The following is a 72,089-nucleotide window of genomic DNA, read 5'->3' on the forward strand; positions in this document are numbered from 1 at the left end:
ATAAATTCTGACAATTAGACCTACAACCATTTAACTCGACAAATTGATTTCTGTCACATAAATAGGAAAAATCAATTTACAGGCAGATTTTGAGAAGTGAAAATCGTTCCTCAGCTTTAAAATCAATAACGAATGATCAATACTGTTGAAAGCTTTAGACAAATCCAAGGAAATTAGCACACTCAATCTACTCTTATTAATGTTTTCACGAATGGAGTCTGTAAGTTTTAAAAGCAAATGTGTAGTATTAAATCCTTTCCGAAAGGCATATTGCGACTCATCGATCATGCGCTCACAAGTCTGAAGCATTTGAGCTTTAATTATATATTCTAATATCTTAGATAAAGCCGGTAATATAGATATAGGCCTGAGATCATCACAATCACGAACTGAGCGACACTTCATACCTCTACCAAAAACTCAATACCAAATATCAGCCATTTTGGTGGAGAACGAGCTATATATAGAAAATCGGGAGGTACCGTTCTATTGGGGCTATATGAAGACATGGACCTATACTGAAAATGTCAGGTGAAAAGTTTTATATCCTCAACGATGACTAAGTTCCATCATGCAGCCATTTCCGTTTTATAATGAGGCTAAAACCTTCAATATACCGAAAATTGGGGTACATATAACGTTCCATGGGGACTTTATGACGGCGTGTGACCTATACCGAAAAATTTCATATGGAATGTTTTATACCCCAAGTGAAGACTAACCACCAAATATCAGCCATTTTAGGGGAATATTAAGGCCACAACCTTCAAAATGCCGAAAATCGGGAGGTACCGTTCTATGGGTGCTATATGAAGGCGTAGACCTATACCGACAAATTTCATATGGAATATTTTATACCCCAAATGAAGACTAACCACCAAATTTCAACCATCTTGGTGGAATACTCGTATTGAGGCCACAACGTTCAAAATACCGAAAATCGGGAGGTACCGTCCTATGCGGGCTATATGAAGGCGTGGACCTATACCTACAAATTTTCCGGGGGAAAGTTTTATATACCCAACGAAGACTAAATACCAAATTTCAGTCATTTCGCTGTGATAATGAGGCTAAAAGCTTCAAAATACCGAAAATCGGGAGATATCGTTCTATGGGGTCTATATCAAAACCTGGACCTATATAAACAAAATTTGGTAGAAATATTTTTTAGCCTCTGGAGATACAAAATACCAAATTGCTACCAATTTGCTGGTCAAATGGGACAAATATCCAAATATCGTGACGCGTGACGCATCACTTTGAATAAGGCTATACGAAAACGTGGACCTAAATAGCCCGCTTTCAATACCAAAATCCTACATACATATAAAAGATTTTACCAAAATTTCATCCACCTACTTCAATCCGTTCGGAAGCTAGAGTGATTTCCACAGACAGGGCTATATCGATGTAGAATTGCACGCTGATCAAGAATATATAAAGTGTGTGGGGTCTACAATGATTATTTCGAGTAGTTACAAACGGAATGACAAACTTAATATACCCCCATCCTATTGTGGAGGATATAAAAAGTATATATATGGACAATTTGTTTGCCAGTAAGTTTTCTCTCTTTTGTGGACAGAAAAATCCAATTAACGACCAATTCGGTAGAAAACCTATAATCTTAAAAAAAACTTAAATGGTGGCTAAAATTTCAGGGATATATATGGACAGTTACTCCGTTAAATAATGTGGCCAAAACTTTCAAAACACAGAAAATCGGATTGGGCTATATAAAGGCGATGCCTATACCGACAAATTTTAGGTGGAAAGTTTTAAACCCTCAACGAAGACAAAATACCAATCAGCAATTTTGATGGAATGTTGAGGCAATAAACTTCAAAATAAAATAGTCGGGAGGAACAGTTTTTTGGGGGCTATATGATTGCATGGAACTATACCGACAAATTCAATGTGGAAAGGTTAATACCCCCAACGAAGACTAAATACCAAATTTCAGTTATTCCGGCTAAAACTTTCAAAACACCGAAAATCGGAGGGTACCATTCTATGGGGCTATATGAAGACGAGGGCCTACACCGACCAATTTCGGGTGGAAAGTTGTATACCCCCAACAGAGACTTAAAACCAAATTAAAAAGGGGGTAATACCGGCTAAACATAAAAAAGTATATACATGGACAGTTTGTTTGCCAGTAAAGTTTCTATCTTCTGTGAACACAAAAATCCAATAAACGACCAATTCGATATAAAAACCTATAATCTTTAAAAAAAACTTAAATGTTGGCTAAATTTTCAGGGATATATATGAACAGTTATTCAGTTAAATAATGTGGCTAAAACTTTCAAAACACAGAAAATCGGATTGGGTTATATAAAGGCGTGACATATACGTATGGAGACTATATAAAGGCGAGGCCTATACCGACAAATTTTAGGCGGAAAGTTTTAAACCCTCAACGAAGACAAAATACCAATTTCAACAATTTTGATGGGATGTTGAGGCACAAACTTCAAAATAAAATAGTCGGGAGGAACAGTTCTTTGGGGGTTATATGAAGGCATGGAACTATACCGACGAAGATTAAATACCAAATTTCAGTTATTCCGGCTAAAACTTTCAAAATACCGAAAATCGGAGGGTACCATTCTATGTAGCTATATGAAGACGAGGGCCTACACCGACCAATTTCAGTCGGAAAGTTGTATACCCCCGACGGAGACTTAAAACCAAATTTCAAACAGTTCGGTGTGATTTTGAGGCCACAACCCTTAAAATACCGAAAACCGGGAGGCACAGTTTTATGGGGTCTATACGAATGAGTGGAGCTATACCGACAAATTTCAGGTGGAAAATCTTATACCCTCTGCGAAGACAAAATGCCAAATTTCAGCAGGTTCGATGGAATGTTGAGGACACAACCTTCAAAATAAAGAAAATCGGGAGGTACTGTTCTATGCGGGCTATATGAAGGCATGGAGCTATACAGGAAAACTCCATGTGCAAAGTTTTATGCCCCAACGAAGACTAAATACCGAATTTCAGTTATTACGGTGTGATAATGGGGATAAAACGTTCAAAATATCGAAAATCGGGAGGTACCGTTCTATGGGGGTTATATCAAAACGTGGACCGATATAGCCCATTTTGAATACCAAACATCCAAGGAATAATAGAATCAAATTATAAACCTATATTTTAAAAATTTTGAGGTGTATCTTGATTTCAACAGACGGACGGACCGACGAACATGTTTATATCGACTTAGAATTTTATGCTGATCAAGAATATATGTACGAATATTTCAATGTGTCACAAACAGAATGACAAATTTCCATATTATGGATATTATGGAATGAATATTTCCAGCAGGCTACCGACGGCTGCCTATCCCCATGATATGAAGGTAGCGATGTGTATTTATAATACAAGCAATAACAGTCGACCAACTGCAACTTTGTGGCCCAAGTGGCACGTCTTAAGTGTGTTCTACACAGTATGTTTTTTACATATTTGTGCATACCAACTGTCACTTTTTACATATCTGAATTTTGTACACATGGTGTGAACCACACAGAAATTTCAATGTATCAAAGTGTTATGTGCATACATATGTATATTTTTCGAATAGAACGCGTTCTATTCTCATCTGTACAACCAAAGGTAAACAGCTGTTTTGTTTGTACGCGATATAAATAAAGAAAACAACAGAAAACGAATGAAAAATAAAATTTTGCCGTGCAGAAAGAATTACATATGGGCGAAAAAAAGTGACAGTTGCTATGCATGAATATGCAAAAAACATACCGTGTAGAAACCCCATTAACATATTCCAACTGAGCTAAACCTTTGGCAATCTTAAACTACGTTTACATTTACGAAATCCACTCGATTTCAAGTGTCAATTGCTCAAACGTCAAATGAAATCCAATTGATTTCAGATGAGTTTTAATTTGACGTATACACAAAGGAATTGACAGATGAAATCGAGTGGATTTCGTAAATGTAAACATAGTATTAAAATCTAACGAAACTAAAAACATTAGTGGGCTGCCGCCTAAAAATCCGACACCGATTTTTAAAACTACGTTAATGTTTATATTATTGGGTATTATTCTATTATTGAACAGGGAATAATGCGAATATTGAAAGAATAATTTGGTGTACTTTCGGTGTGTTTTTCTTTGGTTATACACAACAACACAGTGGTAACCCGATGAAAATATTTAAGTAATTTATTTCCGATAAATAAATGATTTATTTACGTCTATAAAATGATCAAAATTTAACACTATTGTTAGATATTACTAGTAAATACACCACCATTCACTAATGAATAATACACTGTTATAACCCATATTTTTTTTTTTAAATGTTCTACAATAATTTTTGCAACAAATTTCGTTTTGAAAAGAATTACTCTCTGTAACAGAAAGTGATGATGAAATTTAAGCCATTGGGGTAATACTATAGACCTAAAAACAACCGAATGAGATTGAATCTTCAAGCAAAACGAAACCAACAAAACACTGCGGATGACAAGCGCGGGGGAATTTGAAATAAATTCCAACAACACTCACTCAAAGGCAACTGTTGTGATGTTTTTTCAACTTACAGAACTCGGTGGGTTCTTAGTGAAAATGTGCTGGTAGTTGTTTCCAAATATTTTTGTTCTGATGTTTTTTGGGAAAGCCGGATTCTCATGTATTTGAGAATTCTAGATACTTAAAGAGTTCGGTTTTTATTCATTAAAACAGGCATCATTTCTAAAAGCTGAACAACTAATGATAATTCCCTTCGCCGGGATGAAATCAGTAAAATTTTGCAAACACTGTCAATTCGTTTTGAAAAATATTACTCTCTGTAACAGAAAGTAATGATGAAATTTAAATCATTGGGGTAATACTCCAGAATTAAAAATAATCAAATGAAATTGAAAGTTCAACCATGCCAATAATTTGAAATAAATTCCAACAACACTCACTCACAGGCAACTGTGGTGATGTTTTTTTTTTTTTTTAACTTACAGAACTCGATGAGTTCTTAGTTGATACATGCTGATAGTTGTGTGCAAATATTTATGTTCTGATATTTTTTGGAAAGCCGAAAAGTGAGTGTGATTCCCGTTTATTTGAGAATACTAGACACTTAAAGAGTTCGGATTTTCGCTAAAAAAGGCATCATTTCAAAAAGCTGAAAAGCCAATTGATAGCTCCCTTCGACGGGATGAAATTACGATATTGCAAGCACTGTCAATTCGGCTTGAAAAACATAACAGAAAAACGTAACAGAAAGTAATAATGAAGTTTAAGCCATAGGGGTAATACTCCAGACTTAAAAACAACAAAAATTAATTTTATTTGTATTCACTGTTCAATAATAAGCACTGAATAATTAAGAAACAAAAAAACTAACGAGCGACGAGTTTTAAAGCAGCCGCAAGCGTTGTTGATGTAAGGAAAACGAAAAGAATTTTTGGACTACAGCCATTATTTTAGTTTGTTTATATTTGTATATCCTCCACCATAATAGGAAGGGTATAATTAAACTTGTTATTCCGTTTGTAACACCGCGAAATATTCATCGGAGACCCTATAAAGCATATATGTTCTTGATCAGCATAAAATTCTAGGTCGATATAAAATGTTCACCTGTCCGTCCGTTTCTTCGTCTGTTGAAATCAAGACGCAGCTCGCAATTTGTATACCCTCCACCATAATATGGAGCGTATAATTAAATTTGTCTTTCCGTTTGTAACACATCGAAATATTCATCGGAGACCCTATAAAGTATGTGTATTCTTGATAAGGGTAAAAATCTAAGTCGATATAACCAGTCCGCCTGTTCGTCCGTATGTTGAAATCAAGATAAATCTCTCAATTTTTAGGATAGAGCTTTGTAATTTGTATAGAAGTTTCTTTACTCCTAGGATATTTTGTATTGCAAATGGGCTATATCGGTCCATGTTTTGATATAACCCCCATTAAGATTTTCGGTATTTTGAATGTTTTAGCTTCATTATCATACGAACATGGCTGAGATTTGGTACTTAGACTTCTTTGGAGGTATAAAACATTCCCCCAGAATTTTGTCGAGTTCATATAGCCTCATAGAACGGTACCGCCGGATTTTTGGTATTTTAAAGTTTGTGACCACAATAATGTCAAAAATCTCTGAAATTTGATATTTAGTCTTCGTTAGGGGTGTTCAATTTTCCCCTCTGAATTTGTCGGTATAGGTACACGCCTTTATTTAGCCCCATAGAACGGTATATCCCAATTTTCGATATTTTGAAAGTTATGACATCCACCCAAATGGCTTAAATTTGGTATTTAGTCTTCGTTGGGGATACAAAACTTTCTACCTGAAATTTTTAGGTGCGTGTTTACGCCTTCATATTGCCCTTATAGAACGGTACATCGTCATTTTCACTATTTTTAAGGTTTGTGACCACACCCTTCAAAATAAACATAATCAACCACCTACATGGCTGAAATTTTTATTTATTCTACGTTGGAGGTAAAAACCTTTCCGAATGAAATTCGTCGGTAGGTCCACGTTTTAATATAGCCCCCATGGAACAGTACCTTCCGATTATCGCAAATCTGAATGTTGTGACGTCAATATTCCACGGAAATTATTGAAATGTTTATTTAGTCTTCTATGGCATTATAAAATATTCCAGAGGAAAATTATAAGTATTGGTCCACGTCTTCCTATATTCCCCATAGAAGCAAACCTCTTGAATTTCGGTATTTTGAAGGATTTAGCGACATTATCTGACAGAAACATCGGAAGTTTGGTATTTAGTTTCGCCTGAAATTTGTCGGTATAGTTCGAAGTTTTGATATAGCACCCATAGAACAGTACCTCCCGAATCTCGGTATTTTGAAATTGCTGAAATTTGGCATTTAGCCTTCTTCATAAACGAAAGGAATCTAATTGTTCTCTTTTACTTCAATATAACTCGTGGTGGAGGCTATGTTCTTACTTGCTGTTGCTAATTGTTCCACAACGCAAACTCACAAATAATGAAACACTGCACTCATCTGTTGGTTTGTTGATATTTTGATGATAGTACCGATGATGTTAATGACTATGGTTGGGATGAGAATGATGTTGCAGATGCTGCAGCGCAAATAAAACGAAAACCAATTAGAAAAAAACAGAACAAAATCATTGGCTCGTATCCGTCTCGAGTGGTCCAAAGTGTAAAGGCTTCGAAATTGCATTTGGACAAACAAATAGAACAGATAAAGTTCTTGAAAAAATAAAGTAAAGTAAGTAAAAATTCTACAAAAGTGTTCCTCCGAAAAATTGATGCAGGTTCCTCCCATCCAAGAAATTGATATTGTCAAGATTTCATTGTCCTTTATCAGTTCCTTTTTCAAAAACGCCTATGTTTATGTATTTCAGTACATTTCGTATAACCTATTTACCATGTACAAATGGTTACACTTCTGAATTAGGGCATGATAAATTCGTTGTTGGTGAATGTGAATTAAATACTTCTTGACAACAGATTCATCTCGCCATAATTCAGAAGTGCGACAAACGGCGAATCTTTCTTCCGGGATTCATTACATACTCGACGAAAGCTTTACATGCAGAAAATCAAATAACCGGATTTGTCCGCCAGAAACAGTTACAGTTTGTGAATCAGAGTTTTCTACACAATCGATAGCTAAAACGAGCACTGAAATACGTAAAAATAGAGTTTTCATGAGAAATGATTGGGTAAAGGTGATAAAAGACAATGAAAACATGGCAATTTCGATTTCCTGTCCATGTGACCGGCCCTACATAAAATGTTCCTAGCAACATTTTTGTAGAATATTTACTTACTTACTTAGCTGGCCCATTAAAGAACATTTGTTCCATAGGCCGAACTAAGAAAAGATCTCCATTTCTCACTATTTGTTGCTTCGCACTCTGGGATACCGCGCCTTTTTATCTCATCATCAACTTGTTTGCGCAATCTATTCCTTGAATTTTTGTATGTACGAAATCTCATCGAGTGTTAATTTTTCGGTTCGAGACAACATCCACCTGCCTACGTACTGGTACAATTTCACAAATGTTCAAAATGTGTGCGCTGAGTTTTAGTTTAAGGGGTGACCAGTAAAAAGTATGTAGCATATAATATGTGGTCTAATTTTCAAGTAGATCGGAACAATATTGCCTATTGCGTTAAATGGGAAAAATTAATTGCGTTTCTATGCGGAGTAGAAACTAAAAAAGTATTTTTTCTAGAAATGAAATTTTGAAATCAGTGAAGGACTAGCTTTTGATGTCCTTGATAAGCCCATAAATATATATGTTAATCGGCTTATTTGTTTTCGAGCTAAAGTTGGCACCGCAAAATGACAAAATAAAAACAGGCCACAAAATATAATATAAATTTGTTTCATTCAGATGAAGAAAAAAATTTCCATGGAAGTGGATGATTGCACGTTCCAGAAATTATGAAATATTCCGTGTACTTTTCCGGCAGCTATATTTATGTGACCTGACCATGAAAGTTTTTGTTTTTATATGTTAAGTTATCTTCTGATGTGTTCGTATTACAGATCCATACTATGTAGGTTTTGAGAGTCCTATACTATGCCAACATTCCCTAGAAAAATCTTGACGGTGTTGCCATATTTATGGAAAATATCCCAATTGTAATAAAAAATTTACAAAAAAGTGCCCAATTTTTGCGATCATCAGAATAGGTTTGAATCAAATAAAATTGAAAAATTGTACTACCCATGCAAATATTGCGCAATTTTTTAGTTTAGTTTAGTAAAATGAAACATTCTGATACATACTCGTAAATCCTACAACAAATGTGATCCGCTTTATTAGGAACGTGGTTTCAATCCTCAACATGGAAAAGTTACCAAGAACTTTCAGATAAAATCAAGAAATATTCCAATGTCATTGAAAATAGATAGTATTTTAGCACAGTTTTAATTTTTAACTATCCTTGCAGTACAAATTTAAGTATTATCATGTTCACAAATCCACCATAGTTGACCACATGTATCATAAATGTTCGAAAATTGGTCTGGAGGAATGCCTCTTCGACGACAATAAAGTAGAAAATTGTAAATCAAATTTAAGTCAAAGGGGCATGATATCGCCGACTTTTATAGAATAGGAGCGGACACAAAACTTGATTAACCCCATTGTGAACTGATAACTGCGAGTAGATTTTATTGCAGAAGGACACAGTTTGTGATATATTGCCCATGTATGATTTTATAAGGTTGCAAGCAGATGCAGAGAAGTTAAATAATTTTTCGAGTTTCCATAATAGAAGTGAATGATTTAAATGACGAAATCCTTGCTCTAGTCAAAAAGTACAAGAAATGTTTCGCTTCATTATCACACGCACATGGCTGACTTAGACTTCGTTGGAGGTATAAAACTTTCCCCCAGTTCATATAGCCTCATACAAAGGTACCTCCGGATTTCCGGTATTTTAAAAGTTGTGACCAAAATAATGCCAAAAATCTGTGTATTTAGTCTTCGTTGGGGGTATTTCAATTTTTTGTCGGTATAGGTCCACGCCTTCATTTAGTCCCATAGAACGGTATATCCCAATTTTCGATATTTTGAAAGTTATGGCATCCACCCAAATGGCTGAAATTTGGTATTTAGTCTTCGTTGGGGATACAAAACTTTCTACCTGACATTTTGTAGGTGCGTGTTTACGCCTTTATATTGCCCTTATAGTACGGTACATCCCGATGTTCACTATTTTTAAGGTTTGTGACCTTCAAAATAAACAAAATCAGCCACCGAAATGGCTGAAATTTGTATTTATTCTACGTTGGAGGTAAAAACCTTTTCGACTGAAATTCGTCGGTATAGGTCCATGTTTTAATATAGCCACCATAGAACAGCACCTTCCGATTTTTGCAAATCTGAAGGTTGTGACGTCAATATTCCACCGAAATGACTGAAATGGTTATTTAGGCTTCCATGGGGTTATAAAATATTCCAGGGGAAAATTATAAGTATGGGTCAACATCTTCCTATATTAACCATAGAAGCAAACCTCTTGAATTTCGGTATTTTGAAGGTTATAGCCACATTATCTTACAGAAATATTGGAAGTTTGGTATTTAGCTTTCTTTGAGTCTAAAAACATTTCGCCTGAAATTTGTCGGTATAGATCGAAGTCTTGATATAGCCCCCATAAAGCAGTATCTCCCAAATCTCGGTATTTCGAAATTGCAGAAATTTGGCATTTAGTCTTCTTCATAAACGAAAGGAATCTAAATGTTCTATTTTACTTCAATATAACTCGTGGTGGAGGCTATAACAAGTTCGGCCCGGACTAACTTAACGTTGTTCCTACTTGCTGTTGCTATTGTTCCACAACGCAAATTCACAAATAATGAAACACTGCACTCATCTTTGGTTTGTTGTTATTTTCATGATAGTAACGATGATGTTAATGACTATGGTTGGGATGAGTATGATGTTGCAGATGCTGCTGCGAAAATAAAACGAAAACCAATTAGAAAAAAAAAGAACAAAATCGTTGGCTCGTATCCGTCTCGAGTGGTCCAAAATTCAAACGCGTCGAATTTCGACAAATAAATAAAACAGATAATGTTCTTGAAAAGATAAAGTAAAGTAAGTAAAAATTCTACAAAAATGTTCATCCGAAAATTTTATGCAGGTTCCTCCCATCCAAGAAATTATTATTGTCAAGATTTCATAGTCCTTTATCAGTTCCTTTTAAAAAAAACCCCTACGTTTATGTAAATTTCGGTACATTTCGTAAAACCTATTAACCATGTACGGATGGTTACACTTCTGAAATAGGCATGATAAATTCGTTGTTGGTTAAGGTGAATAAATACTTCTTGACAACAGATTCATCTCGACATAATTCAGAAGTGTGACAAACGGCGAATCTTTCTTCCAGGATTCATTACATACTCAAGGAAAGCTTTACTTGCAGAAAATCAAATAACCGGATTTGTCCGCCAGAAACAGATACAGTTTGTTTATCAGAGTTTTCTACACAATCGATAGCTTAAACGAAGAGCACTGAAATACGTAAAAATAGAGTTTTCATGAGAAATGATTGGGTAAAAGTGATAAAAGACAATGAAAACATGGCAATATCGATTTCTTGTCCATGTGAACCGGCCATACATAAAATGTTCCTAGCAAAATTTTTTTAGAATATTTACATGTATGAAATCTCATCGTGTGGTAATTTTTCGGTTCGAGACAATATCCATCTACCTACGTATTGGTACAATTTCACTAATGTTCAAAATGTGTGCGCTGAGTTTTAGTATAAGGGGTGACCACCACTTGTAAATTTCAGAAAAAATAAAAGGTATATAGCATATAATATGTCTTCTAATTTTCAAGAAAATCGGAACAATATTGCGTGAGATATGAGCGCTAGAAGGACAACATTAATTTCGTTTCTATGCGGAATATAAACTAAAAAAGTATTTTTTTCTAGAAATGTAATTTTGAAATCAGTGAAGGACTAGCTTGTCCTTGATAAGCCCACAAAAATATATGTTAATCGGCTTATTTGTTTTCTAGCTAAAGTTTGCACCACAAAATGATAAAATGAAAACAGGCCATAAAATATAACATAAAAAATTTCTCATTCAGATGAAGAATAAAATTTCCATGGAAATGGATGATTGCACGTTCCAGAAATTACGAAATATATATATGTGAAAGTTTTTCAGTTTTTACCATGCCAAGGTTATAAGCAGAGTCAATATAGTCAATTATAGTGCCAATAATTTCTAAGGGTTCACTTTTAGCTGGGTGGTTGTTTCTTGCAATATGAATGCATTTTGATTCAAATGGATTTATTTTCAGTTTGTTGTTTTCAGTTCAAGTGAAGATGTGGTTCAAATCATGGTTAATTCCATGAAGCGCTATTTGTAAATCACTTATATTCGCACCCAGATATAATTGAACATCGTCTGCATATATATCGCGCTGACTGTGCTTTAAAATGTCCGCAAGAGCATTTGTATAAATGCTAAATAGGAGCGGACACAAGACTTGATTAACGCCATTGTGAACTGATAACTGCGAATAGATTTTGTTGCAGTAAGACACAGTTTGTGATATATTGCCCATGCATGATTTTATGTGGTGGCAAGCAGATGCAGAGAAGTTAAATAATTTTTCGAGTTTCCATAATAGAAGTGAATGATTTACGTGTCGAAAGCTTTGCTGTAGTCCAAAAGTACAAGGAATGAATCTTGCTTATGGTCCATATAACTTCTAAGATCATCATAGACATCCACGAGGGCAGTGCTACAACTTCTATTCTTTCTAAATCCGGATTGATGTTCAGTTAGCAAGTTGTTTTTAATAAGATAATCTTTTATTTGTTTAAACATCGACTTTTCTAAAACTTTAGATTTTAAAGGCAGCAATGCCATTGTTTAAAAGACGTTGTTGGATTTAGGAAGTGGTAAAATTTTCGCTTACTTCCATTTATCAGGAGAAACAGACTTCATAAGAACAGTGTTAAATATATATCGCACCTGTTCAACAAAATGGTGGTATCTCAAAATTTTGTATTTTTCCGTAGAGACAAGCAACTTTTTACGTTAATGTTAAAAGTATGTTATACAAAAAAACCTAATTCATCGAAAAGATGTTATATTTTGTTATATTTCTAAGCAATTTTTTATAACCTACCATTTTGTTGAAAAATCTTTCTTTTAATAGGGATATTATTTTGATTTACTACCCTTTAGCTGATAGTGTAGGATTATTCTTAAGTAGTTTTGAAAAAATATTTTCAGAGTTGAAGAACGAGTCATGCCCAACAAATTTTAGATTTAACCCGTCAATATTCATATCAATATTCGGAAGGGTTCTAGTTTTCTGTCCTATGCCAATTTCATGTATCTTCATCCATTTGAATTTGTTGTTTATTGGTGCAGAAATTTTTTTGTAGTAGATAGACTTTGCCTTTTGTAAAGTATTTGTTACTTCTCGCCTTGATGATTTGAACTGCTCGTGGGGTTGTGGAGTTTTGTATTTCTCCCATATTTTATAATATGCGTCACGTTTGTATATAAGCTGTTTGATGCAATTACTAAACCATGGTATCTCTTGGATTTTTGGTAAAATTTTTTCATTGTTACACAATCATTCAGGATGAGGTTACGTTATTCTTTAAGAAACATCACTCGATCGTTCACATTTGCCATGCAATAGAGTTCCTTTCACTTTAATCAGTAATCAGTTTTAATAAAACTACGATACTAAATTGTTTCCTTCACAATGGCAACATCGATGTCATAAACCATATAAAGAAGGTCGTGTTTTTAAAGCATTGGATCTGATAGTTGATCATCTAACAGAATTTTAGACAGTTGATTAGAGAAAAATATCTATCCGGCTGTTCGAAGTGGTATGAAAATGAGTGTGAGATTTGGTATTTATGGGGTATAAATCAGAATTTCCAAACTCGTCGGATAAGGATTTTTCCACTAGAATATTGTTATTAAAATCGCCACATTTAATTATATCATTGTATGATATTGATATGTTTGTAATTCAGAGAGTAGTACAGTGACATCGGATTGTTTATGCCTTCTGTAGACGCAGCCAGTGAGACATTTTTTGTGCATTTATGTGTACCAACTTTAGTCCTTTTTTGTTAGCCTGGTAAGAATCCTTATCATATTGTAAACTTGTAAGCGAAATGAAGTTATAAACGACGGCGTTATAAGCGATTTCGACTGTACTTTTTCCGTCCAATTACAATAAAATAATTCTTCCCAAGCCACGCAAACAAAAGAGAAACGAAACAAGTAAAAACGGCGGCGGTCGAACTTTTTATACCCTCGTCCACGAACTCTATTTAAGTAAATAGAAACAAATGTTTTCCTTTCGTTTTAGAAGGAAATGATCAGAATATCTTAACTGATAATAAATACATACTTACTTAGCTGACCCATTACATAACATTTGTTCCATAAGCCAAACTAAGAAAAGATCTCCATTTCTCTATGTTTATGCTTCGCTTTCTGAACGCATTCGTTGCATCTCGATATGTTTATATATATTGATGTCATTGTATAGCAGATACAGCACTTGGTTCATGCCGTCAACGCAGATTGGTCCTTTTTTTGGTACAAAACTCTTCGGAGAGGTTATTTCATAATTGTCAGTTAAAGTAATTTTACAAAGCCGAATGAACTTTGCGGGGATATCAAATTCAGACATGCCTTGGAATACCTTTGAACTGTCAATACCTTTGGGCTGTCAAAGGCTGCTTTATAATCGACAAAAAGGTGGTAGGTGTCGATCTGCATCTCTTGGGTCTTCTCCCGGTCAATGGCGGACTTGTCAGGTCTTAATCCGCATTGGTATGACCCAATTATCTCGTTGACCATAGGCTTAAGTCGTTCGCACAATATCCCTGACACGATCTTGTAGGCAATAGGGAGTAGACTTATTCCTTTATAGTTAGAGCATACAGTCTTATCTCCTTTCTTGTGGGCGTGGCACATACTCAGGTTCCAGTCGTCGGGTACTCGTTCTTCCTGCCAGATGGTGCTAACTAGCTGATGAATACACCTTATCAGCGTCTCGCCTACGGTTTTGAAAAGCTCGGCTGGTAAGCCATCGGCTCCTGCTGCCTTATTATTCTTCGGACGATTTATTGCAGTCTTTACCTCATCTTGGCTGGGAGGTATACATTCAATACCATCTTCTGGAATTGGATCTGTTGTAGTACCTTGCTGGTCTCTACAGGAGGATGTGCCTGTACCAAAGCCATCAGTTTGATGCTTGACTCTTTTGTAGGATTTCGGACTTCATTCTGGTTTCCGTACATCTCCATTTTTTCACACTCCCGCTTTTCCATCTCCCTCTTTTTCGCTGATATGTTATCGGGATGAGGAGTGCTTTGATTCAGCAATTGGGCTAGTTGAGTGGAATAAGCTGTGGGTATATGTTGTGAATGCAGCTTACCGATGTCTAACTTTCGTGTTGTGTCTGTTAGTACTTTGTTTGCTAAGTTTAACCGGGTGCGTACCGTTGCTTTAGTGCAAAGTAGTGGCCGGAGTCTATGTTTGCTCCTCTGAACGAACGCACATCCAACACGCTCGATTAACGTGATCAATTTGTTTTCATGTTTTTTTGCCGCTCCGGATTCTATCAGCCTTATACCATTGTCAGATGTTTCACTGTGGAGACTGAATTTTCCGACTTTTTGGGCAAAGATATTTTCCTTTCCAATTTTGGCATTAAAGTCGCCTCGAATAATTTTAATATCATGGGCAGGACAACGGTCATATGTTTCTTCTAAGCGCACATAAAATATATCTTTGGTCAGTTCGTCCTTTTCTTCAGTGGGAGCATGAGCCCAAATAAGGCTGATGTTGAAGAATTTTGTTTTATTCGAATTGTAGCAAGTCCTTCATTCACTGGTGTGAAGCTGGATACCAGGTGTTTTAACATCCTTTAAAAAAAACTCATGCTTTATATCATGGCAGCTATAATATATACGCAACCTTTAGATGTTGTTGTGACGCCTTTCCCATTCCGTCGTATTTCCTGTATGGAGGTAATGTCGGCCTTGTGCTTTCCAAGTACATCTGCCAATTCGTAAATTGCACCTTCTCTGTAAAGAGTACGAACATTCCAGGTGCAGATTCGCAGAACATGGTACTAAAAATTTTTGCGGCGGTCGTCAACATTAGAGGGATTTGTTTTTCTTTTATTTAGTTTTTTATAGTAGGCTGTTTTTTCTAGGGGAGGGTTACTAACCCGGCGCCCAAACCCAAGTTTTTAACGATCTTATGGGTGAACGCGCGGCACATTTTGCTCACTACCTTTAACGGGTGACACCCCTGGTGACACCACGGGGAGGCCAGTGTCCACTTGTGATGAAAGAGGGACCAAGATAAATCCTGGATTTTGCCATGTTAAAGCCCGTCAGGACTAGAGATGTGCGCGTGCCTAAAAAATTTGGCACGAACACGGACTAAAATTTTTATGTACATTCACGCACAAACACGGCGTTTTTCGAGAAGGCACGAACACGCACACTCACGCACGAAATTACAAAAAAGAGAAATCGACATAAACTTTGAGAGCCTCTCCTGCAAAACTCACTTTTTAGACTTAGCATACTATTATTTGGAGCTGTCGATATATAGTTTTCACTTTTTCGTCTTTTTGCCATTTTGATTCAAAAACTCCGAAAATTAGTGTAAATGTGGCAATGTAATTTCCTGCTCATCATTAGTAAACTCTATGTTCTCACTTTGTATATCAAGTAACATTGTTTTTACATTAGCGCATAAAAATTCATCTCCTTAGACGGCGGAAATAAAAATGTCCCTATAAGATGTGTCATTGATTGTTGGTACAAATCGTTTAAGAAATGATTGCTTAGTTTTAGCATTAAAATTTTTGATGAATTGAGTCAATGGTATCAATTGAGCAGACTTTCAAAAGTTTTTTTAGACCAAATTGCAAAAATGTGCAACTTTAAGTCAGATATACGATCCAAATCATTCTTTTGTAGCAAAATACTCTTAATCACTTTCTGGACTTGGTTTATTCTCTCAAACAACGTGTTCTTATATCTTGTTATAACATTTTCGACAATTTGTTGTTTAGCTCCGAGTGTTTAAAATATCTTACAACGTTTTTTGGGCAGTCAATAAATTTTCCCAATTCGGGAAGTGGATGTTTTTCAATAACATCATCCATAACAGATAATACAGTCAGATAAACATCTGATTAGAAAAGAGAGTAGATTGCGTTAACGCTCTGAGTAGTTTTTGTGTTTGCTTCTCTCATGACAAAACAAATTGCCTCTCTGGTCTCTCCATAACAAAACGGAAATACGTACCAGAATACAAAAACGAAGCAAAATAATTGAGGCATTTTTTGGTCGGCTTTATATTCTTGTTCGATTTTCGTGTTTAGTATGGTCTCTTGCACGACTTATACAGGGAGACCAAAAATTTAGCACGATCGTGTCACATAGTGCAGATCGTGTTTAGTCGTGTCGTGCAAAATCGTGTCAAAGAAAAAAAGACACGCGCCCGCCTCTAGTCAGGACCGTACCTTGGTATCTTTCATCCCCTACGTCACCCACCCAACTGATAATAAATACTCCCTTTAAAAAAGTAATCATGTGACGACATTGTTGTTCTCCCAAAACATGGACCAATACTTGCAATATTCCGAATTGAGCTTTTGTATCTTCTGGCCACACAGCAATCTCAGTTGAAAGATTTGACAAAAAAACCTACAATTGGGTAATACCGACTAAGCATAAAAAAGTATATATATTGTTACGGAATTAGGGTTTGAACTTAATCCCGTGTAGACGTTGTTTTATTCCCCGATACGATTTGTACCAAATAAAACAGGGTTCGTTTAAGATTACGATTCTACAATGCTTTATTGACTTTATTCACTTCAGCTATTTACACAAGACTTCACTTTAGTTGGTTTCCACTTTACTTACACTTACGGGTTAAATATCGCGTTCAGATCATAACTAACTAGGCCGGCAACTGCACCCGCGTATTTATATCCGCTCGCCGATACATAGAAGTTTCTAGCATCCCTCATGTAGAATGTTCCACTATGTTCCAACGAGATCCGGATGCACATACACACATACCCGTATACAAACAGACAAATTTAATGTAACAGTAGGGCAGCGGCAATAAACACGCGAGAGCAGGAGGGCATATAGGTGACGTCAGAATGTAATGACGTAAAACAAATAAACAGAGAAGGAGAGTGAGATTACAAAAACAATTTAGGCAAGTAAAGGTGTAAATGAGGACACAGTGATAATTTCATAATTGGAATAATAGCTGTTGTTGCAGAAATAAATAAGAGAGGGAGAACTTAAAACGAAACGATAGTGATTGGAATTCTATAGGGTAATAGTTGTTGTTAACTTCACTTAAATGAACTAAATGCTTACTAAAAATTTACGTTACAATTCAAATTCTTAACTTAACAGATATTCATCTAAATTTCTTAAAGCTGTCAGTTATTTTCGTAACAATATGGACAGTTTGTTTGCCAGTAAGTTTTCTATCTTTTGTGAACACAAAAACCAATTAACGACCAATTCGGTATAAAAACCTTTAATCTTAAAAAAAAAAAAACTTAAATGGTGGCTAACATTTCAGGGATATACATATATGGACAATTATTAATTTAAATAATTTGGCTAAAACTTTCAAAACACAGAAAATCGGATTGGGCTATATAAAGGCGTGGCATATACCTATGGAGCCTATATAAAGGCGTGGCCTATACCGACAAATTTTAGGTGGAAAGTTTTAAACCCTCAACTAAGGCAAAATACCGATTTCACCAATTTTGATGGGATGTTGAGGTCACAAACTTCAAAATAAAAAAGTCGAGAGGAACAATTCTATGGGGGCTATATGAAGGCATGGAGCTATACCGACAAATTCCATGTGGAAAGGTTAATACCCCCAACGAAGACTAGATGCCAAATTTCAGTTATTCCGACTGAATATGTGGCTGGAACTTTCAAAACACCGAAAATCGGAGGGTACCGTTCTATGGGGCTATATGAAGACGAGGTCCTACACTGACCAATTTCGGGTGGAATGTTGTATACCCCCAACGGAGACTTAAAACCATATTTCAAATAGTTCGGTGTGATTTTCAGGCCACAACCCTTAAAATACCGAAAACCGCGAGGCACAGTTTTAGGGGAGCTATACCGACAAAGAAGGCAAAATAACAAATTTCAGCAGGTTCGTTTGGATGTTGAGGACACAACCTTCAAAATAAAGAAAATCGGGAAGTACTGTTCTATGCGGGCTATATGAAGGCATGGAGCTATACTGAAAAATTCCCTGTGCAAAGTTTTATGCCCCAACGAAGACTAAATTCCGAATTTCAGTTATTACGGTGTGATAATGGGGATAAAACGTTCAAAATATCGAAAATCGGGAGGTACCGTTCTATGGGGGCTATATCAAAACGTGGACCGATATAGCCCATTTTGAATACCAAACATCCAAGGAATAATAGAATCAAATTATAAACCTATATTTTAAAAATTTTGAGGTGTATCTTGATTTCAACAGACGGACGGACCGACGAACATGTTTATATCGACTTAGAATTTTATGCTGATCAAGAATATATGTACAAATATTTCAATGTGTCACAAACAGAATGACAAATTTCCATATTATGGATATTATGGAATGAATATTTCCAGCAGGCTACCGACGGCTGCCTAACCCCATGATTTGAAGGTAGCGATGTGTATTTATAATACAAGGAATAACCGTCGACCGACTGCAACTTTGTGTTAACACACGTGTTAACATATTCCAACTGAGCTCAACCTTTGGCAATCTTAAAATCTAACAAAACTAAACACTTTAGGGAGTTGCCGCCTAAAAATCCGACACCGATTTTGTAAAACCACTTTGGGTATTATTCTATTATTGAACAGGGAATAGTGTGAATATTGAAAGAATAATTTGGTGTATTTTCGGTGTGTTTTTTCTTTGGTTATACACAACAACAGAGTAGTAACCCGATGAAAAGATTTAAGTAATTTATTTCCGATGAATAAATGATTTATTAACGTTAATAAAATGATAAAAATTTAACACTATTGTTAGATATTACTAATAAATACACCACCATTCACTAATGAAAAATAGATTGTTTTAACCAATATTTTTTTTAAATTTTCCACAATAATTTTTGCAAAAAATTCGGTTTGAAAAGAATTACTCTCTGTAACAGAAAGTAATGATGAAATTTAAGCCATTGGGGTAACACTATAGACCTAAAAACAACCGAATGAGATTGAATCTTCAAGCAAAATAAAACCAACAAAACACTGCGGATGACAAGCGCGGGGGAATTTGAAATAAATTCCAACAACACTCACTCACAGGCAACTGTTGTGATGTTTTTTCAACATACAGAACTCGGTGTGTTCTTAGTGAATACGTGCTGGTAGTTGTTTGCAAATATTTTTGTTCTGATGTTTTTTGAGAAATCCGGAAAGAGAGTGTGATTCTCAGTTATTTAAGAATTCTAGATACTTAAAGAGTTCGGGTTTTTTCGCTAAAACAGGCATCATTTCTAAAAGCTGAACAACTAATGATGATTCCCTTCGCCGGGGGAAATCATGAAATTTTGCAAACACTGTCAGTTCGTTGTAAAAAATATTACTCTCCGTAACAGAAAGTAATGATGAAGTTTAAATCATTGGGGTACTCCAGAATTAAAAATAATCAAATGAGATTGGAAGTTCAACCAAATCAAAACAAAAAAATGCGGATGGCACGCGCAGGGGAATTTGAAATAAATTCCAACAACACTCACTCAAAGGCAACTGCGGTGATGTTTTTTTTTTAACTTACAGAACTCGATGAGTTCTTAGTTGATACGTGCTGATAGTTGTTTGCAAATATTTTTGTTCTGATGTTTTTTGGAAAGCCGAAAAACGAGTGTGATTCCCATTTATTTGAGAAGACTAGACAATTAAAGAGTTCGGATTTTCGCTAAAAAAGGCATCATTTCAAAAAGCTGAAAAGCCGATTGATAATTCCCTTCGCTGGGATGAAATTACGATATTAGTAGCGCTCAATAAAATTTTGCAAACACTGTCAGTTCGTCTTGACAAACATAACAGAAAAACGTAACAGAAAGTAATGTTGAAGTTTTAATCCATAGGGGTAATACTCCAGACTTAAAAACAACAAAAATTATTTTTTTTGTTTTCACTGTTCTATAATAAGCACCAAACAATTGAGAAACAAAAAAACTAACGGCATTGTTGTTGTAAAGAAGTCCAAAAGAATTTTTGGACGATAAATATTATTTTAGTTTGTTTATATTTGAATATCCTCCACCATAATATGGAAGGTATAATTAAACTTGTTATTTCGTTTTTAACAATCGAAATATTCATCGGAAACCCTATAAAGTATATATGTTCTTGATCAGCATAAAATTCTAGGTCGATATACAGTTGTCCACCTGTCCGTCCGTCTCTTCGTCTGTTGAAATCAATTCGTATACTCTCCACCATAATATGGAGGGTATCATTAAATTTGTCTTTCCGTTTGTAACACATCGAAATATTCATCGGAGACCCTATATAGTATATGTATTCTTGATAAGGGTAAAAATTTAAGTCGATATAACCATTTCCGCCAGAGATAGATAGAGCTTTGTAATTTGTATAGAAGTTTCTTTTCTCGTAGGATATTTTGTATAGCAAATCGGCTATATCGGTCCAGGTTTTGAAATAACCCCCATGGCGATTTTCGGTATTTTGAATGTTTTAGCTTCATTATCATACGAACATGGCTGAAATTTGGTACTTAGACTTCGTTGGAGGTATAAAACATTCCCCCAGAATTTTGTCGGTCGAGTTCATATAGCCTCATAGAACGGTACCTCCGGATTTTCGGTATTTTAAAGGTTGTGACCACAATAATGCCAAAAATCTCTGAAAATTGGTATATAGTGTTCGTTTGGGGGTATTCAATTTTCCCCTCTAAATTCGTCGGTATAGGTCCACGCCTTTATTTAGCCCCATAGAACTTTATATATCCCAATTTTCAATATTTTGAAAGTTATGGGATCCACCCAAATGACTAAAATTTGGTATTTAGTCTTCGTTGGGGATACAAAACTTTCTACCTGATATTTTGTAGGTGCGTGTTTACGCCTTCATATTGGCTTATAGAACAGTACATCCCGATTTGCACTATTTTTAAGGTTTGTGACCACACCGTTCAAAACAAACAAAATCAGCCACCGAACGTTGAAGGTAAAAACCTTTCCGACTGAAATATGTCGACGTTTTAATATAGCCCCCATATAGCAGTACCTTCCGATTTTCGCAAATCTGAAGGTTGTGACGTCAATATTCCACCGAAATTACTGAAATTGTTATTTAGTCTTCCATGGGGTTATAAAATATTCCAGAGGAAAATTATAAGTACCGGCCCACGTCTTCCTATATGTCCCATAGAGGCGAACCTCTTGAATTTCGGTATTTTGAAAGTTTTAGCCACATTATCTTACAGAAATATCGGAAGTTTGGTATTTAGTTTTCTTTGGGTCTAAGAACTTTCCGGCTGAAATTTGTCGGTATAGATCGAAGTTTTGATATAGCCCCTCCCGATTCTCGGTATTTCGAAATTGCTGAAATTTGGCATTTAGTCTTCTTCATAAACGAAAGGAATCTATTTGTTCTATTTTACTTCAATAAAACTCGTGGTGGAGGCTATAACACGTTCGGCCCGGCCTAACTTAACGCTGTTCTTACTTGCTGTTGCTATTTGTTCCACAACGCGAACTCACAAATAATGAAACACTGCACTCATCTGTTGGTTTGTTGTTATTTTGATGATAGTAACGATGATGTTAATGACTATAGTTGGGATAAGTATGATAATGCAGATGCTGCTGCGAAAATAAAACGAAAAGCAATTAAAAAAAGAGAACAGAATCATTGGCTCGTATCCATCCCGAGTGGTCCAAAATGTAAAGGAGTCGAAATTATATTTCGACAAATAAATAGAACAGATAAAATTCTTGAAAAGATAAAGTAAAATAAGTAAAAATTCTACAAAAATGTTCCTCCGACAATTTTATGTAGATTCCTCACATCCAAGAAATTGATATTGTCAAGATTTCATAGTCCTTTATCAGTTCCTTTTTCAAAAAACCCCTATGTTTATGTATTTCAGTACATTTCGTATAACCTGTTAACCATGTACGGATGGTTACACTTCTGAATTAGGGCATGATAAATTCGTTGTTGGTGAATGTGAATTAAATACTTCTTGACAACAGATTCACCCCGATATAATTCAGAAGTGTGACAAACGGCGAATCTTTCTTCCGGGATTCATTACATAATCAAGGAAAGCTTTTTTTACGATCTTTCCCAACGCCACACTTTCCCGCCCCTGCCGACCGAGAGTGCCACCTCCCCTTAACGTAGGGAGCGCGTACACCTCATATTCCGGAATATGGGGGTTAGTAGACTAGGGAAAACCAGCTACAGCAAAACAACAGCCGGTTATAAAATTACATTTTAAGGACAAACACACAAAAAATAAACAGGTCTAATCTAACATATTGCCTGGCAACTGTTACAACAATACTTAGAACGTTAGATAAAGTTTTTTATGACATGCAGAAGTTCGGATAAAGATATCCTGTTATATAACTTGTTATATTCATCACATAAAGATCGGAGTGGATTACTCATTTCATAATTAGATTTCGCTAACGTTAATTTAAGTGCTATGTAGTTTCGAGTACTACGTAAAGGTACATTAAAATTTATTTCGCCGATTAAAAACTGTGATTCAATTTGTCCACGCAAGAGTTTAATAATGAATATAGATCTGAGCATTAAACGACTTTGGTCCAATGTTGGAAGGTCAATTAACTTTAGACGGTTTTCATATGGTGGAAGAGATTCATTTGAGCTCCACCCTAAGCCTCTAAGACCAAACAAACGAAATTGAACATGTACTGATTCTATCTTATCAGAATAACATTTGTAAAAAGGACTCCAAAGTACACAACCGTATTCTAATGTTGGTCGAACAAGGCTAATGAATAAGCGTTTGGTCTCGTATGGATCGTCAAATTCCTTGGACCAGCGTTTTATAAAGCCCAATAATGACTTGGCTTTATTAACACAAGACTCTATATGTAAGTTGAAACGCAATTTACTGTCTTAAATAACTTCAAGATCTACAAACGGATCTACATTATCCAATTTGTGCGAACCAATGAAGTAATCGCAAGAATCAGGACGAGATATATAAAATGATAATTTTTTACATTTTTTTAAGTTTAATGACATACCGTTGACACTACACCAGTTGGAAAGGGAATATAAGTCTTGTTGCAGATTAATTGATTGATTGATTATAAGAATCATGATTGCTAAACAGTTTAACATCATCAGCAAACATTAATACTTTAGAGCAACGAATAACAGATGGAAGATCATTTAAGTAAAGTACAAAAAGTAATGGACGTAAATGGCTACCTTGAGGAACACCAGAATGCACAGTTATATTTATATATTTTTTGATGGAATATCATTAAAAGAAACCCTTTGGCTACGGTCCTGTAAATAAGAACGTATCCATGACAAGAGTATTGATGGGACACCCATAGTTAGTCCGGTCAAAATAGAAATGCGTATAAGGGGGAAATAGCAAAAATTCCCACAAAGCTGAATTTTGGTGGAGAGCTAGGTTTGGCCAGTAGAAGCGTCGTCCTAAAATTCCCCATCGATCCCATGTGTGCAAAAAAAGTTATTCGGGTTCAAAGGTCAAATTTTGGGACTTTTTTTGTTTTTTTGGTCATAACTCAGAAACTACAGGTTCTTTCACTTCAATGCGATGAAGAGATTTGTAGACAATAAAATTTTCTATAAAAATTATCTTTAAACCATTGACTTAGGACCTACGGTTCTTGAGATATGAGTCACGCAATATAGGAACTTTAATTAATTTTACGGCACCTGTGCGTTAGTTGACCTTTCGCGATTATTTTAAACTTATTTCGAAAACCGTAGAATATACCAAAAAGTGTTTAAAGAAAAAGTTTTAAATTATAATATTTCCTATAAATTTGCTTCTTACGATGTCCGCAAATGAGTCACCGTTCCTTAGATACAAGCCAATCAATACACAATATGCACACATTAGCACGCCACCTAAGAGGAAATTGACATTACGCAGTTGTTTTTCATTTAGTTCAAAAACGCTTGGTTCGATTAAAGAGCGACTAAAGAAAAAGCTGTAGAATGGAAAATTCTCTACAATTATGGTCTTTACAGATTCTACATAAAGTCTATTATTTTTGAGATACGAGTCAATCAAATCATGATATGCACACATTTCCACACCACCTGTGAGGTAGTGTACTCGGCGCGATTTTTTAACGTGGTTTCCCCTGTAGGCCTACTCCACTATTTTTTGTGATAATTTTAAAGCTTAGTATATATATTCTAGACCTAATCATATCTTTTTACGAAAAACGCTTCTTCTATTTCTTCTTCCTCTTGGAGGTTTATAACACTGTGCAACAAAATGGAGGTGAAAGTCTGGGGAAGAAATAATTCCTTTTGGAGATGAAAGCCCTTGGTGAGTATATTCAGAACCCCGAAGGACAGATCCGCCGTGAGTCAAACTTCCACGTTATGACGTGATGAAGTTTTTGCTAAAGACCCTGTAAGCATTAGGAATTAGCGTTATATCATTGTTCACTGTTGCTTTAGCTTATTTTTGAGGTGACATGTCTTCAGTCAAATCCAATGAGGATTATTTTCGTAGAGAACTTCGACCTTCTAATTCGCTTCCTTCAATGCCCTTTTCGTCCTTTTATTTTACTTTACATCGTTGCAAAGGCGATATCTTCTACTTTTATTAGGTTTTGCTTTTGGCATACCCCCTATAGAAGCTGAGATATTCGGTTTGGAAAAAAATATTGTCTTTTTCTCCAAAAAAGTTTTTTGCTCATTCCCACCCCTAAATAAACGCGCCGAGTACACTACCTCACAGGTGGTGTGGAAATTTTCCATTCTACAGCTTTTTCTTTAGTCACTTTTTAATCGAACCAAGCGTTTTTGAACTAACTGAAAAACAACTGCGTCATGTCAATTTCCTCTTAGGTGTATCTTAGGAACGGTGACTCATTTGTGGACATCGTAAGGAGCAAAGTTATGGGAAATATTATAATATAAAACTTTTTTTAAACACTTTTTGGTATGTTCTACGGTTTTCGAAATAAGTTTAAAATAATCACGAAAGGTCAACTAACGCACAGGTGCCGTAAAATTAAAGTTCCTATATTGCGTGACTCATATCTCAAGAATCGTAGGTCCTAGGTCAATGGTTTAAAGATAATTTTTATAGAAAATTTTATTGTCTACAAATCCTTTCTTCGCATTGAAATGAAAGAACCTATAGTTTCTGAGTTATGACCAAAAAACAAAAAAAAAGTCTCAAAATTTGATCTTTGACCCCGAATAACGTTTTTTGCACACATGGGATCGATGGGGACTTTTAGGACGATGCTTCTAATGGCCAACCCTAGCTCTCCACCAAAATTCAGCTTTGTGGGAATTTTTGCTATTTCAATGTATATTTTGACCGGACTATAGTATCAAGCTTATATATATTAACAATTCGTGTACAACGGTGTCAAAGGCCTTACTGAAATCTGTGTATATAACGTAGACAAGGTAGACCTACCCTTAACGAAACCATGTTGATAAGGTGATATTATAGATCTAGCGAAATGAGTTATTCGGCGAAAATGAGTTAGTTTTGCAATACCTCTATAGTTTTCAATCACACATCTACTATCAGATTTATGCAAAGGAATAATAAAGCTAGATCTCCAGACAAGGGGGAAATATCCCAATGTTAACGAGTCGTTGAAAATATTTGTTAGGGGACGATAAAGTTCATATGCACATGATTTTAAAATAGAAGTCGGTACACCATCTGGACCTGGTGAGTTTGAATATTTTAATGACAATAAACCATTTAATACTTCATCCTCAGTGAGAATAATGCGAGGAAACTGATTTAGTTTATGAATAGTATAAGGGTAATTAAGTGAGTTAGTTGAAAATTTGGAGTAGGTACTTTGAAAAAAGTCAGCAAGCATATTCGCAATGTCGTTAGGGTCACATGATTCTCTACAACCAAGTCTCATGCTATTAGGAAATTCACGTACTTTTCTTTTAGAGTTTACGAATTTATAAAAGTTTTTAGGATTCCTATGAAAATTATTTCGCATCTTAATTAAGTAATTTGAATAACACCTTGAATTTTCTCTATTGAACGCATTTCTAGCTTTTGCATAGTTGGTAAAATTTAAAGTGGAATTGCATCTTTTGAATTTTTTATACATTCTACTTTTCATATTGCGCAAACTCTTGAGATGTGGAGTAAACCATGCAGGACCCATTTCTGAGCACATCTTTAAGAGAGGGACTGATACTGTCAATGCATCATTAAGTACTTTATAAAAATTGGATATACGGGAATCAATGTTTCCCTGAGGTAACCAACTATTATTTGATAAGATAGAAGGCAGTAGGACCACATTAGTTTTACCAAAATTTAGTTTACTTGACTTAGTTTGCGGTAAAGTTTTAGTAGTTGAAATATTATTGAGTTCAAAAGTTACCATAAGGGTGGGATGATAAATATCTTCATGTTCTGAGAATGGAGGACTTGCACATACAGAAGAGTTAATGGTTGAAGAAAACACTAAGTCTAAAATTTTGCCTTTAGAATTATAGATATTATTTATTTGATAGAGACATTGATCAAAAATATTTTCCCAGAAGGATAACATGTCTGTAGACAGTTCTGTTGCTGAAGCAGGTACATAATCCACAATGTTGTCGCCTGAGACCCATGTTAAGTTTGGTAAATTAAAATCACCAAGACAAATCAATTCAGAATTTGCTGAATGCCATAAAGAAACTTCTTTTATTAATTCGTTATGTTTAAGATAAATGTCTATGTTTGAGTTTGGAGCAATGTAGGAGCACGTTATAATAAAGGATTGGTTTAAATATTTTATTTTAACACACACAAATTCAATATGAGGGTATTCAGTAAGTATAATTCGCTCTGAGGCAATGGAATTATGAACTGCAATGAATACTCCTCCACCAATTTTTTATAATCTATCTTTTCTGTATACTTGGTACTGATCTGACAAAATCTCAGTGTCACGAATACCTGGTTTCAGCCAAGTTTCTGTAAAAACTAGGATTTTGAGATCACAACCAAAAGATTTTAAATAAATATTATTAAGTTTAGTATTTAGACCTCTAACATTTTGGTAAAGTATGGATAGCGAACTTATTGGTTTTTTGAAACAGACACGACTGAAGGAATAACTACAGGATTAATAGTATTAGATTTCTCTCTGTATACATATTCTTTAACTAAAGTACTTTCTGGCCAAAATGATTAATTAATATAACCTTAAAGAACTCATGAGGCATAGTTAATTTGAAAGATGATATGACACGTGGCCTTGACGAATTATATTTCATAATTTTACAGTCAGTGTCACGTAAGTTATTCAATCTAGCTTTTATGTAATTATAAATGTTATCTACAGTCGTATTAGGATGTAATCTAGAAAAAAATATTTTTTTCTGGGAGGAATTACGATTAGTTAATTACTACCCCCGGACCATGAAGGATTGGAATTTAAAGATGACTCAGTTTCCTGAACTTGAGGTGTAATTGGAACAGAAGCATTAACATTTGAACAGGGTGCATTAACAGTACCTAGAGGAACAGCATTAGTAAGAGAGCCTATGGGTAACATTTCTGAAGAAGGCATTTCAGTTGTCGAGTCTCCTTTTGAACTTGAAACGATTACATGCAGAAAATCAAATAACCGGATTTGTCCGCCAGAAACAGGTACAGTTTGTGTATCCGAGTTTTCTAAACAATCGATAGCTTAAACGAAGTGCACTGAGAACTGAAATACGTAAAAATAGAGTTTTCATGAGAAATGATTGGGTAGAAGTGATAAAAGAAAATGAAAACATGGCAATATCGATGGTCAATGTGAACCGGCCCTCCATAAAATGTTCCTAGCAACATTTTTGTAGATTCTTTGCATGTATGAAATCTCATCGTGTGTTAATTTTTCGGTTCGAAACATTTGTGAAATTGTACCAATACGTAGGTAGATGTATTGGTACAAATTAACCAATATTCAAAATGTATGCGCTGAGTTTTAGTTTAAGGTGTGACCACCACTTGAAAAAATAAAAAAGGTAAAAGTATATAGCATATAATATGTGGTCCAATTTTCAAGTAGATCGGAACAATATTGCCTGAGATATGAGCGTTAGAAGGGAAAAATTAATTGCGTATGCGGAGTAGAAACTAAAAAAGTTTTTTTTTTATAGAAATTAAATTTGGAAATCAGTGAAGGACCAGCTTTTGTTGTCCTTGATAAGCCCATAAAAATATATGTATGTTAATCGGCTTATTTGTTTTCTAGCTAAAGTTGGCACCGCAAAATGATAAAATAAAAAAGGCCACAAAATATAACATAAAAATTTTCTCATTCAGATGAAGAAAAAAATTTCCATGGAAGTGGATTCCACGTTCCAGAAATAACGTAATATTCCGTGAACTTTTCCGGCAGCTATATTTATGTGATTTGACCATGAAAGTTTTGCTTTAAAACGTCCGCAAGAGCATTTGTATAAATGCATAATAGGAGCGGACACAAAACTTGATAAACGCCAGTGTGAACGCGTAGATTTTATTGCAGTAAGATACAGTTTGTGATATATTGGCCATGCATGACTTTATAAAGTGGCTAGCAGATGCAGAGAAGTTAAATAATTTTTCGAGTTTCTATAATAGAAGTGAATGATTTACGTGTCCAAAGCCTTGCTGTAGTCCAAAAGTACAAGGAATGAATCCTGCTTTGTTAATATTTCCTTTCGAATTGAAAAACAACCGTTTTCATAGAGATCATTTATTGAACTAATAACTCATTTCAAATGGAATTCACACATAAATCAAAATCAACAAGAATGAGTGAAAAAGGAAGATGCATTTGGGTTGCCATAATTCAAAGAATAAAACAAGGTTACCATAACCACTCTAACATACCCCTTTTACATGTCTTTGCTTACTCAAAACTTTAGTAAATACATCAGCTGGATTTTCTTCTGATGGTATATAGTGTACATCAATACATCCTTCATTGTATTTGTCCCTGATGTAATGGTATTTGATGTCAATATGTTTGCTATCCTTATGTACGGCAGGATTCTTCACCATAAAATTAGCCCCTTGGTTATCGCAATACATATGGGTTGGATTTTCAATGTACTGCAAAAACCCCATCTTTCTCAACAAACTTCTCGTAAACGACACCTCTTTTGTGTCTTGACAAAGCGCCACATACTCGGCTTCCATGGAGCTCAGTGCAACTGTGGACTGTTTCCGAGATTCCCATGCAACTGGACCTCCATTCAAAAATATCACAAAACCAGAATAAGATTTTCTTTCACAAGAATCACATCCCCAGTCGGGATCTGTAAAACAAGAAAAAACTTCTCAACCTTTGTTGTAGGTTATCTTACCACCGGGATGCTTATTCAAATATCGCAAAACGTATTTTGCTGCCTTTAAGTGTTCTTCATGAGGGTGGGAATTAAACGGTGACAATCTTGATACCACATGCATGATGTCCGGCCTAGATATTACAGCCAAGTACATTAAACTGCCAATTAAACGCTGGTATTCTTTAATCTTCAGCTCACAGTTCTCGCCTTCACATTTGTTCAAAATAGTACCACTTGCCCATGGTGTCGATGCTGGCTTCGAATTATCCATGACCCAATTGTTCAGCAATTCTCTTGTGTATTTCTCATGATGTATGCTTATTGCTCCTGTAGCACCATCCCGTACGATTTCCATGCCCAAATAAAACGAGATTGGACCACGATCGTCCGCATCCACATGTTCATTAAGTTGTCTTACTATACTTTTCATTTCGCCTTCCGTGGAACATGCGATGATCATATAATCCACATTTAGTGCAATGATGCTAACACTGTCCTTATTTCTCCGAAAATACACACAATTACCGGTTTGGCATCTCTGGAACTCCATCTCTAAGAGAATTTCCGTCACTTTCTTGTTCCATTCCCTTCCAGCCTGTTTTAATTCATATAGCGCCTTGTTTAATTTGCATACTTTGTCCTGTTTATTCATATCTTTAAACATGACTGGCTGTTCCATGTAAACATCATCTTCTAATTCGCCGTTTAGATATGCTGCTACAATATTGACGTGCTACTCTTGTTCTACTGCTAATGACAATATTGTTCTAATCGTTGAATGACGTACAACTGGCGCAAACGTTTCCTGGTAGTCAAGATTTTATTTATGGGAACAACCCCTAGCTACTAATCGTGCCTTGTATTTCTCCACAGAACCACCAGGCTTTCTTTTTATTACAAACACCCATCTGCATCCAATGACATTTGCTTTTTTTGGCTTATCGACGAGCAACCAAGCCTAATTTTTTATTATGGAATTATATTCCACTTCCATCGCATTTTTCCAATTATCCTCCTCTTTTGAGTTCAACGCTTCTTTTATCGTTTGGGGACACTCAATAATTGAATTCAAAACGTCTACCGACGGAGAAACACCTCGGCTTGATCTCAAATTGTATTTTTCTGTGATTTGCCAATTTGGTTTGCCTCGTCTATTTCCGCCAGATTTAGCACCGCCTTCTGACATCTCCTCTTCATCCGACGAATTCTCACCGCTTGCAGTTTTAAACGAATCGTCGTTCTCTCTTTCTCTCTCGATTTTCGAGTCAGCAATAATTTCTTCTTGGGCTTTACACGGAACACTGACAAAAAGTTCTTCATTAAAATTATCTTTATTTTCCATTTCTTCAAATGACTTTTCGAAAAAGATAACATCTGTATCCTTTAAAATTTCTCTCTTTTTAACATTATAAAGCCGGTACCCCTTAGTCAAACTTTCATATCCAACAAATTTCATCTTTGCTCCTTTTGGTTTCAATTTACCACCAGTACCTTGTTTTTGTAGAACAACAGCATCGCAACCAAAGGTTCTAAAATGTGCCACAGATGGTTTCCTCAAATGCCATCTTTCGTATGGTGTAACTTCACCTAGCACGCCAGTTAGACACCTGTTCCTAATATACGCAGCAGTATTAATAGCTTCTGCCCACAAACTTTGTGGACGACCCGATTCATGCTACATACAACGCGCCATTTCTACTAGGGTTCTAGTTAATCTTTCCGCGATGCCATTCTGTTGTGGAGTGTGATTAACCGTTGTCTGATGCAGTATACCCTTCTTGCGAAAATATTCTACAAATTTTGAATTGACATAATCTTTTCCATTGTCGCTTCTTACTTGCTTAATTTTTGGCCTCTTTGTTTTTCCACCATAGTTACAAAATTTACAAACGTATCATACGCATCATCGGGTTTCGTCATTATGTACAACGTTTCACCTTGCGATTTAACTCGGCTTTCCTTTTTCAAAAAGCATCTTGGTCAGTAAGCTCGTCTCTAACGAGAAATTAATTAGAGATAATCTTTTATTTGTTTAAACATCAAATTTTCTAAAACTTTAGATTTTAAGGGCAGCAATGCTATTGTTTGAAAGACATTGTTGGATTTAGGAAGTTGTAAAATTTTCGCTTAATTCCATTTATCGGGAAAAACAGACTTCATAAGAACAGTGTTTAAAATATATTCAAGAAAATTGTGGTATCTCAAATTTTTTTTTATTTTTCCGTAGGGACAAAAAACTTTTTACGTTAATGTTAAAAGTATGTTATACAAAAAACCTAATTCATCGTAAAGATATTATATTTTGTTATATTTCTTAGCTTTTTTTTATTAACTACCATTTTGTTGAAAAATCTTTCTTTGAATAGGGATATTATATTGATTTACTACCCTTTAGCTGATAATGTAGGATTATTCTTAGCAGCTTAGGATTTGTATGTATGTATATTTATTGTGTGTATAAATTCATAGTGTACAATAATTTAAAATTTCTATGTAAGAGTTTAGTTTTTACAAACTTTTCTACTTAATCATATAAACGAATAATAATAAAAAAATACATTAGTATAACAATTACAGTTAAAGGGAAAAATTTACAAAACAAAAGCCGTAAATTACCTAACACTAGAGTTGTCTTTTTTTTTAAAAACGTAAGTCCTAAGGATATAGATTACGAATATGTTCAAAAGATGAATTGGAACATTTATCAATAAATTTCTCGGTTATAAAATTAACTTTATCTTAAACTGAAGGTAACATAAAGAGCAAGTGTAAACCTGATGTTGAAAAGCGATACGGCAAATTACCCATCATTTTCAAAACTTTATTTTGTTTAGTTTGCAGACGTTTGATATGTGAATTTGCAACTTCGTGCCAGACCGGAGCGGCATAAAACATAATTGCTTGAAAAATTACTTTAAAGAGGATTAATTTATTATCCATGTTTAGTTCCGATTTCCTATTGATAAAAGGATATAAAATTTTGGTGGTAATATTGACTTTGTTTATGATATAACTTATGTGCATATTAAAAAGCATTTTTTTGTCGAGTATAACGCCCAAATATTTTACGTTTTCCTCCCAAGGAATACTCACGCCGTCAAATATTAAATTTGATGATGGTAAGAAACATTGTTTGCGCTTCCTGGAAAAGTAGATGGCTTGTGTTTTGTTAGAGTTTATTAAAATTTTCCACTTCACGAAATAATTAAGTACAACATCCAAAGAGTGTTAAAGATTGGAAATAAAATTTTGTGAAAGTGTATGAGTACTTAATATAGCTGTGTCATCCACGAAAATTGAAGAATCACAACCCTCTAAAATTGGAAAATCATAAGTGTAAATGTTATACAATATAGGTGACAGGCATGAGCCTTGGGGACAGCCTGCTGGTATGTTGAAAATATTAGAGACATCTTGACCAACATGAACACGGTATGTTCTGCTTGACAAAAAACTGTTTATTAATTTAACTGTTGCAGTATCTTATGTCAAACGGAATCGAACGCGGATTTGACATCTAACAACACCATAGCAGTAGATTTGCCCTCGTTAAAGCACTTTTTAACCAAATTCTTTATGCGAATGAGAGGCTGTACAGTATTATGTTCGGCACGAAAACCGAATTGCTGGATCGGTAATACGTTTTTATCATTAATGTAGGTAACGACTTTGTCCTTTATACTTTACTCATGCTACAAAATGAGCTAATTGGCCTATAAGAACATGGATCTGAAGGATCCTTTCCCGGTTTTGATATGGGAATAATTTTAGAACTTTTCCAAGACAATGGAAAATAACAGAATTTAATGCATGCATTGTAAATATTAGTTAATAACTGTAAACCAACTTGGGGGAGGGCTTTTAAGCATTTATTAGAACTCTTTTTATTCTTTAGAACTCTTTTTATTCTTTAGTGACATTATTATTGATTTAACATTTTCGAAAGTTGTCAATGGCGAAGTAAAAATTTGTTCATTGCTGAAAGAATCGTACACAACAGATACTAAATCCATTGTGTGCTGATCACTTAAATTGTTGGATAAGTGGTGGTTTGCATAAAATTTCTGACTCAGTTACTCAGCTTTTTCAAAATTTGAAATAAAAAGCTTGTCGTTTTCTTTAAAACATGGGATATGATTCTTCTTTTTCTTCAAAATTTTAGAAATATTCCAAAAAGTTGAAGAAGATTTTCTTAAAGACTTTAAAGTATTAGACCAAGTTTTGTTTCTATGTTGTACTATAGCATCATTAACTAATCTATTAAGAAAATTGACTTCATGCTTAAAATGAGGCAAACGATACCTTATCCAATTTCTCCTGCAACTATTTCGTAATGTGATTAAATTCATAATGCGTCTAGGGAGACGTTTTACATAGTCAGTGTTAGTGGCTTTTTTTGGGATCGATTCTTCCATAGCATCCAAAATTAAAGTAGTGGTATTCTCTACAAGTCTATCAATATCGGTAATGTTGTTTATTGGGGCATTTAAGAGGGATGCGCTATTCTGAGTAATGAAACGTCGAAATGCATTCCAATTGGCGTTTTTGAAGTCAAACATCAGATTTTCAGATAGTATAGGGTTTTTGTTAAAAGTGGTTAACACCGGAAGGTGATCCGAGCCTAAATTATTTTGAGTTAAAGCCGCAGATAGATTCTGAGGTACATTTGTAATAAAAAAATCGAGAGTAGATGGATTGCAGTTACTATTAGTTGGCACCAAGGTTGGTTCTGGAGGATAGATAATTTGAAACGTATTCGACGACAGCAAATCTAAAATAATATTTCCCCAGCAATTAGAGCGGAGGCAACCCCATTCACGACTTCTTGAGTTAAAGTCGCCGCCTAAAATGAAGTTACCTTGTATCCTAGAGAGTTTTCTCAGATCATTTTTAAAAAGTTGTTTGCGAATATTTGAAGGCCCTGCGGAACCACCAGGAAAGTAGCAACTGAAAAAGTTTATATCAAAACCATCACTTAAAAATACTTTGACGCCAATATTTTCAATTAAAGAGCTATCAACCTTAGGAATTACAGCGTGAGAAATGTTATTTTTTAACACAATGGCCACTCCTCCTCCTCTGCTGGAGGTTCTATCGCAACGATAACAACAAAATTTTGGGTGGTTCATTCTAATATCGCTTTTCAGCCACGTTTCATTTATCATTGCAATATCTATATCCTTACGAATTATGAAATCAAAAAATTCAACCAATTTGTTGCGATATCTATATCCTTACGAATTATGAAATCAAAAAATTCAACCAATTTGTTGCGAATTCCTCTAGAATTCCATATCATAATTTTCAAGTTGCAGATATTCATGATAAGAATTTTAATGCTAATGCAGTAATTACATTAAATTGTTCGGTCTTGTTTTTGCAAGACTTAAGGTTATTGATCAATTCTACAGAAATCGACATTAACTCTTCAGCAGAAAAAAGATCATGGCTAGTAATATTTTGAGAGTTTATATTATTATTAGTATTATTATTGTTGAATAGTGGGTTTGCCCAACTATTTTGTGTTTCTGTTGATGGTCGAGCATGCGACACATGATGGACAGCTCTGGGCAGCGCTTTCGGATTCATATATCGGCTCTTAATTTGTAGATATGCCATTCTACTTAGGCAATTTAAATCGGTAGAGGTGTGAGTTCCATTTAGCTCGTACTGAGTTAACATAGCGGTATTTTTCTCTTAAATCTTGAAGAGTTATTGTGGCTTTCTTTAGGTATACGATGTAGAGTATAATTTCTCAATTAAATTGGCCTTTTTTAAATACAGGCTTAATATTTAAGACTTGAAGACCAGCCATCTGAAATTCAGATTTAAGAGCGTAGACGTCAACTTTGTCGAGACCAGAGAGGACGACTTTATAAGGTCTGTTATTTTTTGATGAAAAAGAGAAGAACTCAAAATTGCTCTTTTTCAAATAATCAATCATAGAATTGTAATCATACTCAATCTCACAAAAGAGTTTATGACCAATCGAAATTTTAGTTATTCTGTATTTTGTAACTAAAGCTTCTTTACATGCTTTATGAATCGCATCCGTAGTAGATTTAAATATTGTTATTGGTGGAATATGCTTCTTAACAGGTGTTGTTGGATTTTCACTATCCATATCATCATTCTGCTCTCCGTCGTTGATCAGAGATTGCAGTGGTTGGAAATAATTTGTGGATGATTGCTTCACCGGTCCAACATTATCTTTTACTTCTTCCACTATTTTTCGTTTTTTCACTTTCGCATTCATGTTTGGAGGAGAGCAAAAGTCTCACTCCCCGATTTATTAGTGCAATGCACAGACGAAAAACAAATATGTTTTAATATATTGTTGTTGCAGATTTTAACGGCGCATACGTTGTTTATGAACAAAAACTCCGCTGTTATGTGTTGACACTCTGAATGCACGACAGAGTCTGACTTAGGATTTATACCATCCACTCTCAGTATTTGGTGTTATGGACTTGAAAGTTGAAAAGACTTCATCTTTTTCTACTCAACGAAAGGAAAATTCATATTCGTTATGTACTATATTTAGTTTGGAAAAAATATTTTCAGAGTTAAAGAACGAGTTGTCACCAACAAATTTTAGATTTAACTCGTCAATATTCATATCAACATTCGGAAGGGTTCTAGTTTTCTGTCCTATGCCAATTTCATGTATCTTCTCCCATTTCAATTTGCTGTTTATTGGTGCAGAAAATTGTTTTTGTAGTAGATAGACTTTGCCTTTTGTAAAGTACTTGTTACTTCTCGCCTTGATGATTTGAACGGCTCGTGGGGTTGTGGAGTTTTGTATTTCTCCCATATTTTATAACATGCGTCACGGTTGTATATAAGCTGTTTGATGCGATTGTTAAACCATGGTTTTTGGTAAACTTTTTTCATTGTTACACAATTATTCAGGATGAGGTTACATTATTCTGAAAGAAACATCACTTGATCTTTCACATTTGCCATGAAATAGAGTTCCTTCCAGTTTATGCTGAACAAATAGTGGTTTAAAGGCTCTAAATAGTTTTAATAAAATTACGATTCGAAATTATTTCCTTCACAATGGCATCATCGATGTCATAAACCATATAAAGAAGGTCGTGTTTTTAAAACATTGGACCTGATAGTTGATCATATAACAGAATTTTATACATTTGATTTTAGAAAATAATATCTATAAGGCTGTTCGAAGTGGTATGAAAATGAGTGTGAGATGTGGTATTTATGGGGTATAAATCAAAATTTCCAAAGTCATCGGATAAGGATTTTTCCACTAGAATATTGTTACTAAAATCGCCACATATAATTAAATCATTGTAGGATATTGAGATGTTTGTAATTCAGAGAGTAGTACAGTGACATCAAATTGTTTATGCCGTCTGTAGACGCAGCCAGTGAGAAATTTTTGTCCCTTTTTAACTCTATGAAATGCATTCATTATTCATTCAAATAACGTCAACGCCTGAAGAAACGAAGACTTTTTGAAATTCGCGAGTTTGTTGTTAAGGCTTTGTGCATTTATGTGTACCAACCTTAGTCCTCTTTTTAGCCTGGTAAGAATCCATAGATAGTATCACGTATCATAAATCACAGTAATATAAACAACAAATATGTACCTGCAGAATTGCAATTTGAATTATATTAAAAATATACGGTTTATATGAAAATACAGATTTTCTGTTATTAATTTAAACTCAATAATTTTTTATAATTTTAATACATTTCTAAACTATCTTTTACAAAATTATATTTAAAGCATAAATTTAAATTTTTATGAAATGAAACAAAATCAAAATAAAACAGATTAATTAGCCAAACTGATATATAAATTTAAACTAGGTAACGCAGAAACATCACTGTTGGCAATACTGCATTAACCCAGATATGCCCATTGCTTGATCGTGATGATTTTAAAAGTATTTTTATATTATTTTAGAAGCAAATGTAAAATAATAACAGTATGTTTATACGTTTTTTAAAAAATTTTTGAAAAAAGTGGGTTTTGAGGCCACTTTTGAACACAGGGTTTTGTCATATAACTGGAGTTATGGGACACAAAACATTTGACATATAGTCCAAAAACACCTTTTCGGCATCTAGTTAAAGTTTTTTCGTAGTAGGCTCAACATCGTGTATGTTTTCGTTATAAAACTACCCAATAATTAGTCGGTCATAACGCAGATCATTGTAGAAACTAAGCGATAGGTGGCAACTTCTATGAACTAGACCTCAAAACTCAAAAATAGTAGCTCAAAATAATGGAATCACATAATATCCCAAGAGCTACAGATGTGTACTGAGTATATCACCAAAATAAACGGTACTTTGATAAACATAACATATCAAATTAGCAAGAATTTTGTGTGTCCTATATATAGGACGTTGGGCATATCTGGGTTAAAACGATAAGACATCACTGTTGGCAATACTGTGGTGAAACGATACTGTAGTAGAACGAAAGAGTTAATGATAATGTTATTGCAGCTTTCATATTTAATAATCTGTGTTGACGAGGGATGGGACATCGGTGTCAAAGCCAACAACAAGTAAGGGTTATTGTTTTTTGTTTTCCCTTTTATAAATACTTCTCTCATGAGTAGAAAATAACTTCACCAGTATAACACCGTCATTTGTTGTTGTACGATGTTTATTATTTTGTTTTAAACGCTGAATTAATTTTAATACATTTTTAAACTATCTTTTACAAAATTATATTTAAAGCATAAATTTAAATTTTTATGAAATGAAACAAAATCAAAATAAAACAGATTAATTAGCCAAAATGATATATAAATTTAAACTAGGTAACGCAGAAACATCACTGTTGGCAATACTGCATTAAAACGATAAGACATCACTGTTGGCAATACTGTGGTGAAACGATAAAACATCACTGTTGGCAATACTGTAGTAGAACGAAAGAGATAATGATAATGTTATTGCAGCTTTCATATTTAATAATCTGTGTTGACGAGGGATGGGACATCGGTATCAAAGCCAACAACAAGTAAGGGCAATTGTTTTTTTGTTTTCCCTTTTATAAATACTTCTCTCATGAGTAGAAAATAACTTCACCAGTATAACACCGTCATTTGTTGTTGTACAATGTTTATTATTTTGTTTTAAACGCTGAATTGATTTAGTATTAGGAATCATTACGTTGAACTACGTGCATAAGTTTTGTAAAATGTAGAATAAATTTTTATTTTGATAAAATGGTACTCCACAGAAAGTTTGAATCTCATATTTGCTTTTCATTTATTGTTATCTGTTTTCAATATTGTTTATTTTTTTACTGAGTTCTTCGACATAAAGAGAGAGTGTTGAAATTTTATCTTAAATTCCTCTTTCTCTCCTCTACACTTGTTTTAACACTCTCTTGGATAGCAGCAATCATTACTTGGTTTTGTTTAAAAACTTTCCCTTCTATGAATTTGGAGTATTTTTGGCGATAGGGATTAAGATGAAATGGGAGCATCGTCCATGCGTGTTGTTTTTAGTGTTGAGAATATTTCCGAGTGTTACTGATTTTGTTCGGTTGCATTTTTGCTTTTGGTGTTAAATTAGAAATGTTTTATTATTTGGTTTATTTGCTGTTGAATATATTTTTAAAAAATTTGATTTGGTATCGAATGCAGATAACTACGGCGACGTTTAAATCAAAATAACATTTCAATATATGATTAAAAAAAATGCGGAGAGAATTGAAAACCCGACCGATCTCTTGGTCTTGCTGTGGGGCTATTTTGCAGCGTAAGATTCAGCAGAAGCAATATAGATATGAATTTTTTTATATCTATGTTTTGTATAAGTTAACAACATAATTGTTCCTACATCATAATAAATGCTTACAACACTATAAATCCTACTCACAGTCAGTTAATGCAATAACAACGGATCAGGTTACAACACGCGCAGCTAAAATATGGAACATGAGCTAGCATAAATAATTGTAACGTACTCCCAAGCCTTGGTAGCAGTAAACGTTCCCAGCTCATCGTATGATTAGTGGCGTTGAGAAATGCAAATGTAATCAAAACATGTAACAGCTAACATTTAGAGTTAAGTTGATTTAAGTTTTAAGTCGCAAATTGGTATCAATAAAGACAGACGGCATAAAAACCGCCCGGTTATCTTTTTAAAAAACAAATTCATTAAAAGACTTTTTAATTGGCGAACAACAACGTGGGTCATCCTTTAACTACGAAAAGGATTACTCGTGTGTTAAGAAACCGGGTTTGTGTGCTCAACAAAATTATAAAGTCCAAGGAAAAGAAGCGCCTTAGTAGCTTAATTGCAAACGGGAGGCTGCAAAATACCAGTGGCCTTGGTACAACTGAAAACAATTAAATAAAAATAATGTGAAAATGAAAAGTGAAATAAATAAATAATTAAACATTAAAAACGAAACAAGTTAACATAAAAAACAATGAAAAGCATAAATATTGACAAAAGAAAAATTATATGAAGAAATCTTAAATAAAAAAGGACAAAAGGACACAAATTAAAAGAGAAAGAAAATCAAGTGAAATATTGAATCAACAAAAAATTAATGAGAAATCGTTATATTAAATATTAATTTAAAAAATAAATTAATGAAATAAAAAGAAAGGAAACAAAATATAGTGAAATTCTAAGAAAATTAGAAGAAAGACAAATGAATTAAATGAAAATAGAAAAACAAGGAAGAATAAGAAAATGACAATAATAATATATATAATTAAAACAAAAACTAAATGAAGATTAAACAAAAAAATTGAAAAGTTAAGATAACATTAAATAAAATATCAAATGTTGTAAGGAACAAAAAAAAATAGAAAAAACAAATAAAAATCAAATATTGCTATAAAAACAATATTAAGTGAGGAATAAAGTAATTTTAAAAAAATGTAAACTGAAGATAATTGTAGGATTTTACTAAAACACATTGAAACAATTTTGATGAATTGCTTAAATTAGGTTTTATTTAGTATTAATCCTTAAAATTATGTTTGTTCGGAATTGATGTTCCGTGATCTTAAAACTAGTAAAATTGATGTTTTACACAGATGGCGGTTGCTTAAAGACTAAAAGCTTTCTTCTAACTATTTCACAATTCTTTTAGTTTTTAAGTTGGTCTCACTCTTCAATCATATAGATGTCCTGATTTTAGTACGCACATTGTTCTAATTTATACAGTGTTGTATTTCTCATTGAATTTAATGCAGTGTTTTGTTTCTAGAAGGTGTAGTATACTAAGTAGTATGTAAGGTAACTAGTACGTAAGATGAACTTACTTTAAATTACGTTACGTTAATATTAACTAGCTGTAAGTCTTTAACATTAATTGATTGGTGATGGTACCAATCACTCTCATCCATCATTCTTGTCAACTAACAATTCAGTCTGTGTAAGAAATTAAAAGTGAATGGACGTACGATCCGAAAATTAATAAAACGAAAAAAAAATAAAACAAAAATAGGTCTAACGGTGTTCAATTTTTCACGGCCAGCTACACCATAAAGGTAAGGCCATTACGGGTTCTTCGCCTGTTATGCCCAGTTCCCACATTCGGCCATCCTGCGGTATCATTCGACCCGAATGACGAGCTCCACCTCTTCATATATTCAGCCACAGTAGTGCACTTCCCTGGGCCCTCACTATCGCCGATCTTTCTACCACGTATCTGTCGGGATTCAATTTCTTTGTAACTCTGTAAGGTCCTAGAAACTTAGCTTTGATTTTTAAACCTGGTCCAAATTGTGTGCGCTTAATGGCTACAAGCTCAACTTGTTGGTATTCTATCGCTCTAGTTCTATTTTTATCAAAATGTCTTTTATTTTCAGCTTGTATTCTTCCAATACAATCACGTGAATCTTTTTTGATTTGTTCCCTTTCTTCATGCAGTTCTAAAACGGTTTCTTGTTCAATAATTTGTCGAACATTATCGAGAGCCGTTAATTTCTAATTTGGTTAATATTTTAAAAGGAGAAAAATTTGTACTTCTAGAAGGTGAATTGTTTATGCACTGTTGAACCCTTTCAACATGACCATACCAATTTTGCGGATTTTCTGTACACAACTTCGATAAAACTGTTATAACCATCTTATTGATTCTTTCAACCTGGCCATTTCCTCGCGATACCCCAGTTGCGATCAAAAGATGTTGTATGTGTTCTTCCTCGCAATAGGCCTCGAATGCATTGGAAGTAAACGCTGTTCCTCTATCAGTTATTATCCGCTCTGGGTTTCCAAAAACTGATGCTTGTCGTTTTAGTTTATATAGAACCTCTTCCGTTCCGGAACTCCTAGTCGGATATAACCAAAAAAATTTGGAAAAAGCATCCACCACAACTAATATGTGGTTATATTTTTTCTTCGTAAGTTCCATAGGTCCCACGTGATCATTATGGTATGTTTTTAAAGGAAGATCCGCTTTATCGATAGGGTTCAAATAGCCTTCTGATTTTCCTAATTTTCTTTTAATTAACAAGATACTCTACACAATTTCGAACTACATTGTTAACTTTTTGAGAAATGTCAGGAATGTAAAATTCACGCTCGATTAACGCACGAGTCTTTTTTTGCTGCGAAATGTCCTTCTCGATGTGCTATTTGAATTATTTCGTTTTCCATAGCTAGTTGGAATAACAATGAGATCTCTGTTCGGATCTTTATATAGGAGATCATGTTTTATAAAATAGTCTTCATATGTGTCTTTCTCAAGGACTTTCTTAATTGCGTTTACCCTATCATCGTTCATTTGTGCGCTCTTCAGTCGATATTTAACTGTATCCTCTACTATTAAACATGACACTGTTGAACCCTTTCAACATGACCATACCAATTTTGCGGATTTTCTGTACACAACTTCGATAAAACTGTTATAACCATCTTATTGATTCTTTCAACCTGGCCATTTCCTCGCGATACCCCAGTTGCGATCAAAAGATGTTGTATGTGTTCTTCCTCGCAATAGGCCTCGAATGCATTGGATGTAAACGCTGTTCCTCTATCAGTTATTATCCGCTCTTGGTTTCCAAAAACTGATGCTTGTCGTTTTAGTTTATATAGAACCTCTTCCGTTCCGGTACTCCTAGTCGGATATAACCAAAAAAATTTGGAAAAAGCATCCACCACAACTAATATGTGGTTATATTTTTTCTTCGTAAGTTCCATAGGTCCCACGTGATCATTATGGTATGTTTTTAAAGGAAGATCCGCTTTATCGATAGGGTTCAAATAGCCTTCTGATTTTCCTAATTTTCTTTCATTAACAAGATACTCTACACAATTTCGAACTACATTGTTAACTTTTTGAGAAATGTCAGTAATGTAAAATTCACGCTCGATTAACGCACGAGTCTTTTTTTGCTGCGAAATGTCCTTCTCGATGTGCTATTTGAATTATTTCGTTTTCCATAGCTAGTTGGAATAACAATGAGATCTCTGTTCGGATCTTTATATAGGAGATCATGTTTTATGAAATAGTCTTCATATGTGTCTTTCTCAAGGACTTTCTTAATTGCGTTTACCCTATCATCGTTCATTTGTGCGCTCTTCAGTCGATATTTAACTGTATCCTCTACTATTAAACATGACACTCTGCTAAGGGCATCGACGTGTTTCATCTTATTACCTGGTCGGTGTTCGATTACGAAGTCAAATTCCTGCAAAAACATTGCCCATCATAGCAAATGCATTACTTAAATTTCATTCCTAATAGAAATACCTTCCATTTCTTTAAAGCCTCCACAATAGCTAGCACCTCTAGCTCGTACGAATGATATTTTTTTGGCTTCGGAAGTTTTACGACTCATGTACTCTATAGGATGTAGTTGTTGCTCATCAGAATTTTTTTGTAAGAGCATACCCCCATAACCGTACATACTCGCATCTGTGTGTACCTCAGTAAAAGCTTTTGGGTTAAACAAATTTAAAACAGGAAATTCACTAACTTGGATTTCAACCGTTCAAATGCAAGCAACTCTGTCTCATTTAACTTAAAAGGTACATCCTTTTTCAATAGATCCGTTAACGGCTTAGCTACTAGCGCATAATTGCAGACAAATTTCCTAAAGTACGAATTTAAGCCTAAAAATCTCTCTAGTGATTTTCTGTCTCTTGGTAATGGAAAATTAGCTACTGCCGATGTTTTCTCAACTGATGGTTTTATTGTGGAATCCTCAATTATATAGCCTAAAAAGTTTACACGTTTACTCAAAATCTGACATTTTTCCGTTTTATCTTTAAGTTATGGCTCTGTGCAACTTTCAGTACAATGCTCAATTTCTCTAAACCTTCTTCTTCTGTTAATGATGACATGATGACATCATCCATATACACAATTGCGATTCCTGCTTGAATAAGTTCCCTAAAGATGGAAAATATGAGTCGTGAAAATATTGCCGGTGCATTGGAGATTCCAAATGGTAGATATAAAAATTCATATTGACCATTGTGGGTAACAAACGATGTATATTTTCTCGAATTTTCCTCTACTGGTACATGAAAAAATCAGTTTTTCAAATCTAGAGTTGTATATATTTTAGCTGACTGTAGCTTATGCAAGATATAATCAAGGAGAGGCATAGGAAAGTTATCTCGAATTATTTTTTCATTCAACCTACGGAAGTCGCAACATAGCCTTTTGCTACCATCCTTCGTGGGCACTAGAACAATAGGTGATGCATATTCAGAAAAACTTTGTTGAATTATTCCCTCATGCAACCACTGCTCTATTTGATCTTCTACAACACGTTGATCCGACGTATGAAATTTTACGAGGTCTTTGAAAAACTGGCATTTCATCGGATAAAATTATCTTCATTTCAATGGTCGACGGCTGAGATCTCTTTGGCTCATAAGAATTAATTATTTCGCTCACTTTATTCTTCATTTTCCCACTCAGATGTGTCAAATTAATATCTACATCTTGAGACTTCAAAACCCCATTATTCCCTTTCTCATACAATTTCTTCAATGTTGCACCATCTGACGTCATTACTAGATCAACATATTGTAAAATGTCATTACCCAGTGCTACAGTATAAACAATAGTAATAAACTTACGCTCTTCCTTTGTAAATTCTTCAATACCTAACTTCCCGAAAATATCTGAGCGAATGATTGAAATGTCGCTACCTGTATCGATAATCGCCGAAAAACTTATTTCGTTTATTTTTATTTCTTTAAAATTGCGGTTATGACTCGGGATTTAATTTTCTCAACGTATTGAACACCTTGGATCATACACGAGTTTTCATTTTTGAATTTTGTTTCAAGTGGCTTCTTCCTCCTTAGACTTTAGGGTAAGCTTAAAGGTTGATGCCTGATTTGCCGATCCCCTGATTTGTTCGTAAATTCGCATTTCCTCTTTTAGATCACTTACACTTTTAGCTTTGTACAGTTTGCTTTTACCGGAGTACGGAATTCTCTCTATAAAATATTGTATTCTGCTTTTATCAGCGATTGAATTTGGTTTTCCTATTTCCAAAAGGGCATAAAAATATTCGCGAAGACCCTCGCTACTTTTCTCTCTGCGGTTTTTCAAAAGCCTATGTACTTCAATGCTAGATAAAGTTAATAAACTCTTCAGTCAATGCTTTTTTAAGTTGGATCCAATTCTTAATGCCGGTCTGATCGCGGCGCCTTTCAGAAGCTGTTTCCCATAAATAAATTTCTGGAGATCATTCCAAGCAATCGTTTCCGCATTTTCTTCAAATTCATCTAGCCAATGACTTATATTAATACCATCTGTGCCGGTAAAAGATGAAAAGGAATCCTCAACATCTCTCAATGTAAACATACTCCTCTGAGGAACCTGAATAGGTAAATTGGCAGAGGCAGCACCGTCATAATCGGAGTCAGAATTACCAGCAGAAAGGTTCTAGTGTTCTATTACTCTTTTTTGCAAATCGGACTTTTGTCCCGTAGTGTCCAACCCTAATGTCTCTAATTTACATTTCAAATCATTCATATTCATATCTAACACTTGTTTTAAATGCATTTTGTTTGTTTGTTAATATTTGTCAAAAATGTTTAAAATAAAAATTGTATATGTAAGTATAAATATTACCTTATCTTAAAAATCAAAAAATTCAATGCCTTTAAAACTATATATACATACGAACTAAAATCAAATTGTGTTTCTCAAAATTTTAGTATACAAAATCTGGCTTTGAATTTACTTTTTACAGTGAAAATCACTACAATAAACTTCAGATTTTAAAACTTTAGAGAATTTTTAAAACTAACAGGTTTGATCGTTATCTATTTTTTATATTTTAAAACTTTAAAAGGCTTGCAAAACTTGCTGTGCGCCCTCTATGATGAAACATTATAATTAAAAACATTAATTGTAGAGTTTAAAACTTTAGCGAAATTTAAAACTTAGAAGTTTTATCGTTAACTTCAAATTTTTTTTTATTTTAGAACTTAAAAAACTTGCTGAGAGCTCTCTATAATGAAACTTTATAATTTAAAACTTTAATTTAAAATTTTAAAAGCTACACAAGTGCTAAAACTTTTTTTAAAAGCTATTCAGTACAAAATACTTTTTAATACAAGATAATTAACATCTAAAAATGTAAAAGCTATATACGGATGTTTGTAAAAATAGATAAAAATATAGACTTATCTTTTAATTCTCCAACTCGTTTCTCGCTCGTTTCACCAAATGCTCATTCCTCTCATGGCAAATAAGGGTTGTTCTCATACACTTTGTTGTTCTTTTGCGCTTGACAACAAGTATATTTTTTTGCTGTTTTCATGTACGTGTTTATATGATCGTTAATTATCAACACTTGTTCTCGACTTAGTGGTCATTAGAACATTATGTATAGCGTCTTGTATTTCACCACACATTAGTTTATTAAAGCTTTTTTAGTTTAATTAGTGTTAATCACCACTGTGCTCGCGAGCCTTGTCTGTGTGAACACACACAATCTCAATTGTGGTGAGTTTGAACGTTGCTCTCACCACCGATCATCTTATTTGCTTTAGCAATGAATTAACGCACACGATGTTTATCTAGAGATGGATAGATAATCTCGGGTGTGTGCCCAACACAAACGCAGCGATTGAATATGTTGTTGCTGGTGAACACTGTATTAAAGCTTTTACTCGAAGCGTCTTTAGAAAAAGTCTTCGAGCAACACTTTCAAAGCTTACGTTTAAATTTAAGCGACTCAAAGTTTAAAAGCTTTTTTACACACATACATGCACAATTAAATTTCACAATTCAGGTTATGTTAGATCTCTCGAATATTCGTTTTTCTTTTTAATATGGTTTTTTTTTTGTCACATGTAAGACTCTGTTTTTTCTATGCAGTTTTTACATTTAGACACGTACAATCATTTTTTCTTTAAACATTTTCATACAGCTTAGTTCTTTCTGCTGTTTTCTTCAACCACTCAGGTTTTTAACTACGCTGTTTCTCGCTAACACACGGATATTTTATGCATATTATTCTGGAATTTTCTCCATTCACAGCTTAGTTGCATTTTTGTACACTTCACTTTCACAATTCGTTTAGCTCCGGTTCGAACCCCCAAAATGTAGGATTTTACTAAAACGCATTGAAACAATTTTGATGAATTGCTTAAATTAGCTTTTATTTAGTATTAATCCTTTAAATTATGTTTGTTCGGAATCGATGTTCCGTGATCTTAAAGCTAGTAAAATTGATGTTTTACACAGATGGCGGTTGCTTAAAGACTAAAAGCTTTCTTCTTACTATTTCACAATTCTTTTAGTATTTATGTTGGCCCCACTCTTCAATCATATAGGTGTCCTTATTTTAGTACGCACATTTTTCTAATTTATACAGTGTTGTATTTCTCATTGAATTTAATGCAGTGTTTTGCTTCTAGAAGGTAAGGCCACTACGCGTACTTCGCCTGTTATGCCCAGTTTCCACATAAATTAAAGTAAAATATCAAATATTGTAAGAAACAAACAATTTTGCGAAAGTTAAATGAACAATTAAAAATTAAAAAAAAGCAAAAAGTCAATCATTGAAGAACAGGAATTAAAAAAATAAGAAAAGAGAACAAATAAATAATCATATATTGCAAAAACAGAATTGTGTAGTGAAATTTAAGAAAAAGCAAACAAATAAACTTGACATTTTTTCAAATAAAGAAATTCAAGTGAATTTAAAAAAATTAGTAATTGAAATAAATAATTAAGACATTAACCAAAAACATAAGTACATAGAGCAATCGAAAAAATTGGAACATCAAATGAACGGATTAACATCGTCAACAACAGCAATTCCATCATCAAGCAACATGCAAATAATCGTACTGTAAGTCCTATCTTTAAGTACTTTTATTTCTTAATAGTTAAGACTTGTTTTATTAATTTGTCAAAATTAAATATTGTTGTATCTCAAAAACATAAACAATTATTCTATATTTTAATCCTTTAGCCTAAACAAATATATTAATATTAAATTGTCAAAATTTAATATTGTTTTATTACGAAAAAGCAAACAATTATCCAATATTTTTAATCCTTATAACTGCTATAACCGAAAGGTTATAAAATAGCTTATATTTAGGAGGGTCTGCACTTACATTAGGATTGACACCAGCACAGAAAGATGCCGTAGTCAAAATTATCAAAAGTTTCTTCCCTCAGAACAATACAGAAGAAATAGGGGATCAACCTATAACGCAGGTTAATATTATGGAATTGGACTCAATCCGAGACATAGTTAAAAACCTGAGAGAATTTAGTGGAAGGTCAGGTGAATTTAACTCTTGGCGAAAATCGGTTGACAGGATATTAGAATTATTTGAGACTATAAAAGGTACAAGTAGATATTTTGCTATCTTGCATACCATTACGTCGAAAATTGTTGGGGACGCCGACACAGCACTGGAGTCATATAGAACTCCCTTGGACTGGGGAAAAATAAAAAATGTCTTATGATGCACTACTCTGACAAACGTGACATAAGTACACTAGAATATCAAATGAGTTCTTTGTGGCAAGGGAATATGACAGTAACGGAGTTTTACCGTGCTGTCTACCAACACCTCTCTCTTATTCTAGACAAAATAGCATGCTTAGATTATGATGAGAAAAGTTTAACAAATATGACTAAAGCTTACAGAGATAAAGCTTTGGATACCTTCATCAGTGGTCTTTAGGGTGAACTACCAAGATTATTGGCAATATCAGCCCCTAATTCGCTTCCCCAGGCCCTACATATTTGTTTGAAACTCGAGAATATGAATATCAGGACCCATCATGCTCTTGGACATACGAAAGGAGTCAATGTGAATTAACAAAATCACTCGATCTCCAAACAGGGATTTTTCCCAGAGCTAGTCCACTTTGGAGGACAGTATAAATCCCAACCGAGACCTCCAGTCCCTCCGCGAAATTCAATTTCCAACTAGAAACTGCCGATAATGATGGGCTAGGATGTGATGGGAATACAAGCGATATAGAAACAATAGAACCCAACATATCTCATGGATCTATAGACACTCCTATAAACGGCGATGAATATGACGAAGCAATCGCCCAGAACGAAATAAATGATAATCTTAACCATATGATTATGACAATGAAGAACACGATCATACCAAAGGTAAATCCGTCTTAACCTTATGAAGATATAAATTTTTTTGGTTAAAGTGTTCCTCGTTGCCATAATTCAAGATTAAAACGAGGAACGGAAAAGAACTCAAAATTTTAATAGATACAGTTAGTAGTAAAAATTATATTAAATCAGAACTCGTATAGGATCCACTGCCAAATCAGGACATATTTTCGGCAAATGCAATATCGGGTAATGTTTTAGTTACTCATCATACAATCATGGAAATTCTTGGAAAAACTATTAGAGGAATTAAATTCTATATCTTGCCAGGTTACGCACATTTGATGCCATTCTAGGAAATATACACTCGTGAAATTGTCTACTGTACTCTTTTCTTCGAAAAACAGATACATCGACATATACCAAGAATTATCCATACCCAATATCGCTTAAGGGAATAGTTGATGAAGAAATTAGTAAGTTACTCAAGGATGGAATAATTAGGCCTTCGCGTTCACCGTACAATTCTCCGATTTGGGTAGTGCCAAAAAAGGAGGACGCATCGGGGATAAAGAATTATCGTGTGGTTGTTGACTTTAGATAATTGAATTCTATAACCATAGCAGACAGGTATCCAATCCGTGAGTATCCGATCAAAATTCCGACCTGTAGAGTGATTGCACAAAAAATGGAAAAAGGGATGCATTACCGACTATTGCGATATCTCTGTTGTTTGACCACCTGCGAAAACCTACTTCTCACCATTGTAAAGGTGATAATTTCCGTTTTCCACAGAAGCGAGATATTCGCTTTGAAGTTAATCGTTGGTCTTTTCACCAAATAAGTTTTTTTCACATTCCGACCCCTGAAAAATATCCGACCATTACCAAAATCAATAGCTTTTTTCCTCTGTGGGACCCCCATGAACACCCAAAAGGTCGTGACGATCCAATCAAAATTGCGACGTGTAGCGTGATTACAAAAAAAATTAAAAATTTAATGTATTACCGACTATAGCGATATCTCCGTTATTTGGCTATCTACGCCAACTTGCTTTACACCATTATAATAATTGTTCCACAAACATACCATAAGGGACAAGGGAGACTTCTCTCATATCAATGAGTGCACACCGATTCATATTAGCTCAATGATATGGGACCTACATTTTATCGCCGAGTCCGAACGGCGTGTCTAAGACACCACTTTTTTTAGAGAAGTTTTACATGGCTGAAATACTCAGGAAATGTCGCCAACATTAGTGAGGGGTATTTTGCCACCGTAGAACCCACGATTTTATGTGTGCAAGGCGGGTGTGCATACCATTGCTCCACGGTGGCACCCAATTTACACCATTGTAAAGATGGGATTTTCTACTTTTATAGACAGACTTTGCTTTTGGAAGGTGGCAAACCAAAGCTGTGATATTCCTCATCATTATTACTAAAATCGCAAAAATAAAAAGTTGTGTTCATTTAGCGGCTATTGCGATATCTTCGTTGTTTGACCACTTACGTTGCAAAGGTGATATTTTCTACTTTCATTAGCAGGTTTTGCTTTTGATATACCCCTTATAGAAGCGGAGATATTCGCTTTGAAATAAAACGAACAACGCCAACAATCAATATGCTTCTTCCTCTGGAGCACACCCATAAACCCCCAAAATTTCGTAACGATCCGATCAAAATTGCGAACAGTGCCGTGATTAAAAGAAAAAAAATTAAATGTGGGATACATTACCGACTGTTGCGATATCTCCGTAATTTAGCCACTTATGCCAACTTACTTTGCATCATTGTAAAGACGGGATTGTCTACTTTAATAGTCAGAGTTTGCTTTTGGAATTCCCGAACCAAATATGTGATATTCGTCATTATAATTAAAAAATTGGCTTTATTTGCAACTATTGTGATATCTTCGTTGTTTGACCACCTACGACAGCCTACATTACATCGTTAGAAAGGTGATATTTTCTACTTTAATTTTCATGTCTTGCTTTTGGTATACCCTTATAGAAGCTGAGATACTCGATTTGAAATAAAACGTTGACTTTTTCTCCAAATAAGTTCTTTGCCCGTTCCGACCCCTGAATATTATCCGACCATCACCTAAATCATCATTACACAAAATATTTTTCAAATTTAAAGGTATCTGATACTCATAACTTTGCGGTACCTTGTGTTAGTTAAGATTAGGTCACTTTCAAGAATACATTTGTAATGAAATATTAAAATATTAAAATATTAGTATTTTTTAAAGCCTGGTTGTCCGACACAAATAACCGGTTTTTCGGTTGAGAGAAAATGACGTTTCTGGCGAAAACCGGTTTCGGTTTTCTAACTCAAAACCGGTTAACCGGTTTCGGTTTTGGACACCCTAGTTATAACCGATAGCAAAATCCTAGTAGTTGGCAAAAGGACGACGTTATAAACGATGTCGTTATAAGCTATATATATTTGTGTGGGCTATAATGGGGAGAAATTTGGGACCTCTTGATTTCTCGTTGTAAGCGAAATGAAGTTATGAACGACGCCGTTATAAGCGATTACGACTGTACCTTTTTTCTGTCCAATTACAATAAAATAATTCTTTCCAAGCCACGCAAACAAAAGAGAAACGAAACAAGTAAGAACGGCGGCGGCCGATCTTTTTATACCCTCCACCACGAACTGTATTTAAGTAAATAGAAACAAATGTTTTCCCTTCGTTTTAAAAGGAAATGATCAGAATATCTTAACTGATAATAAATACATACTTACTTAGCTGACCCATTACCGAACACTTGTTCCATAGGCCAAACTAAGAAAAGATCTCCATTTCTCTTTGTTTATTGCTTCGCTTTCTGAACGCAATCGTTGCATCTCGATTATCTATATTGATGTCCTTGTATAGCAGATACAGCACTTGGTTCATGCGACGTCGATATTCACCGTCAACGCAGATTGGTCCGTAGATCTTTCGAAGGATGTTTCTCTCAAACACACCAAGCACTGCCATGTCTTCTTGCGCAAGTACCCAGGCTTCGGAACCATACATCAGCACGGGTAGAATCAATGTTTTGTAGAGCGTTTTGTATTTAAACTGCTTACTTAAACCAAAGTAGCATCTGTTGACCAATACAATTCTTCTTTTTATTTCACAACTGATGTCGTTTGTTGTGTTTACAGAGGTTCCGATGTAGACGAATTCTTTTACTACCTCAACATTATAGGAGCCAACTTCCACATGTGGCTATTGGTGTAGAATGTACCAATTCTTTCGACGTTTGCCGCTCGTATAATCTTTTCCAGCCACATATTGAAGAGGTCACACGAAAGGCTGTCTCCTTGCCTGAAACCTTTTTTTTTGTACAAAACTCTTCGGAGAGGTTATTTCATAATTGTCCGTTAAAGTAATTTTACAAAGCCGAATGAGCATTGCGGGGATATCAAATTCAGACATGCCTTATAATACCTTTGAACGCAGCGGGCTGTCGAAGGCTGCTTTATAATCGACAAAAAGGTTGTAGGTGTCGATCTGCACCTTTTGGGTCTTCTCCTGTTCAATGGCGGACTTGTCAGGTCTTAAGGCGCATTGGTATGACCCAATTATCTCGTTGACTATAGGCTTAAGTCGTTCGCACAATATCCCTGACACGATATTGTAGGCAATACGGAGTAGACTTATTCCCTTATAGTTAGAGCATACAGTCTTATCTCCTTTCTTGTGGGCGTGGCACAGGATACTCAGGTTCCAGTCGTCGGGTACTCGTTCTTCCTGCCAGATGGTGCTAACTAGCTGATCAATACACCTTATCAGCGTGTCGCCTCCGGTTTTGAAAAGCTCGGTTGGTAAGCCATCGGCTCCTGCTGCCTTATTATTCTTCAGCCGATTTATTGCTGTCTTTAACTCATCTTGGCTGGGCTGTATACATTCAATACTATCTTCTGGGATTGGATCAGTGGGATTACCATTCTGGTCTCTACAGGAGGATGTGCCTGTACCAAAGCCATAAGTTTGATGCTTGACTCTTTGGTAGAATTTCGGACTTCATTCTGGTTCCCGCACATCTCGATTTTTTCACACTCCCGCTTTTCCATCTCCCTCGTTTTCCTGCGGAAAAGCCGTTTCTCCTCTCTCCTTTTCTCCTGATATCTCCCTCCTGCGCTACGCTTTGCAAGTTAAGTACCCCTATATGCCGCATTTTTCTCTTCGGTTGCAGCACGACACCCCTGATCATACCATGGATTCCTTGGTGGACGTCTCTGGTATCCAAGTATTGATTTTGCGGCTGTTTGCATGGAGTGGACAATACTTTGCCATTGCGCTGATATGTTGTCGGGATGTGGAGTGCTTTGATTAAGCAATTGGGCTAGTTGAGTGGAATAAGCTGTGGCTTTATGTTGTGATTGCAGCTTACCGATGGCTAACTTTCGTGTTGTGTCTGTAAGTACCGTGTTTTCTACATTTTACCGGGTGTGTAACAATTTGATTTCTTGTTTTCTGGTCTGGAGAGAGCCAGGTGCCCTTGTGGATGTCGAAATGTTGAAATCTGCTGCTGCTGACTACCATGTTTTTTGCCGCTGCGAAGTCTATTAGCCTCATACCCTTGTCAGATGTTTCACTGTGGAGACTGAATTTTCCGACGGTTGGGGCAAAGATATTTTCCTTTCCAATTTTGGCATTGAAGTAGCCTCGAATAATTTTAATATCATGGGCAGGACAACGGTCATATGTTCCTTCTAAGCGCTCATAAAATATATCTTTGGTCAGTTCGTCCTTTTCTTCAGTGGGAGCATGAGCCCAAGTAAGGCTGATATTGAAGAATTTTGTTTTATTTGTTTTCTAGCAAGTCTTTCATTCACTGGTGTGAAGCTGGAGACCATGTGTTTTAACATTTTTTAACCAAACTCATGCTTTATGTCATGGCAGCAATAACACATGCGTCACCTTTAGGTGTTGTTGTGACACCTTTCCCATTCCATCGTATTTCCTATATGGCAGTAATGTCGGCCTTGTACTTTTCAAGTACATCTGCCAATGCGTAAATTGCACCTTCTCTATAAATAGTGCGAACATTCCAAGATTTGCAGATCATGGTACTTAAAACTTTTGCGGGGGTTGTCAACTTTAGAGGGATTTGTTTTTCTTTTCTTTTGTTTTTTCATAGTAGGCTGCTTTTTTCTAGGGGAGCGTTACTAACCCGGCGCCCAAACCCAAGTTTTTAGCGTTCTTATGGGTGAACGCGCGGCATATTTAGGTAACTACCATTAACGGGTTTTAAAGGCAGATACCCCAGCTGACACCACGGGGAGGCCACTGTCCACTTGAGATGAAAGAGGGACCAAGATAAATCCTGGACTTTGCCAAGTTAAAGCCGGTCAGGACTGTTCCTTGGTATCTTTCATCCCCTACGTCACCCACCCAACTGATAATAAATACTCCCTTTAAAAATGTAATCATGTGACGACATTGTTGGTCTTCCCAAAACATGGACCAATACTTGCAATATTCCGAATTGAGCTTTTGTATCCTCTGGCAACGCACAATATTAAATTACAGCAATCTCGGTTGGAAGATTGAAAAAAACCTTTGAAATACATACAATGTATAAACATAAACAAGTAAGAAAAGTGTTAAGTTCGGCGGGGCCGAACTTTTTACACCCTCCACCACGAACTGTATTGAAGTGAATAGGAACAAATACTTTTATTTCGTTTATGAAAGTACTAAACTCTTCCTTTTATTGCAGGAGTAGTACATATATCTGAACTGATAATACTCCCTTCAAAACAGCTAATATGGGGAGACATTTTTGTTGTTTCCAAAACATGGGCCTATATTTAAAATTTTCCGAATTGAGCGAAATACAAAATTGGGCAAAACCGATTAGACCTAAACCTGGATATTCTGGATTTGGATAGTTAACAACATCGGGAACGCTGTTCTATGGAGGCTGTATAAAACGTTTACCTGTACCGATAAATTTCTGAAGGAAAATTTCGTAACTCCAGCAAGGACTAAATACCAAATTTCAGTTATTCCCATTGTATATTGTGGCTAAAACTTTCAAAATACCGAAACTTGGGAGGGATCTTTCTATGGGGGCTTTATAAAAACATGGAACAATACCGGAAATTTTCAGGTGGGAAGTTTTATACCACCAACGGAGATTAAATATTATATTTCATCCGTTTTGATGGGATATTGATGACGCAACCTTAAAATACCGAAAATCGGAAAGTACGATTCTATGGGGTTATTTGAAGGAAAGGGCTTATACTGATAATTCTCTTCTGCAATATTTTATACACACATGGCAGTATAAATACTAAATTTCAGTCATATCGGTGGTATATTGGGGCCACAACTATGGGGGTATTTGAGGACGTCGACCTATACCGGCACATTTCGGCTGGAATGTTTCATACCTCTATCAAAAACTCAATACCAAATTTCAGCCATTTTGGTGGAGAACGAGCTATATATAGAAAATCGGGAGGTACCGTTCTATTGGGGCTATATGAAGACATGGACCTATACCGAAAATGTCAGGTGAAAAGTTTTATATCCTCAACGATGACTAAGTTCCATCATGCAGCCATTTCTGTTTTATAATGAGGCTAAAACCTTCAATATACCGAAAATTGGGGTACATATAACGTTCCATGGGGACTTTATGACGGCGTGTGACCTATACCGAAAAATTTCATATGGAATGTTTTATACCCCAAGTGAAGACTAACCACCAAATATCAGCCATTTTAGGGGAATATTAAGGCCACAACCTTCAAAATGCCGAAAATCGGGAGGTACCGTTCTATGGGTGCTATATGAAGGCGTAGACCTATACCGACAAATTTCATATGGGATATTTTATACCCCAAATGAAGACTAACCACCAAATTTCAACCATCTTGGTGGAATACTCGTATTGAGGCCACTACCTTCAAAATACCGAAAATCGGGAGGTACCGTCCTATGGGGGCTATATGAAGGCGTGGACCTATACCTACAAATTTCCGGGGGAAATTTTTATATACCCAACGAAGACTATAAATACCAAATTTCAGTCATTTCGCTTTGATAATGAGGCTAAAAGCTTCAAAATAACGAAAATCGGGAGATATCGTTCTATGGGGTCTATATCAAAACCTGGACCTATATAAACATTTTATGGTAGAAATATTTCTAAGCCTGTAGAAACACAAAATACAAACTTACGACCGATTCTGTGGTCAAATGGGACTAATACATTCAATATATATTAAAGTGACGCGTACTTTATATTATATGGAGGCTCTACCAAAACGTGGACCTATATAAATAAACTTTGAAAGAAATGTTTTCTAGCCTCTGGAGACACAAAATACCAAATTACAGCCAATTCGGTGCTCAAATGGGACTAATACATTTAAAATATTTTAAAATTACGCTTACTATATATGGGGCCTTATATGAGGGCTATACCAAAACGTGGACCTATATAAACAAAATTTGGTAGAAATATTTTTTAGCCTCTGGAGATACAAAATACCAAATTGCTACCAATTCGGTGGTCAAATGGGACAAATATCCAAATATCGTGACGCGTGACGCATCACTGTGTATGGGGCTATATGAAAACGTGGACCTACATAGCCCGCTTTCAATACCAAAATCCTATATACATATAAAAGATTTTACCAAAATTCCATCCACCTACTTCAATCCGTTCGGAAGCTAGAGTGATTTCCACAGACATGGCTATATCGATGTAGAATTGCAGGCTGATCAAGAATATATATATAGTTTGTGGGGTCTACAATGATTATTTCGAGTAGTTACAAACGGAATGACAACTTAATACACCACCATCCTATGGTGGAGGGCATGGTAGAACAAATAGAAGGTAAAGTTAATACTACAACAAATACAACTCGAACAACAACCACAAAGGATTTTTTTTTGTTTGTAACGTTACTGCCAGTTGTATTTGTAAACAAAACAAGGAAATGTCTATAAATTATTGGAATTTAAAAAACTAATAATTTTTCACATTTGGTTGAATATTTTGGAAAACATGAATGAAAACTCGTTACATTTTCAATTTTTATGTTTCCACATCATTCCACTAAATGCATAAATTCTCGCAGAAAGTAGAATTCTTGCAGAAAAGTTTGGGGTCGCTGGAAATTCATAGAAAAAGGAGAAGCTGTTTTAATGTTTTGTTTTAGAAATCAAAGAAGCACGTGTTTATTAGGGCTTTATTTTTTTTAAATTTTAGCAAAATACCTCACATATTAACAAACGTTGTATCGCCTCTACAAGCGGGGATTTACTGCGCGGCTTATCGTTCGAACTTTTAGGAGGTTACATATCATTGATATGAAGAAGTGTTTCTGGGAAATGGTTTTTTCCGAATGATTTTTTTTTTCTCAAAAAATTTATGTCCCTAATGTACATCGAAATAGAAATAAATGTATAAAATGTCATATGAAATTTGACACTAACGTTACAACCCAGTTTAGTCAGCTGTGTATTGCTGCCACCTTTTCTTATTCTACCATGGGTGGAGGGTATAAAAAGTATATATATGGACAGTTTGTTTGCCAGTAAGTTTTCACTCTTTTGTGAACACAAATATCCAGTTAACGACCAATTCGGTAGAAAACCTATAATCTTAAAAAAACTTAAATGGTGACTAAAATTTCAGGGATATATATGGACAGTTACTCCGTTAAATAATGTGGCTAAAACTTTCAAAACACAGAAAATCGGATTGGGCTATATAAAGGCGTGGCATATACCTATGGAAGCTATATAAAGGCGATGCCTATACCGACAAATTTTAGATGGAAAGTCTTAAACCCTCAACGAAGACAAAATACCAATCAGCAATTTTGATGGGATGTTGAGGCAATAAACTTCAAAATAAAATAGTCGGGAGGAACAGTTCTTTGGGGGCTATATGATTGCATGGAACTATACCGACAAATTCCATGTGGAAAGGTTAATACCCCCAACGAAGACTAAATACCAAATTTCAGTTATTCCGGCTAAAACTTTCAAAACACCGGAAATCGGAGGGTACCATTCTATGGGGCTATATGAAGACGAGGGCCTACACCGACCAATTTCGGGTGGAAAGTTGTATACCCCCAACAGAGACTTAAAACCCAATTTAAAATGGGGTAATACCGGCTAAACATAAAAAAGTATATACATGGACAGTTTGTTTGCCAGTAAAGTTTCTATCTTCTGTGAACACAAAAATCCAATAAACGACCAGTTCGATATAAAAACCTACAATCTTAAAAAAAACTTAAATGTTGGCTAAAGTTTCAGGGATATATATGAACAGTTATTCAGTTAAATAATGTGGCTAAAACTTTCAAAACACAGAAATTCGGATTGGGCTATATAAAGGCGTGACATATACATAAGGAGACTATATAAAGGCGAGGCCTATACCGACAAATTTTAGGCGGAAAGTTTTAAACCCTCAACGAAGACAAAATACCAATTTCAATAATTTTGATGGGATGTTGAGGCACAAACTTCAAAATAAAATAGTCGGAAGGAACAGTTCCTTGGGGGCTATATGAAGGCATGGAACTATACCGACGAAGATTAAATACCAAATTTCAGTTATTCCGACTAAAACTTTCAAAACACCGAAAATCGGAGGGTACCATTCTATGGGGCTATATGAAGACGAGGGCCTACACCGACCAATTTCAGTCGGAAAGTTGTATACCCCCGACGGAGACTTAAAACCAAATTTCAAACAGTTCGGTGTGATTTTGGGGCCACAACCCTTAAAATACCGAAAACCGGGAGGCACAGTTTTATGGGGGCTATACGAATGAGTGGAGCAATACCGACAAATTTCAGGTGGAAGATCTTATACCCTCTGCGAAGGCAAAATGCCAAATTTCAGCAGATTCGATGGGATGTTGAGGACACAACCTTCCAAATAAAGAAAATCGGGAGGTACTGTTCTATTCGGGCTATATGAAGGCATGGAGCTATACAGAAAAACTCCATGTGCAAAGTTTTATGCCCCAACGAATACTAAATACCGAATTTCAGTTATTACGGTGTGATAATGGGGATAAAACGTTCAAAATACCGAAAATCGGGAGGTACCGTTCTATGGGGGCTATATCAAAACGTGGACCGATATAGCCCATTTTGAATACCAAACATCCAAGGAATAATATAATCTTCTATACCAAATTATAAAGGCCGCGGCACATACGGTCCGTTGAGCGTCGCGTTACAACAACCACATGAAAACTTCAGGAACAAACTAGGCATCACTTACACTTTTTTCATGTGGTTGTTGTTATTAACGCGTGACGCGACGTACAACGGACCGTATGTGCCGAGGGCTTAAACCTATATTTTAAAAATTTTGAGGTGTATCTTGATTTCAACAGACGGACGGACCGACGGACATGTTTATATCGACTTAGAATTTTATGCTGATCAAGAATATATGTACGAATATTTCAATGTGTCATAAACAGAATGACAAATTTCCATATTATGGATATTATGGAATGAATATTTCCAGCAGGCTACCGACGGCTGCCTAACCCCATTGTAGTGATATCGATTGTTACCTATATTTACACCTACAGATCACTGTAGATCCCAATAATCACATCTGTAGATCAATGTAATTATCAATCACTAGATCCCTTTAGATCCCAGTCATCAGCTGTTTCAACCACCTGTTTAGATCATATGTTATTTATAACAACAAATACTGTTTATGTTTAAGGATGATAGAAAATAAGAAAACTAGGATTAAGAAAATAAGATTAGGAAAATACCGTTATGTATAATATAAAAGGACTGAAATTTGTCAAATAAAACCAATCAAGTTTTTACTGCCGATTTGTTGGTAACCAGAAAACAACTTCTTTTATTTTGCGCTCTTAAGTGCAAATAAACAATACTTGCACCGGCATTGTTAAGTGCCTGCAACTCACAAAATATTAGTTGCCCATGGCTTTATTAAAGAGCCGGCAGAAACCCCTGGGCAGGCCTACACCAAACGAGAGGTTATTCCTTGGAAAAGTGTGTTGTAACACCACACCATGATATGTAGGTAGCGATGTGTATTTATAATACAAGCAATAACAGTCGACCAACTGCAACTTTGTGGCCCAAGTGGCACGTCTTAAGTGTGTTCTACACGGTATGTTTTTTACATATATGTGCATACCAACTTTCACTTTTTACATATCTGAATTTTATACACATAGTGTGAACCACACAGAAATTTCAATGCATCAAAGTGTTATGTGCATACATATGTATATTTTTCGAATAGAACGCGTTCTATTCTCGTCTGTACAACCAAAGGTGAACAGGTGTTTTGTTTGTACGCGATATAAATAAAGAATACAACAGAAAACGAATGAAAAACAAAATTTTGCCGTGCAGAAAGAATTACATATGGGCGAAAAAAAGTGACATTTGCTATGCATGAATATGTAAAAAACATACCGTGTAGAAACCCCATTAACATATTCCAACTGAGCTGAACCTTTGGCAATCGTAAAATCTAACGAAACTAAAAACATTAGGGGGTTGCCGCCTAAAAATCCGACACCGATTTTTTAAAACCACCTTAAGGTTTATATTATTGGGTATTATTATATTATTGAACACGAAATAATGCGAATATTGAAAGAATAATTTGGTGTACTTTCGGTGTGTTTTTCTTTGGTTATACACAACAACACAGTGGTAACCCGATGAAAATATTTAAGTAATTTATTTCCGGTAAACAAATGATTTATTTACGTCAATAAAATGATCAAAATTTAACACTATTGTTAGATATTACTAATAAATACACCACCATTCACTAATGAATAATACACTGTTAAAACCAATATTTTTTTTAAATTTTCTACAATAATTTTTGCAACAAATTTCGTTTTGAAAAGAATTACTCTCTGTAACAGAAAGTAATGATGAAATTTAAGCCATTGGGGTAATACTATATACCTAAAAACAATCGAATGAGATTGAATCTACAAGCAAAACAAAACCAACAAAACACTGCGGATGACAAGCGCGGGGGTGTGTTCTTAGTGAAAACGTGCTGGTAGTTGTTTCCAAATATTTTTGTTCTGATGTTTTTTGGGAAAGTCGGAAAGGGAGTGTGATTCTCATTTATTTGAGAATTCCAGATACTTAAAGAGTTCGGTTTTTATTCATTAAGACAGGCATCATTTCTAAAAGCTGAACAACTAATGATAATTCCTTTCGCCGGGATGAAATCAGTAAAATTTTGCAAACGCTGTCAATTCGTTTTGAAAAATATTACTCTCTGTAACAGAAAGTAATGATAAAATTTAAATAATTGGGGTAATACTCCAGAATTAAAAATAATCAAATGAGATTGAAAGTTCAACCAAAACAAAAGAAAAAGCTGAGGATGCCATGCGCAGAATAATTTGAAATAAATTCCAACAACACTCACGCACAGGCAACTGCGGTGATGTTTTTTTTTTTAACTTACAAAACTCGATGAGTTCTTAGTTGATACGTGCTGATAGTTGTGTGCAAATATTTATGTTCTGATATTTTTTGGAAAGCCGAAAAGTGAGTGTGATTCCCATTTATTTGAGAATACTAGACACTTAAAGAGTTCGGATTTTCGCTAAAAAAGGCATCATTTCAAAAAGCTGAAAAACCAATTGATAATTCCCTTCGCCGGTATGAAATTACGATATTGCAAGCACTGCCAGTTCGGCTTGAAAAACAAAACAGAAAAACGTAACAGAAAGTAATGATGAAGTTTAAGCCATAGGGGTAATACTCCAGACTTAAAAACAACAAAAATTTTTTTTATTTGTTTTCACTGTTCAATAATAAGCACTGAACAATTAAGATACAAAAAAACTGACGAGCGACGGGTTGTAAAGCGGCCGCAAGCATTGTTGATGTAAGGAAAACGAAAAGAATTTTTGGACTATAGCCATTATTTTATTTTGTTAATATTTGTATATCCTCCACCATAATATGAAGGGTATAATTAAACTTGTTATTCCGTTTGTAACACCGCGAAATATTCATCGGAGACCCTATAAAGTATATATGTTCTTGATCAGCATAAAATTCTAGGTCGATATAAAAATGTCCACCTGTCCCTCCGTTTCTTCGTCTGTTGAAATCAAGATACAGCTCGCAATTTGTATACCCTCCACCATAATATGGAGCGTATAATTAAATTTGTCTTTCCGTTTGTAACACATCGAAATATTCATCGGAGACCCTATAAAGTATGTGTATTCTTGATAAGGGTAAAAATCTAAGTCGATATAACCAGTCCACCTGTTCGTCCGTATGTTGAAATCAAGATACAGCTCTCAATTTTTAGGATAGAGCTTTGTAATTTGTATAGATGTTTCTTTACTCCTAGGATATTTTGTATTGCAAATGGGCTATATCGGTCCAAGTTTTGATATAACCCCCATATAGATTTTCGGTATTTTGAATTTTTTAGCTTCATTATCATACGAACATGACTGAAATTTGGTACTTAGACTTCGTTGGAGGTATAAAACATTCCCCCAGAATTTTGTCGGTCGAGTTCATATAGCCTCATAGAACGGTACCGCCGGATTTTCGGTATTTTAAAGTTTGTGACCACAATAATGTCAAAAATCTCTGAAATTTTATATTTAGTCTTCGTTAGGGGTGTTCAATTTTCCCCTCTAAATTTGTTGGTATATGTCCACGCATTTATTTAGCCCAATAGAACGGTATATCCCAATTTTCGATATTTTGAAAGTTATGGCATCCACCCAAATGGCTGAAATTTGGTATTTAGTCTTCGTTGGGGATACAAAACTTTCTACCTGACATTTTTAGGTGCGTGTTTACGCCTTCATATTTGTGATCACGCCCTTCAAAATAAACATAATCAACCACCGACATGGCTGAAATTGGTATTTATTCTACGTTGGAGGTAAAAACCTTTCCGAATGAAATTCGTCGGTAGGTCCACGTTTTAATATAGCCCCCATGGAACAGTACCTTCCGATTATCGCAATTCTGAAGGTTGTGACGTCAATATTCCACGGAAATTATTGAAATGTTTATTTAGTCTTCTATGGCATTATAAAATATTCCAGAGGAAAATTATAAGTATTGGTCCACGTCTTCCTATATTCCCCATAGAAGCGAACCTCTTGAATTTCGGTATTTTGAAGGTTTTATCGACATTATCTGACAGAAACATCGGAAGTTTGGTATTTAGTTTTCTTTGAGTTTAAAACTTTCCGCCTGAAATTGTCAGTATAGTTCGAAGTTTTGATATAGCACCCATAGAACAGTACCTCCCGAATTTCGGTATTTTGAAATTGCTGAAATTTGGATTTAGCCTTCTTCATAAACGAAAGGAATCTAATTGTTCTATTTTACTTCAATATAACTCGTGGTGGAAGCTATAACAAGTTCGGCCTGACCTAAACTAAACCCTGTTCTTACTTGCTGTTGTTATTTGTTCCACAACGCAAACTCACAAATAATGAAACACTGCACTCATCTGTTGGTTTGTTGATATTTTGATGATAGTAACGATGATGTTAATGACTATGGTTGGGATGAGAATGATGTTGCAGATGCTGCTGCGAAAATAAAACGAAAATCAATTAGAATAAAAAACAGAACAAAATCATTGGCTCGTATCCGTCTCGAGTGGTCGAAAATGTAAAGGCTTCGAAATTGCATTTGAACAAATAAATAGAACAGATAAAGTTCTTGAAAAAATAAAGTAATGTAAGTAAAAATACTACAAAAATGTTCCTCCGAAAAATTTATGCAGGTTCCTCCCATCCAAGAAATTGATATTGTCAAGATTTCATTGTCCTTTATCAGTTCCTTTTTCAAAAACCCCTATGTTTATGTATTTCAGTACATTTCGTATAACCTATTTACAATGTACAGATGGTTACACTTCTGAATTAGGCATGATAAATTTGTTGTTGGTGAATGTGAATTAAATACTTCTTGACGACAGATTCATCTCGCCATAATTCAGAAGTGCGAAAAACGGCGAATCTTTTTCCCGGGATTCATTACATACTCGACGAAAGCTTTTCATGCAGAAAATCAAATAACCGGATTTGTCCGCCAGAAACAGTTACAGTTTGTGAATCAGAGTTTTCTACACAATCGATAGCTAAAACGAAGAGCACTGAGCACTGAAATACGTAAAAATAGAGTTTTCATGAGAAATGATTGGGTAAAGGTGATAAAAGGCAATGAAGACATGGCAATATCGATTTCTTGTCCATGTGAACCGCCCCTACATAAAATGTTTCTAGCAACATTTTTGTAGAATATTTACTTACTTACTTAGCTTGCCCATTACAGAACATTTGTTCCATAGGCCGAACTAAGAAAAGATCTCCATTTCTCTCTATTTGTTGCTTCGCACTCTGGAATACCTCGCCTTTTCATCTCATCATCCACTTGTTTGCGCCATCTATTCCTTGAATTTTTGCATGTATGAAATCTCATCCAGTGCTAATTTTTCGGTTCGAGACAACATCCACCTGCCTACGTGCTGGCACAAATGTTCAAAATGTGTGCGCTGAGTTTTAGTTTAAGGGGTGACCAGTAAAAAGTATGTAGCATATAATATGTGGTCTAATTTTCAAGTAGATCGGAACAATATTGCCAATTGCGTTAAATGGGAAAAATTAATTGCGTTTCTATGCGGAGTGGAAACTAAAAAAGTATTTTTTCTAGAAATGAAATTTTGAAATCTGTGAAGGACTAGCTTTTGGTGTCCTTGATAAGCCCATAAATATATATGTTAATCGGCTTATTTGTTTTCGAGCTAAAGTTGGCACCGCAAAATGATAAAAAACAGGCCACAAAAAATATAATATAAATTTGTTTCATTCAGATGAAGAAAAAAAATTTCCATGGAAGTGGATGATAGCACGTTCCAGAACTTATGAAATATTCCGTGTACTTTTCCGGTAGCTATATTTATGTGACTTGACCATGAAAGTTTTTCATTTTTTACCACGCCCAGGTTATAAGCGGAGCTAATATATTCAATTATAGAACCAATAATTTCAAATGGTTCACTTTCAGTTGCGTGGTTGTTTCTTGCAATATGAATGCATTATGACTTAAATGGATTTATTTTCAGTTTGTTGTTTTCAGCTGAAGTGAAGATGTGTTTCAAATGATGGTAAATGCCATAAAGCGCTGTTTGTAAATCACTTAGATTCGCGCCCAGATATAATTGAAAATCGTCTGCATATACACTAGCGATCATCTGAATAGGTTTGATTTTTTTTTTCTTTTCATATGTTAAGGTATCTTCTGATGGGTTCGTATTACAGATCCATACTATTTAGTTTTTGAGAGTCCTATACTATGCCAACATTCCCGAGAAAAATCTTGACGGTGTTGCCATATTTATGGAAAATATCCCAATTATAATAAAAAATTTACAAAAAAGTGCCCAATTTTTGCGATCATCAGAATAGGTTTGAATCAAATAAAATTGAAAAATGGTACTACCCATGCAAATATTGCGCAATTTTTTGGTTCAGTTTAGCAAAATGGAACATTCTGATACATACTCGTAAATTCTACAACAAATTTGATCCGCTTTATTAGGAACGTGGGTTCAATCCTCAACATGGAAAAGTTACCAAGAACTTTCAGATAAAATCAAGAAATATTCCAATGTCATTGAAAATAGATAGTATCATAAATGTTCGAAAATTGGTATGGAGGAATATCTCTTCGACGACAATAAAGTAGAAAATTGTAAATCAAATTTAAGTCAAAGGGGGATGATATCGCCGACTTTTATAGAATAGGAGCGGACACAAAACTTGATTAACCCCATTGTGAACTGATAACTGCGAGTAGATTTTATTGCAGAAGGACACAGTTTGTGATATATTGCCCATGTATGATTTTATAGGGTGGCAAGCAGATGCAGAGAAGTTAAATAATTTTTCGAGTTTCCATAATAGAAGTGAATGATTTAAGTGACGGGATCCTTGCTCTAGTCCAAAAGTACAAGGAAAGTTTCGCTTCATTATCACACGTACATGGCGGACATTTGGTACTTAGACTTCGTTGGAGGTATAAAACTTTCCCCCAGTTCATATAGCCTCATAGAAAGGCACCTCCGGATTTCCGGTATTTTAAAGGTTGTGACCACAATAATGCCAAAAATCTGTGTATTTAGTCTTCGTTGGGGGTATTTCAATTTTTTGTCGGTATAGGTCCACGCCTTCATTTAGTCCCATAGAACGGTATATCACAATTTTCGATATTTTGAAAGTTATGGCATCCACTCAAATGGCTGAAATTTGGTATTTAGTCTTCGTTGGGGATACAAAACTTTCTACCTGACATTTTGTAGGTGCGTGTTTACGCCTTCATATTGCCCTTTTAGAACGGTACATCCCGATGTTCACTATTTTTAAAGTTTGTGACCTTCAAAATAAACAAAATCAGCCACCGAAATGGCTGAAATTTGTATTTATTCTACGTTGGAGGTAAAAACCTTTTCGACTGAAATTCGTCGGTATAGGTCCATGTTTTAATATAGCCAACATTGAAGAGTACCTTCCGATTTTTGCAAATCTGAAGGTTGTGAGGTCAATATTCCACCGAAATGACTGAAATGGTTATTAAGGCTTCCATGGGGTTATAAAATATTCCAGGGGAAAATTATAAGTATCGGTCAACATCTTCCTATATTAACCATAGAAGCAAACCTCTTGAATTTCGGTATTTTGAAGGTTATAGCCACATTATCTTACAGAAATATTGGAAGTTTGGTATTTAGTTTTCTTTGAGTCTAAAAACTTTTCGCCTGAAATTTGTCGGTATAGATCGAAGTCTTGATATTGCCTCCATAGAACAGTACTTCTCGAATCTCCGTATTTCGAAATTGCAGAAATTTGGCATTTAGTCTTCTTCATAAACGAAAGGACTCTAAATGTTCTATTTTACTTCAATATAACTCGTGGTGGAGGCTATAACAACTTCGGCTCGGCCTAACTTAACGCTGTTCTTACTTGCTGTTGCTATTGTTCCACGACGCAAACTCACAAATAATGAAACACTGCACTCATCTTTGGTTTGTTGTTATTTTCATGATAGTAACGATGATGTTAATGACTATGGTTGGGATGAGCATGATGTTGCAGATGCTGCTGCAAAAATATAACGAAAACCAATTAGAAAAAAATAGAACAAAATCATTGGCTTGTATCCGTCTCGAGTGGTCCAAAATTCAAAGGCGTCGAAATTGCATTTCGACAAATAAATAGAACAGATAAAGTTCTTGAAAAAATAAATTAAAGTAAGTAAAAATTCTACAAAAATGTTCATCCGAAAATTTTATGCAGGTTCCTCCCATCCAAGAAATTAATATTGTCAAGATTTCATAGTCCTTTATCAGTTCCTTTTTAAAAAAACCCCCTACGTTTATGTAAATTTCGGCACATTTCGTAAAACCTATTAACCATGTACGGATGATTACACTTCTGAAATAGGGCATGATAAATTCGTTGTTGGTGAATGTGAATTAAATACTTCTTGATAACAGATTCATCCCGACATAATTCAGAAGTGTGACAAACGGCGAATCTTTCTTCCGGGATTTATTACATACTCAAGGAAAGCTTTACATGCAGAAAGTCAAATAACCCGATTTGTCCGCCAGAAACAGATACAGTTTGTGTATCAGAGTTTTCTACACAATCGATAGCTTAAACGAAGAGCACTGATAAAATAGAGTAAAAATAGAGTTTTCAAGAGAAATGATTGGGTAAAAGTGATAAAAGACAATGAAAACATGGCAATATCGATTTCTTGTCCATGTGAACCGGCCCTACATAAAATGTTCCTAGCAAAATTTTTGTAGAATATTTGCATGTATGAAATCTCATCGTGTGTTAATTTTTCGGTTCGAGACAATATCCATCCACCTACGTATTGGTACAATTTCACCAATGTTCAAAATGTGTGCGCTGAGTTTTAGTATAAGGGGTGACCACCACTTGTAAATTTCAGAAAAAATAAAAGGTATATAGCACATAATATGTCTTCTAATTTTCAAGTAAATCGGAACAATTTTGCCTGAGATATGAGCGCTAGAAGGACAACATTAATTTAGTTTCTATGCGGAGTAGAAACTAAAAAAGTATTTTTTTCTAGAAATGTAATTTTGAAATCAGTGAAGGACTAGCTTGTCCTTGATAAGCCCACAAAAATATATGTTAATCGGCTTATTTGTTTTCTAACTAAAGTTGGCACCGCAAAATGATAAAATAAAAACAGACCATAAAATATAACATAAAAAATATCTCATTCAGATGAAGAATAAAATTTCCATGGAAATGGATGATTGCACGTTCCAGAAATTACGAAATATTCCGTGTACTTTTCCGGCAGCTATGTTTATGTGAAAGTTTTTAATTTTTTACCATGCCAAGGTTATAAGCAGAGCCAATATAGTCAATTATAGTGCCAATAATTTCTAATGGTTCACTTTTAGCTGGGTGGTTGTTTCTTGCAATATGAATGCATTTTGATTTAAATGGATTTATTTTCAGTTTGTTGTTTTCAGCTCAAGTGAAGGTGTGGTTCAAATCATGGTTAATTCCATGAAGCGCTGTTTGTAAATCACTTAGATTCGCACCCAGATATAATTGAACATCGTCTGCATATATGGTAACATGGGGCGCATTCGCCACGTTTTTGTTCAAAATGATCTCATATCGACATCAATAAAGTTTTTCCAAATATTATTTTTGGTAAGAATATTAGCATGTCTTGACTATAAGTTTTGATATATAAATGATTATAATTTTGTTTTTAAAATATTATTTTTGAGAATTTACAAAATGTCTAAACAGTGGCGAAGCCTTCCCACCCATGGGGTAGCTTCGCCATCGACATAGGACATATATCAACGGACTCTAAAACTGGCATTTACCATACTTCCTCCCCAAATATCAATATTATGCATAAAAGGAACATGTTTTCTAATTAATAATCAAAAATAATTCTAAAATTTACAAAAAGAAACATATTTTAGCCATTAATTGAAGTAGGTACCTTGAATTTAGGCATAAAAATGAAATTTTTGCCAAGTTAGATAGGTTAAGCACAATATTTGATTTCAACTTCACATTATAGCGTGGTATATCAATAGCATAAACAATTTAAGTTAAACCTGACATATTTCTCACATTAACCCACAACGCCCCTATCATGGCGTAGCCGCCCCACCCCCTACATAGTTCATAATATGAATATATTGACATTTATAATTACTTTTATCATGCAAATTATTTGGATTTATATTCTTCAGTAGTTGTCTATTAACGGTATAAAATATAATTTTGATATCACAAAAGGTATACAAGATATCACAAAATATACCTACCATGAATATTTTTCGCAATACCCCAAAAACATGAAACCGCGTGCATCAGCAATCATATATTTGATAGAAATGCCAATTTATGGGAGATGAAAGATCTTCGTTAAACTCACAATTTTTCCTTTAACGGCATTTCTGTAGCAGTTATAATTATCAAGAAAATCGGTGCTGGCGAAGGCGCCCCAGTGGCGAAGCCGCCCCATGTTACCATATATCGCGCTGACAGTGCTTTAAAATGTCCACAAGAGCATTTGTATAAATGCAAGATAGGAGCGGACACAAGACTTGATTAACGCCATTGTGAACTGATAACTGCGAATAGATTTTGTTGCAGTAAGACACAGTTTGTGATATATTGCCCATGCATGATTTTATATGGTGGCAAGCAGATGCAGAGAAGTTAAATAATTTTTCGAGTTTCCATAATAGAAGTGAATGATTTACGTGTCGAAATCTTTGCTGTAGTCCAACAGTACAAGAAATGAATCTTGCTTATTGTCCATATAACTTCTAAGATCATCATAGACATCCACGAGGGCAGTGATACAACATCTATTCTTTCTAAATCCGGATTGATGTTCAGTTAGCAAGTTGTTTTTAATAAGATAATCTTTTATTTGTTTAAACATCTTCTTTTCTAAAACTTTAGATTTTAAAGGCAGCAATGCCATTGTTTAAAAGACATTGTTGGATTTAGGAAGTGGTAAAATTTTCGCTTACTTCCATTTATCAGGAGAAACAGACTTCATAAGAACAGTGTTTAATATATATCGCACCTGTTCAACAAAATGGTGGTATCTCAAAATTTTTTATTTTTTCGTAGAGACAAGCAATTTTTTACGTTATATTTTTTACGGATATATTTCACTTAAATGATGACAAATTGAGTGCAAACAACTTCTACGAACAACACATTCAAACGATAGATAATTCACCGGTATATACTAAGAATTACAGATTACCTGAAATGCAAATGAAAGAAGTAAATAGTCAAGTGGAAAAGCTATTAGAAGATGATATAATAGAAGACTCAGTTAGTCCATATAATTCACCGTTACTTTTAGTTCCAAAGAAATCTATAGATGGAGATAAGAAATGGCGTCTAGTTGTAGATTTTAGGAAACTTAATAACAAAATAGTAAATGACAAATTTCCGCTTACAAGATTAGAAGACGTTCTTGATAAACTGGGACGAGCTAAATACTTTTCGACATTGGATATGACAAGCTCTTTTCACCAGATAAATCTAAGAAAAGAATCTCGCCCACTTACTGCCTTTTCGACAAGACAAGGACATTATCAATTTAAAAGGTTACCATTCGGTTTGAAGATATCTTCGAATAGTTTTCAAAGGATGCTGACAATAGCCCTTACAGGACTAGATGCCTCCGCGTTCCTTTACGTGGATGACATCATAGTATTTGGGTGCAGTTTAAATCACCACAACCAAAATTTAATAAAGGTATTCCAGAGATTAAGGAAGTCTAACCTGAAATTAAATGCAAGTAAATGCAGTTTCCTTAAGCTTGAAGTATTATATCTCGGACATCTCATCACAGATAAAGGTGTCAAAACGGATCCATCAAAGGATCAAGTAATAAAGGAATACCCGACACCCACGAATGCTGATGAAGCTAGGAGATTCGTGGCGTTCTGTAATTACTATAGGAGATTTATACCCAGATTTGCTGATATTGCAAGATGCTTAAATGCACTTTCTAAGAAAGATAGGGTGTTCGAATGGACATCGGAATGTCAAAATGCATTTCACACTTTGAAAAACAAGCTATTAAATCCCCCAATTTTACAATATCCCGATTTTTCTAAACCCTTTTTACTCACTACTGACGCCTCAAACTATGCTCTTGGGGCAGTGCTATCACAAGGACAAATTGGACTCGATTTGCCCATATCATATGCTAGTTCAACATTGAATAAACATGATGTTAATAAACCTATTATCGAAAAAGAACTACTTGCGATT

This window comes from Musca autumnalis, unplaced genomic scaffold (assembly GCF_047663935.1).
Source record: "Musca autumnalis isolate F117 unplaced genomic scaffold, ASM4766393v1 scaffold_59, whole genome shotgun sequence".
Taxonomy (NCBI): Eukaryota; Metazoa; Arthropoda; class Insecta; order Diptera; family Muscidae; genus Musca; species Musca autumnalis.